This window comes from Vombatus ursinus, unplaced genomic scaffold, assembly GCF_900497805.2.
Source record: "Vombatus ursinus unplaced genomic scaffold, bare-nosed wombat genome assembly UNPS02014809.1, whole genome shotgun sequence".
NCBI lineage: Eukaryota > Metazoa > Chordata > Mammalia > Diprotodontia > Vombatidae > Vombatus > Vombatus ursinus.
In genome coordinates, this window is record NW_020954587.1 from 8,815,614 (window position 1) to 8,887,702 (window position 72,089).

Here is a 72,089-nt window from a genome sequence, read left to right on the forward strand (position 1 = left end):
TTATTCTTTCCTGATTTTACCTGAATGAGTACTAGAGCCACCTGAATTTTAGCAGCTAGAGTTCATGACAGAATTTGGCCTTCATTGCAATAGCTAAGAATATTGATGAGGCAGTTCTGAGGCATAACCTACTTGACTCAGCTTAGCAGTGAATCAGTCTGATATCTAAGACATTTTGTCCTGCAAGTGACTCATTTTGAAGCTGTGCCACACTCAGAAATGAGCTGACTGGGGTTAAGGGAGAATGGAGAACTGCTTAGTAGCAACTACTTTGAGTTCTCTTCCCCCTCAGACTGAAGCATAGAGGAGAAAGAGGGTACTTCAGTGCATAGGGAACTTTCATACTTCAATTTTAGCTATTTTGTTGTTGTTATTCAGTTGTTTCAGTTGTGTCCAACTCTTCATAACCCCATTTAGGGTTTTCTTGGTAAAGATACTGGAGCAGTATACCATTTCCTTCTCCAGCTCATTTTTATAGATAAGGAAACATCGATAAGTGACTTGCCCAGGGCCACACAGCTAGTAAGTACCTGAGGCCAGATTTGAACTCAGGAAGATGAGTCTTCTTTAGTCCAGGCCCCAGACTCTATTCAGTATGCCACCTAGCTGCTCCCAGTTTTGATTATATCTTCTCAATAAATACCCCACCATAAAGCTAATTAATATTAATTGGTTAATTAATATTGACTGGTTATCAATGATAATGAAGAGTTTATTTGTCAAAAATTAGATGGAACTGTAATCCTTGATTAGATAATATAGAGAAGATACTTGGTGATTAATATTGGAAAGATTATACCAGTTGGGGAGCCAAAAGATATATTACTATAGAGAAACCCTTTAAACCCTCAAGGTTATCCCCAGAATTATGAGGGGAGCAATAGCTATACTCTGGAGACCTGACCTACCAATGCAAGTCCAGAATAAGTCCAGAGTTTATCTCTCTCTCTCTCTCTCACACACACACACAGTAATAGGTTGGCTCTATGTGCGTTCTACTAAAGGTTATTACACTGCATACTCAAAAATATTTTTTTAATACTTTCTTTCACATCTATCAATACTCACAAACCTAGTTTCCCCCAAAGCTGAAGTTCTTCCTTGTAAAAAGTATGCATTCAGGAATGATAGTGCCTTCAAAAAATTAAAGATGAAATATATCTCTTAATTCTTGGCAGAGAGATAACGGACTGAAAATGAATATCATAAAATACAACATTAGCATTTATAAATCACTTTACAAATATTATCTTATTTTCTCTTTACAACAACACTGGGAGGTAAATGCTACTATTATGCTAATTTTACAGATGATGAAACTGAGGCAAACTATCTAGCTGTAACATCAATAATAAAAACTTAGGGAAAATGTCCTTAAATGGTGTCATTCTAAATACACATCATCTCCAATCTTCATGGGACAAAAAGCTCTCGTAAGATATAGATCTCACTGAGATCTGTTGTTGTTTGTCCTTCATTTTGGAAAAGGAGCAATGACATTATGAATGAGGTCTTGACTTGCACATGAATTAGATTTAAGTGTGGCAAAGTTGCACAGTCGTCAGCCTTAGTCTCTCTTCCAGAGTCATAGAAGTCCAATGGCATGATAAAAGTGAAGACAACTGGCCCGCAATTCAGTGTATGACCTTGGCATCTTTGGTGTCTAAGGGCTCCCATAGTACCTACTTCAGCCACCTTCTTGGTCTATTGGAACAAATTGTTCTCATGTGCCCATTCTGCTAGAGGAAGTCTTCACATGCTTGAGGAAGACATCTATCTCCCTAACTCACCAAAGGATTTAAGGCTTGTCAGTTACTCTCAATCTGGTTTAGACTGTCTGCAAACTCTCAGCATGAGCAGCAGCCAAACCCCAGTAAAATAAAACAAAACAAAACAAAATAAAAATCCTTGTCTACATCCAGTCCTAAGGATGTTTTCAGTGAGTCTACAGAAGATAAGCTTCCATCTAAATACTTTTATTCAACAACAACCAACAAAAGTAACAATTTTAACCACCTATATAATGATTTATAGAACATAACATATAAAAGAATGATAGCATAATAGAGACTTGTCACGATTATTTCACTGTGAATTCCATCACAAAAGACAGTACGAAAAAATGAGAGTTCAATAAACAAAGTATAAAGTCACAACCTTAAATGCCAGCATAGGTATCATCTACTAATTTTTGACCATAAACCAGTTCATGACCAATAACCATTAAATGGTTCTTTATAAAATTTATTTCTTATTTGTCACATGACTGTGAGATATCATTATCATTATTATTCTTACCATGATTTCTGTCTTCTCTACACTCCCCCTTATCTTTTGGGAAATGCTGATTTGATATGAATGAGGGTGGTAGACATAATACCAACATTCTGAATCAATGGGACAAAGAATCAGAACACTTAGCACAGTAGTAAACATATATAATAGCTAGGTGAAGGAAATGCAAATACACATTATTGTTTTCAGGACATAGAGGTAGCAAGGAATATAGTAACTACATTATTACACTCATCTTCTAAATCCTTTTGGTGAGGAAAGGGTTGCTATGTCTTGATTTCAGATTCAGAAAATCAATTACTTTTCAGGTGATTTTAGAAGTATGGAGATAATGAATTATTTGGGACAATAAATATTTTTGATATAGTTTTGTTTTACAATAGCTGTGGTCATTTATGGATATTTCTACTGCTCCTAAGCTGACTAAGAGCTTGTGACCTTGACCAGATGAAACCTGATTGAATTGATTTCCTTACCTTTAATTAGTTCTCTGTCTGTTGATTGATCAATTTCATTATGTAAACACATTTCTTTGATCTTTTTGTTCTGTTTTTAAGCACCATTTTGAAAAATGGATTTAACTTCAAGGGAGTATGAAAAATTTGTAGCTCCTAAAGAGGACACCTTAGTGACTGTTACAGATATTGCAGCAGACATTGGTGTAGAACAGTTCAAGGATCATTCAAGGACACAAATACAAAAGGATCAGTTGCATTTATGCACAAAGATAAGTGCAGTTGAAAATGAAAACCAACTGCAATAACTGACAAACTTTTGCTGCAAAAGAGCCAAATTAACCCTCAGAAAATAAGCAAAGACCTTCAATGGAACCTGACCACTGGACTTGTTATTGTTTCATCTATAGCGCATTGTAGACTCCTTGAAGTTAGAAGAACAGTGAGGAACAGTTTTATTTAATTTTTTTTAAAGTCTGCAATCCATTCTTAAGAAGAAAAAAAACAGCTGTCACAGGCATAATCATACAAATACAAGACTATTAAAGATGGGGGAGGAATCATTTTGACTTATGAAGCTTATTTTTTTCATTTGAGGCTATTCTCGAGCCTTTGAATTCTGATAAATATATTGGTATACTCAGAAAGGAATTGTTCCAAAATTACAGAAATTCCCAAATGGAGACGGAATACTTCAGCATAATGTTGAACCAAGTCACATATCAGGAAAGTTTAAGAAATTGAGCCAAGAAGTGGAATCATGCTTCAGAGACTTTTCGAGAATTCACCTAATTTAAAAGCCAATGAAAACCTATGAGATATAATTAAGACTACTCCTAGAAAAATGTTATTATTCAGTCATTTTCAGTCATGTCCAACTCTTCATGACCACATTTATGGTTTTTTTGGCAGAAATACTGAAGTGGTTTGCCATTTCCTTCTCTGGCTCATTTTATAGATGAAGAAACAGACAAACAGGATAAAGTGACTTACCCAGGGTGACATAACTAGTAAGTATCTGAGGCCAGATTTGAGCCCAGGAAGATGAGGCTTCCTGACTTCAGGCCTGACACTCTACTTCATCTCCTTGCCTCCCTAGAAAAACTCACTATTTGCCAAAAGTACACTTAAAATCAAAGGGACAAATCTGTAGTTTCAAGATGAAGAATTAAAGAATATAAGTCAAAAATCTTTTGAATTCATGTCAAACAAGAGATTACAACAAAAGAGGGCATATTGCATAGTTTAAATATTTTTAAAAATAAAGATAGTTGTAAGGCTTATTGTATAAGACGAATTGATCTTTCCGAAACACAATTCTAATTATGTCATCATCATCCCTCTCTCTAAATTCAATAAACTACAATGGCTTCCTGTTATCTCCAGCATCAAATATAAAAATTTTTCATTTGGCATTGAATCCCTTCATAACTTGACTTCTTCTTAGCTTTCAAGTCTTCTTAAACATCACTCTCCTCTATATATTCTGTGATTGAGTGACATTAGTTTCCTAGTAGTTCCTCACACAACACACTCCATCTCCTGACTTTAGACATTTGCACTGGCTGTCACCTCTGCCTGGAATTCTCTCCCTCCACATTTCCCCTTCCTGGCTTCATTGGAATTCTTCTAGTCTTAGTGGAAGTCCCACCTCTGCAAGAAGCCTTTACTGTCCTCCTCAATTTTAGCACCTTTTCTCTGTTGATTATATCTAATTTACTCTGTCTATATCTTGTTTGTACATAGTTGTTTCCATGTTTTCTCACTTGTTAGACTGAGAACTTTGAGAGTAGGTACTGATTTTTTTTGTCTTTGTTTTTGCTTTTCTTTGTATCTCTAGCACTTAGCAAAATACCTAGCATATGCTAATTGATTAAATCAATAAATGTAATTATTTTACTTTGTCTCAGTTAATTTACACAACTCTTCAGAATGTCAGTGAGATTAAGCAAACAAAGGCTTATTTGCTGTAGTGGGACTTGGCTTTAAAGAGGTCCCTCTAGTTTAGTTCTTATTTTTATGTGTTTTTGTTAGATGGAAATAATTTTGTCTCATAAATCAGAATAGATATCTGGGAAACACACTCCCTAAAAACCTCAGTTTTCAACATGCTTTATGTAGAGTGAATCTTGTCAAATAGTATTATTTAGATTGATGTCATCAGGAGATAATAATATTTGTTGTTCAGTTGTGTCCAACTCTTCATGAGCCCGTTATGTGTGGTTTTCTTGGTTTTTTCTTGGTTTGCTATTTCCCTTCTCTAGCTCATTTTTACAGATGAGGAAACTAATCAAGGTTAAGTGATTGACCAGGGTCACACAGTTAGTGTCTGAGGCTGGATTTGAATTTAGGTCTTCCTAACTCCAGGCTGGGAGCTCTATTCGCTAGGCCATCTATCTGCCCAATAATGAAACAGAAACAAACAATGGCAAATAGTACTGTGAATTAGAAAAACACGTACTAGTCAGGAGTTGAAGAGACCTAACTAGCTTCTTCTGGTCCCAGGACTACTACTGACTTTGACTTTAGGCAAGTCATTTCAACTTGAGGTGGCCAGTTACCACAGTGGATAGAGAGCAGGACCTGGAATCAGAAACACATATATACATACATACACACACTTACATACATATATACATAAATACATATGTACATATATAGTGTGTATGCATACATACCGTAAGTCCCTGAACATAATGTGTATGTTTGCATGTGTGTATATATATATATATTTTCTACAAGTATATGTATACATATATAATATATACATATTATATAATTATGTGTGTAATTGTATTTATGTATCCAAGTATTTACACATGTGCATATATACATACATAAATATATATACATATCTACATCTATTTGCTCATATATATATCATATACATATTAACAAATACATTTACATCATTTTATAGATGAGGAACCTGGGGCTCCAAGAGGTTAAATGAGTTGTCCAACGTGACACACCCAGTAATGAGGGACCATTTGATGACTTCACATTCATTGCCCTATCCACTTCACCACTAGATGCCTCTATTTATAAAGTGCTTCCTTGACAGTGCAATTCTTATCTCCATTTTGCTGAAAAGAAAACTGAGGATCAGAGAAAGTAAGTTACTTGCCCAAGGTCACGTAACTAGTACGTGTTGGAGCTAGGATGGAGAAGGAATCAGGAAGAATTTTACTGAAGCGTGTTCCACTGCCACAACCCAGCACCATACAGAGATGCTCATATTAGCCAAAAACATTGTTAAAGAGAACTTACAGAAATATTTGACATTTCTCTATTGTCTTTGAATGGCCCCATTCTGAGTCATTATGAAATTCACAGGTAAGTTCTTTTAAAATGTCTATTACTTAATAACAGATCACTTCCATTCTTTCAGAACTATCACCTTCTATCACATTATAATCATCTTGCTAGCAGCTTATATTAAGGTCATGTGCAGCCCTTGAAGGATGAGTGACCTTTGCAATCTTCATCCTACCATTGAACAGTGCCACCCCCTTAGTGGGCAGTTTCATGAATTTCTTTTGCTCTAATTCACTACTTGCCCTACTGATGGGTGACTCTCCTCATGACACCATTGTTTTAGGGAGGCCTCCCAGACGTGCTACATTTCACTTAAACATGGTCTGTTCTTCAGATTTCTCTTTCTCTTTGCCTGCAGTCTTGCCACTGTTTTCAATAGTTATACTTTATTTATTTTAACATTTGTTTTTTTAAAAATTTAGTGCTCCCAATTTTCTTCCTCCCTCCAGCCCCTCCCCATTGAGAAAGCAAACAATATGATATCAATTATTCATGTGAAGTCATGCAAAACTCATTTCCATTTTTGCCATATTGCAAAAATAAAAAAGCAAGAAAACTAAAGTAAGAAAAAATATGCTTCCATACACACTCAGAATTCATCAGTTCTTTCTTTCGATATGGATAACATTTTTCTTTGTGAATCCTTTAGAATTGTCCTGGATCATTATATTGATTAAAGTAGCTAAGCCTTTCATAGTTGATCATCATTACAACATTACTGTTACTATGTGTACAGTGTTCTCCTGGTTCTGCCTACTTCACTTTGCATCCCAGGTTTTTCTGAAATCCTGCTCACCATTTCTTATAGCACAATAGTATTCTATCACAATCATATACCACAACTTGTTCAGTCATTCCCTAATTAATGAGCATCTCTTCATTGTCCAATTTTTTGACACCACAAAAAGATTTGGTTGAAATATTTTTGTACATGTAGGTTCCTTTCCCTTTTCTTTGATCTCTGTGGGATATAGACCTAGTAGTGGCATTGGTGAGTCAAGAAATATACATAGTTTTATAGCTCTTTAAGCATAGTTCCAAATTGTTCTCCAAAATGGTTGGACCAGTTCATAGCTCTACAATACTGTACTATTTTCTCACCTACCCTCCAGCTTTTGTAATTTTCTTTTTCTGTTATGTTAGCCAATCTGATAGGTATGAGGTGATACCTCAGAACTGTTTTAATTTGCATTTCTCTAATCAATAGTGATTTAGAACATTTTTTTTTCATTTAGCTATTGATGGCTTTGATTTCTTCTGAAAACTTCCTGTTCCTATGCTTTGACCGTTTATCGATTGGAGAATGGCTCTTATTTTTATAAGTTTGGCTCACATATTTGAATATATATATTGGGTTTCTAGTTTTCTCAGCAATTTTTGTCAAATACTGAATTCTTGCCCCCCAAAGCTTGGATCTTTGGGTTTATCAAACACTAGATTACTATGGTCCTTTAACAACTGTATATCATGTACCTAATCTATTCCACTGATCTAGCCAGTACCAGATTACTTTGATGATTACCGCTTAGTAATATTGTTTGAAATCTAATACTCTTAGGCTACTTTCCTTTGCTTTTTTCCCCCACATTGATCTGCATTGCCACTGTGAAGAAACTTCTGTGCCCTGAGACTCTGCTTTCCTGATTAGTAACTCCCTTCTATGACCACTGTTTCAGAAAGGGCTTTAGCCATTCTTTATTTCTTTCACACCTGGACTCACATCCTGGACTTTACCTCTTCCTCACTTGCTGCTTTGCCGTGTTGGAAAACTCTCTACCCTGAGTCTCTGCTGTCCTATTGGTTACTCCCTCCCTAGGATCATGACGCTAGGCAAGAGATAAGCCATGCTTCATTTTACCTACACCCGGGCTCATGCTCCAGATTTCTCTTTCTCCTTGCTTGCCACTTTTCACCCTTCCTTCCTGCTTCTTCCAGCTTGCCTATATTTGTTTTCTTCCCCTCTTAGAAAGTAAGTTTCTTGAAGGTGGAAACTGTCTGGTTTATTTGCATTTTCATTTTCAACACTTAACACAGCATCAGGTACATAGTAAGCACTTCAGGATACCATTTGTCTGCCTGCTTGCCTGTCTGTCTATCTATCTATGTATGTACGCATCTGGTAGCCAAACTTCTGACAATAAGCCTTTCTACATTTAACTAGGCTGGTCCTTGGAAACTAGACCCACAGTATGTCACTGAGTCTTATTCAAAGTCTTTACAGCTTGGTAGGACTTGTCATAGCATGTTATATACTGACTTTGCCTTTGAGAATTTTAGTTCAATTCAATATCCCAATGAGGCATTGAAATAGGACTTTAGTGGAGAGAATAGACATAGCTGTATTAGAAAATTATATGCAGAAATAAAAATACTGCCCAAAGGTTGATAATGAAAAGTCTTTCTCCACTGTGAATGTGCTAATAAAGGATGTTATTTTGTATTATATTTTATAAGATATCCCCAGAAAAAAGAATAGTTGTTTTGGGGGATTTCATCCTATACACTCGTTAGTGTAAATTTTGGAGAGATGGATGTTTGTGTGTTTGGTTCTGGCATCTTTTACATTCTCTCTCTCTCTTTCACACACACACACACACACACACACACACACACACACACACACACACTGTTAAGCCTGGTTTCTCAGAGGCAAGACCAGTGGATCAAAAGTTTCAGGTCATAACAAAACGGAAAGGCTTTGAGCAGAACCCTAAGATGACTATGTGTTCATCTGCCAAGCACCAACCTAGCTAAATGTGAAGAGGTTTGTTACCAAAGGTTGATGAATTTTAGCCACAGGGTCTAATAAAACCATTTATTAAGGCACAAAGTGAATTGTACTGGGTGTTGGCTGGGAGAGCTCCCACAGCAATGACATCACAAATCTTTCTTTCTAATCATAGACCTCATGCTGAAAAGCTTTGAAAAGAGAGAGATTATTAGGAGAGATTTAGGAGGGAGGCTTATTTCTCCTTCCTGTCCAGGGAATCTACATTCCTTAACACAAAGAGAAAAGGCAGCATTAACTCAGAGTCAGATGACCTGAATTCTCTCAGCCATTAACTAGGTGTGTGACCACAGAAAAATATCTCAACCTCTCTGGTCATATGGGTGAGTTGGACTGGATCTTCTTTAAGGTCTTATTCAACTCCCAAACTCTATGAAACCTTTGAGAAGTTCAATTTTATTAGATTCAACGAGCATTTATTAAGCATTTTCTATGTGCCAGGTACTGTGTTAAGTTCTTGGGATTCAAAGCCCCTGACATCTCCCCCCACCCAAAAAAAAATAACCCCTACCCTCATAGAATTTATATTCTATTTGGAGGAATAATATATGTACAGATAGGTAAATATGAAATAATCTCAGAAGGCAGCATTAGCAACAACTGGGAGAATCAGTAAATGCTTCTTCTAGGAAGAGATATGAGCTGAACCCTGAAGGTGTTTAGGGATTCCAGGAGGTAAATTATTCCAGGCATGAAGGACAGGTTACCCAAAGGTTGGAGATGAGATAATATACACAGGGAACACTGAGTAGCCTCTTTGAGAGTAATGATAGATCTAGAATGATAGATCACAACCAGATTTTAAAGAGCTGTAAGGTCATGCAGAAGAGTCTGCATTTTATCTTACAGGCAAAAAAAGAACAACTAAAGATGATTGAGCAGGGGAGCAACATGGTCAGAATTCTACTTTGAGAATGCCATTTTGGTAGCTCTCTGGCATATGGAAGCGGGGAAGACTTGAGGCAAGGAGATCAATTGGTGGCTATTATAGTAGTACTGGCAAGCAGTGGTGAGTGTTCCACAAAATAGACATATACTCAGCAAAAAAATACTGTATGGCTTTTCTTATATAACACTAAGATTTTGTAAAATAAGAGAAAATATGTATAAAAGCAGAGTAAAGGCAGACATTGATTATATTTTTATATATTTAAAACAATTCTATATGATTAAATTTTATTCTAGACATTTCATGACAGTATCAGAACTTACCAAATTCATGAAGTTTTAAGAGAGGATATAAAAGAAGCTTTTATAAACTTCTGCTAAATGAAGAATTTCAACCCAATGACCAACAGACTGGCAGAGAGAAGATGTAAAAAGCCTAGTTATAGAAAGGGAGGAGATGTAGCCATGGTAGCAGAATTGCTCAGACAAGTGGTTTGTTCATTTCTTTGTGCATGAAAAATTATTGCTTCTTTTCTATATGGAAGATCTAAATGGGCTAATACAGTGGGAGCCCCCAAACCACCCATCACAGGATTACCTCCTTTGAATAAGGTTTTATTTCCTGCTTTGACAGATGTCTCACAATTGGGCAGTTGGCACACAGATCCCTTTGTCCTAAGGGATGTTACTCAGTTAGGTGGCTGAGTGAATATGTTTCTTTAGCCATAGTATACAGCATTCAAAAATTCAACACAAATCTGGTTCACTTTTCTAAAAGAAGGGAGCCCTCATTTTTAAAAATGAAACCTACAGATGGTCCTTAAGGGCTGGGGGAGGAATATCATAAAAGAAGGGGTTTCTTTTGGTTATTTTTATGTTATTTTTCTATTTTGTCCAAAACTTATGTGGATCTTATAATGCTTTGGAAGAGCTCTCCAGCTGCTGAGGTCTTTTCAGAGAGAAGAGAGAGGCGTCCATTACTCCTTGGCAGTAGGGCCACTATGGCAGCAGCCAATGTCTACAATATCTGTAGGTATTTTTTATAAGACTATGAAGGATGAACTTTAAATGAATAAAGTGGGAGGTGTGTGTGTGTGTGTGTGTGTGTGTGTGTGTGTGCCCAATCACACTTTTATTGTGGGCTCTTATTCCAGGTGTAGGAAGAAATGAGCCCTTGGAGAGGAACTGGCCTTCCTCTGCCTAACCTTAATTCTATTTAATTATGTATATGCTTTTTAAAATGCTGTTAGAGAATACATTTGCCAGCTTTAATATTACTTCTCCTAAACACTTGTGGTTGACACTGTCCTTATGTTGCCTGAGGTCCCTTTATTTGTGGCATGAGGTCACCATGGGAGGCACCCAGGAAAGAGGGACACTTCTTAGTGTTCTATTTCCTGGGAACTCCACATCCAGAAAATTGCGCTCTCTAACTAAGGGTTAAAACAGCAGCCATTTTGTAATGAGATTGTGCAGTAGATGTGCCTGGAATCATCAGAAAGACCTGAATTCAAATCTAGCCTTAGACACTTACTAGCTGCATGACCCTGATCAAGTCACTTAACCTATTTAACATAGAGATAATAATCACACCTATTTCCCAAGGTTTTTATGAAGATAAAACAAGATAATATTTGTAAAGCACTTATCACAGTGTCTGATAATATAGTAGTCACTTAATAAATACATGTTCCCTATTCCTTTCTCCTGGCACATTTTTCAGTCACTTTTCATGACCCTCTTTGGGATTTTCTTGAAAAAGATACTAGGGTGATTTGCCATTTCCTTCTCCAGCTTATTTTATAGATGAGGAAACTGAGGCAAACAGGGTTAAGTGACTTGCCCAGGGACATATAGCAAGTAAGTGTCTGAGGCCAAATCTGAACTCACATAGATGAGTCTTCCTGACTACAGGTCCAGTACTCTATCCACTCTGTCACCTAGCTGCCCCTTGGCATTGGACCTTCCTAATCTGTAAAATGAAAGGCTGAAATGAAATCTGTTAAATGAAGGGACCTGAGATCTCATTCACTTCTAAATCTTAGGACCCTCCTTCAGAAACAAGCCACTTCAGAAATTTTCCCAAACTTGGCACTGCCTGCTCCTGTTTCCTATGCCATTTTGAAAAGAAATCATCTCCTTGCTGACTCTGTGACCAAATTCTTCTGGTAGATTCTCAGCTCATGTTGAAAAATCTTCCTCTTCTCACTCCTCCCGGCCAACAGATTCTCTCCACTCCATTTTATCCTAAATATTTCCTCCTGTATCATTTTCATCTCCCAGTTTTCTTCCTCTAAGAATATCTTCTGGAAAAGGGGAAAGTGAATCGGAGGTGAACCTGAAGGTTGAGTGGTGCCTCCTCTTGGGCTTGGTCATGACCCACCACTCATCATTCAGTGGGCCTGGAAAATGGCAGCTCCACAAAGTAGCTGACTCACTGTCTACAGAATGAGACAGTTGGCTCCTTTCCTTCATTCAATGAAGATCTCAGGGCTCAAAAGATAGTGATTGCACTGCACATAATAGGTGCTTTTGTTGAATGAAGGAGTGAACAAATGTATGAATTAATAAAGTCCTGGATTTTACCCTGGCTTTACAATTGAGGCATGTTCACTCCCCTCCCTCCATACTCTCATCATGTCTTCCAGATTCTACTTTCAGCTGAGGAAAAATCCTGTAGCAATTGTCCACCAGTGGCCTGCTCCTTATACTCCCCAGGGAGAAAAAGTACTGGCTCCTGCCTGCAGGGAAGTAGAGAATTCAAATCTACAAGCTTAGAAAAAAGCAAAAACAGAGAGGCGGAGCCAAGATGGCAGAGTGAAAGCAGAGATTCACCTGAGTTCTCCCCCAAATCTCTTCAAATACCTCTAAAAAGTGACTCTGAACAAACTCTAGAGTGGCAGAACCTACAAAGAGACAGAGTGAGGCAGATATCCAGCCCAAGACAACTTGAAAGGTCAACAGGAAAGGTCTGTTGGACCAACCTTGAGAGAGGTCCAGTGTGCAAGACTCAGTGTGGACCCAGCATGAACAAAGCCTGAGTAGACTTTGGAGGACTGAATCACAAGCAGCAGTGGCACATTCCAGTCTTCTCAGCCCACAGATACCAAAGACAATTTAGAAGGTACAGGATTTAGATATAAAGGCTGGTACTATAAGTAAACTGGGAGAGCAAGAAATAGTTTGCCTGTCAGATTTATGTCAGAACAGAAGAATTTATAACCAAACAAGAGTTAGAAAACATTATGAAATGCAAAATGGATAATTTTGACTGTACTAAATTGAAAAGTTTTTGCACAAACAAAGTCAATGCATCCAGGATTAGGAGGGAAGCAGAAAACTGGGAAAAAAATTTTATAACCAGTGTCTCTGATAAGGGCCTCATTTCTCAAATACATGGAGAGCTAAGTCAAATTTATAACAATATAAGTCTTTCCCCAATTGATAAATGGTCAAAGGATATGAACAGGCAGTTTTCAGATGAAGAAATTAAAACCATCTGTAGTCATATGAAAAAATACTGTACTTCACTATTGATTAGAGAAATGCAAATCAAAACAACTCTGAGGTACCACATCACCAATTATCAGATTGGCTAACATGACAAAACAGGAAAATGATAAATAATAAAGAAGATGTGGGAAAATTGGAACATTAATGCATTGTTGGTGGAGTTGTGAACTGATGCAACCATTTTGGAGAGCAATTTGGAACTATGCCCAAAGGGCTATAAAAATGTGCATACCCTTTGACCAAGCAATAGCACTTCTAGGGCTGTATCCCAAAGAGATCATACAAATGGGAAAAGGACTCACTGTATCAAAATATATATACAGCAGCTCTTTCTGTGGTAGCAAAGAATTGGAAATTGAGAAGATGCCCATCAATTGGTGAATGGCTGAGCAAGTTGTGGTATATGAATGTGATGGAATACTATTGTGCAACAAGAAATGATCAAGCAGACTTCAGAAAAACCTGTAAAGACTTGTATGGACTGATACCGAGTGAAGTGAGCAGAATCAAGAGAACATTGTACACAATAACAGCCACATAGTGTGATGACCAACTTTGATAGATTTAGCTCTTCTCAGCAATGCAAGGATCTAAGACGTCTCCAAAAGTCTCATGATGGAAAGTGATGTCCACATCCAGAGAAAGAACAATGGAGTTTGAATGCAGAGTTAAACATAGTATTTGTTCTTTTTTTCCTTCTGTTTTATTTTGTTTCTTCTTTCTTGTGATTCCTTCTATTAGTTCTAATTCTTCTTTATAACATGACTAATGTGAAAATATGTTTAATAGGAATGCATATGTACAGCCTATATCAGATTGAATGCCATCTTGCGGAGAGAGGTAGGGAGGACGGGGGGAGAAAATTTAAAACTCAAAAGCTTATGGAAGTGATTGTTGGAAACTAAACCTAAAAATAAATTAATTAAAATTTTAAAAATACTACTATTAAAATAAATACAAAATAAAAGAAAAAAAAGAAAAAAGAAAAAACAAAGCAAGTCCTCTCCTCCCCCCCTTCTCACCTGGTCAAATCAGGTCTCTCTTTCCCTTGTACAACACTGGCTCCATCTTCTTTGTTTTCAAAATGAGGATCCTGGTATACAGTAGTCCTAAGTGGGACAAAAAGTGAAACTGTTCTGAGCACAGAATCATTTTATCAGAAGCTTCCATACTGTGAAAGAAGGAAAATCAATAGCTTAAGGGTGAGAAAAATCCAGAACAAGGAAGAATTAGGGGGCGGAGATTCAATCATTCTGCTTTAACCCAAATGTGCTGAAGAGAAGGCAGAGTACAACTGGAACGTTTCTGTTGAGTGATGAAGGAAGATACGTACCATAGACACAGCCTCCTCTGATTGCTACAGCTTTTTCTAGGTCCTTTCTCTTGCTAGGCACTGAGCCAGCAGCTTTAAAGAAACTGGTCATGTCATCTGTTCTACTTTCAGAATCTCTATATACTAATGCATTAAAAGCATCCGTTACCATAACCTCCTGCCTGGAAGACAGATGAAAAATGTGACTCCCTCTGCCCTTGTGACTGGGGACCCATCCTGAATGCACAGATTTCCTAAAGCTAAGTCAACTCTTGGCTGCAGCCTCGGCAAGCCCATACCATGATAAAGAAGGTTAGTCCTCTTCCTCAGTGGCTGCCCCAGGAACCAGCGATTGCAGGTGACAGATAAAATATCTGCCTCAATACTGAGATTTGTTTGCAGAAAGGAGTCCATTAAGGAAGGGTATTTAAGTGAATGGGGAAAAAAATGCAGTGAAATACTGCCCTTTTTCTTAGTGAGAACTTCAGCACTGTTTCCTTCTGATTGTAGCTTAGCTGTTGCCCATGCTTCTGTGGCCAGGGCTACTGAGTTCATCCAGGGAGAGGGTCATACTACTGCTATCACTTCATAGACTGAAAGGTTTCTGAATCTAAGCCTTGGCTAGGAAATTAGTTTTTATTGTAAGAGAGAGGGGACAAACTGAAAGAGAAGTCATAGGATCACAGGATCATAGATTTAGAACCAGGAGAGACCTGAGTTCAAATCCAGCCTCAGATATTCACTAGTTGTGTGACTCTGGGCAAGTCACTTAACCTTATTTGCCTCAGTTTCCTTATCTATGAAATGAGTTGGAGAAAGAAATGGCAAACCACTATCTTTGTTAAGAAAACCCCAAATGGGGACATGAAGAATTGGGCAGGACTGAACCCTAGCACTTAGTATACACAAGGTTGGCATATAGCAAGTGCCCAATAAATGTATATTTATTTAATGTTTGGTTGACTGATTTACTTACCCCAATTGCCTAAAAAACAAAACAAAACAAAACAAAACAAAAATGATCCTCCTACCTCTACGCCTAAAGAGTAGCCAAGTGCAGTCATTCCCCCAGCTTCTGGTTCCTTCCCTGCTAAGTTTTCCTTGGAAAACTCTGTGTGAATCTTGAATATACCTATTTATGTATGTTTTCTTCTCCATTAGAATGCAAGCTTCTTCAGGGCAGGGTATCCTTTCATCTTTTCTTTGTATACCCACTTATCACAATGCCTTCTACCTAGTAAATGCTGGAGTCCTCCACTAGTTTTTGATAATTCACAGGAAAAATAATGGTTAGTGACATGATCTAGATGTTCATGTAGGTCTTAATTTATCTGGAATGTCTCATCACATTTGGAAAGACATTGGAGAAACATGAGAAAACGCTATTGAAGATAGTCCATATTGATGGAAGCAGCCAGTCTAAAGCTGTCAATCATCTTTGTCAGTTCTTCCAAGTCTCTATCAACTAGATGGGTTCCATAATATCTTGGTACAGACTAAATAATAGCTTTGAGAAGACAGAAACTTAGTCATTGGGCCACATTAGAACAACTATCAAGACCAAAAGATATTTAAAGGATTCAGTGGCTACCATAGAAAATTCTTTAAAAAAACAAAAACCAAAACAAAATACTATCACCAAGCTTCTCAACAATCTCACTCATGGGTTTATAAGCTGAGAAGACACAAAGGCAAAAGGGCAAGAAGAAGAACAAATGGCTAAAACCTCTGACAACATTTGGAGATTATTGTGACAAGAAATATGAGCAGACTTTTAAAGATTTAATTAGTGATCCCACACATATGTTATGTTGGCTTTTGCAACTCCAAGTGAGTCTTTTGTGGAAGCAGTTTATGTCTGGAGAGAAATGGTCATTAGAGACCCATTAAATTTCTCTATAGAAGGCTCCCTGACAGTGGTGCTCCATTAACCTATCCACAAATTGAATTCTTAGCATTGAACTGGATTGTTGCTGATAAAATCTGAGAATGTGTAAGGAGCTCAATTCCAAGTATGGATTGACAACATTCCACTGTCATTCTGACAAGTCCTATATTTGATGTCAAGAGGCAGAGATGGGTAACTACTGATCATTAATTCAGTGTTCATTCAGAGCCAAGGAACAATAATGCAGATATAGATGTTCTATCCTATAGACCTGTGAATCAATCAACCGAACATTAAATAAATATCTATTTATTGAGCACTTGCTATATGACAACCATATGTATACTAAGTGCTAGGGATAAAAAAAGAAGTGTAATGTAGTGTTCCTGTCCCTGTTGTAACAAGAGAGACAATATATGCATGCACAAGTTTATAAGGAATATATACAAAATGAATATGAAGGAATCTGAGGAGAGCAAGCACTAGCAGCTAGGGAGAGAAGGCATAGCTCCATGTGGAAGAAAGAGTTTGGGCCGAATCTTGAAGGAAACCAGTTCCCAAGAAGAAGAGGAAATGAATGTATTCTAGTCATGGGGGATAGCCAGTACAAAAGCACAGAAATGAGGGATGGAGCATTTATTTATTTATTTTAGGCAATTGGGGTTAAGTGACTTGCCCAGGGTCACACGGCTAGCAAGTATCAAGTATTTGGTCTGAGGCCAGATTTGAACTCAGGCCCTCCTGACTTCAGGGCAGGTGCTTTATCCACTGTGCCACCTAGCTGCCCCAAGAGGTGGAGCATTTATGAAATAGCAAGCAAGAAACCTTGGTAATCCTGACAAAGGGGGTGAGGGATATCTATGACATGTAGGAAACTGAACTGTTTTCACACAAAGAGTCTGAGGATATTTCCTGCAGCAAGTATGCCATTAGTCTTGTAGCACTGAGCTAGTCTTTACTCTCCTGCAGGCTACAGGAAGTGATATAGACCATGTTCTTCAGGAGGTCAAGCTTAGCTCTTCATAGGGTTCCCTGTGACCAAGAAAGTAGCACAAGTTGTGAGAGAAATGATTATTTCTCTCTCATATTAATAATCAATTATTGAATTAAAACCAGGATTTTTTCAGGTTGTTCAGTTGGTTGTTCAGTCTCCAAAGGGCATTGCTGATGGATGAGAATGCCCAAATCCCAGGAGTACATGCCTTTTGATAGTGGGGAGGAGACCATACCCAGCTAGAGAACCTTACAGAGAATTTACTCTAAGGTAAATTCTGGCCCATTGTGTTTCACTTAGCCAGGTCTGAGCAGAGATGGACCCCCATTTATCTAGATTACCTTAGGTGGGGTGATATGAGTATAGTTAAACTGAGTGATCCCAGACTCTCATTAGAATAAGCCCACCTCTCATTATAATATTCATTGTCTCATTACTTGTTAATCCATCAGAGTTGATTTCCAACCTCAAGAACACCCATTCCTCTAAGGGCATATGAGTGTTGAGTGGGTTCCATGAGGGATCTTTGGCATTCAAGAGTGTCACTGAACCTTTTTATTAATTATTGCTAGCATGATTAATAAAATGATTAATTACTAAGAAATTACTTCTCTCAAAGTTTTCACATATTGGAGATGGAATTACGCAATGGTGATCCAATCGTACATGTGGTACAAGAAAGCAGTTGTTATTACCACAGGTATGTATCTGTGTGAGTGGAGCTGAGGGGTATAGGGTTTGGTGAGTGGTTAAAAGCAAACATGCGTGTGTTGGAGGCAGCTTGAACCAGTTTATGAAAGCTTATTGTTAAGTTTTCAATGTGAAAAAAAGATTTCAATATGAATATTTACACTATAGAAATTGACCAATGCGGCAAAGCAGAGCTTGATTTATTGTTTTATTGTGATTACCTAGACTTAAGAAAGTTAAGGAGAATATAAATAGTAAAGATTAAACTTAAAGTGTGTTATGTGGTTTTTTTTCCCAAAGAGCTGGTTATTACATATTTACCAGGACAATCCTGGGAGCAAGACTGGTGATGAGGAAAGGCTTTGCTATTCTCAGGGTTTGGGGCTCAGTGTCCTCAGCTGAAAACTTGTAGATCTGAGGGAAGATGTGGTGGTAGTTTGACTTACCTGAGACAAAGACTGAGATCCTTACTATTATTACTTAGACTTTATTCTGATAATTGTATTTATTAACCTTTCTTGTGCTATGGTTTAGGGGTATTTGCATGTCAAATAATCTAACAACATTTCCTTTTGCTTTCAATACCTTAAATACCTTTGTTGTTGTTGTTGTTGTTGTTGTTGTTGTTGTTGTTGGCTGTACACTTTTTTCCATAAAATTGGAATTGGAGGGCAGAGCCAAGATGGCAGAGTAAAAGCAGTGACTTGCTTGAGCTCTCCCCCAAACCCCTCCAAATACCTATAAAAAATGGCTCTAAACAAATTCTAAAGCAGCAGAATCCACAAAAAGACAGAGGGAAATAATTTCCAACCCAAGACAACCTGGATGGTTGATTAGAAAGGTATATCGCACCAGACAGGGAGAGGAACGCAGTTCAGCAGGGGCACTCAGGCAAAACAGGCCTCAGGGAACCTGGAGCAGACCTCAGAGGACTGAATCACAGGCAGGTGTGGTGTTTTCCAGACTTCCCAATCCATAAATGCCAAAGACAACTTAGAAGGTCAGTAGGAAAAGTCAGTGATTGCTGTGAGAGAGAGGTATGGTCCCAGCTCAAGTCCTTGAGCTCAGCCCCAGGGCAGCAGCTGCTTCTGGAGCTGCTAGCCCATAGACTGAGGGGGAATTGAGTGGCTGATCAGAGGGGGATTACAGGGATCTCTTTGCTGGTGCAGGATTCTCTTGTTTTGCCTGTGGTTGGATCTGGGTCACAGTTCTGGGTGGCGGTCCTGCGGTGAGAAGCACTGGCATGGTGGAGTTTGTAGTGGTGGTGGAGAGGAAGTCCTCCTCACAGTTCCAAGACAGAAAAGAGTTCTTGTGGTCCCTCATAGACCAGAGTACAGGCCAGGAAAGGCCTTTGATCATATCACCTTGAAAGAAATGAAAATTTACAGGTCCTTAGAAGTATCTCTGAAAACAGCTACACAAGACACCTGAAGCTTGGGACAGTACATTCTTCACACTGGAAGCAGACCCCTACCTTAACAAAGAATTTGCAACTCGAGTAATTGGCTGGGATCATGAGCAAACAGCGCAAAAAGAGTCAGACCATAGAATCTTACTTTGGTGACAAAGAAGATCAAAACATACAAGCAGAAAAAGACAACAAAGTCAAAGCTCCTGCATCCAAAACCTCCAAGAAAAATATGAATTGGTCCCAGGCCATGGAAGAGCTCAAAAAGGAGTTTGAGAAGCAAGTAATAGAAGTAGAGAAAAAACTAAGAAGAGAAATCAGAGTGATGCAAGAAAATCATGAAAAATAAATCAAAAGCTTGCTAAAGGAGACCCCCAAAAATACTGAAGAAAATAACACCTTAAAAAATAGCCTAACCCAAATGGCAAAAGAGGTCCAAAAAGCCAATGAGGAGAAGAATGTCTTAAAAAGCAAAATTGGCCAAATGGAAAAGGAAGTCCAAAAGTTTACTGAAGAAAATACTTCCTTAAAAATTAGAATGGAGCAATTGGAAGCTAGTGACTTTATGAGAAATCAAGACACTGTAAAACAAATCCAAAAGAATAAAAAAATAGAAAACAATGTGAAATATCTCATTGGAAAAACAACTGACCTGGAAAATAGATCCAGGAGAGAGAATTTAAAAATTATTGGACTAGTTGAAAGCCATGTTCAAAAAAAGAGCCTAGACATCATCTTTCAAGAAATTATGAAGGAAAACTGTCCTGATATTTTAGAACCAGAGGGTAAAATAGAAATTGAAAGAATCCACCAATCACCTCCTGAAAGAGATACACAAAGGAAAACTCCTAGAAATATTGTAGCCAAATTCCAGAGTTCCCAGGTCAAGGAGGAAATATTGCAAGCAGCCAGAAAGAAACAATTCAAGTATTGTGGAAACACAATCAGGATAACGCAAGATTTAGCAGCTTCTATATTAAGGGACCAGAGGGCCTGGAATATAATATTCTGGAGGGCAAAGGAGAGAGGATTACACCCAAGAACCACCTACCCAGCAAAACTGAATATAATTCTTCAGGGGTAAAAAATGGACATTCAGTGAAATAGAGGACTTTCAAGCATTCTTGATGAAAAGACCAGAACTGAATAGAAATTTTGACTTTCAGGTACAAGACTCAAGTGAAACATGAAGAGGTAAACAGGAAAGAGAAATCATAAGAGACTTATTAAGGTTGGACTGTTTACATTCCTGCATGGAAAGATGATATTTGTAACTCATGAGTCCTTTGTCAGTATTAGAGTAGTTGGAGGGGAAAAATTCATATGTATGTGTATAGACAGATAGATAGATAGATAGATAAATAGATAGATAGATAGAGGTCATAGGGTGAGTTGAAGATGAAGGAGTGATATCTGGAGAATAAAATTAACGGGTGAGAAAGGATTTTATGGGGAAAAGGAGAAAGGGAGAGGTAGAATGGGGTAAGTTATCTCACATAAAACAGAAAAGAAAAAGCTTTTACAGTGGAGGGGAAATGGGGGAAGGTGAGAGGGAATGAGTGAATCTTATTCTCATCAGATTTGGCTTAAAGAGGAAATAACATACACACTCAATTGAGTATGGAAATCTATAGCAAATAGCAAAATGGGGGGGAAGGGGACAAGAGAGCAAGGGGATGATAGAGGGGAGGGCAGATTGGGGAAGGAGGTAATATGAAGCAAGCACCTCTAAGGAGGGACAGGGTCAAAAGAAAGAATAGAATAAATGGAGGGTGGGATAGAATAAAGGAAAATATACTTAGTTTTTCACAACATGACTACTATGAAAATGTTTTGCAGGCCTACACATGTATAATCTCTATCCAGTTGCTTGTCTTTTCAATGAGGGTGGGTGGGGAGGGAGAAAGGGAGAAAATTTGGAACCCAAAGTTTTAAAAACAAATGTTTAAAAAAAATTGTTTTCACATGCAATTGGGAAATAAGGTATACAGGCAATGGAGTATAGAAATATATCCTGCACTACAGGAAAATTGAGGGGGAAGGAGATAAGGAAAGAATGGGCAGAGATAGAAGGGAGGGCAGATTGGGGAAGGTGTATTCAGAATGCATGCCATTTTAGGCTGGGGGAGGGATGAGATGGAGAGAAAATTTGAAACTCAAAATCTTGAAGAAGTGAACATTGTAAACTAAAAATAAATAAATAAATTTTGAAAAATAATAATAACAATAATTGGAATCAGTTTTGTAGGATGGTTCTTTTTGGTTTGCATGTTGAATTCCATCATTTTATGTAATATATGTTCCATTCCCTTATAGAATTCTTATAACAGAAGAATAAAACTACATCATGTAATTTCCTTTCCTTCATACTTGAAGATCTTTCTATTGGCTACTTACAAAATTTTGATCATAAACATTGTTAAATTTAACCACTACATGTTTTGAAATTTGAAATGCATGTTTTTGGTGTTTTTGTTGTTGTTTTTCTGGTTCTGCTCTGTAGATTTTCTTAATGTTTTTTCCTTCTTTATTCAGAACTTCTCAGCATTTTTGTTGTAATAGTTCCTGTAACCCAAAGGCAGGATGAAAGTGATATGGTTTGGGATTGCAGGGACCCCAAATACTGAGGTTCAGGGTGGAGTTGTCTGGAAAGAATTCGCTGACTCAAGCAGTCTTCCAGTTAAGTGGCAAGAAGTTTATTGTACAACTAATATGGAGGGTGGAGCTCTTTACAGAACTCACAACTTTACAGGAGTGATGCTAAAGCTTATATACAAAAAGGTCAGTGAATAGTGGGCCAACTATGCTAACCGGTTGTGAACATACAGTTTCTGTACCTAGGGCACAGGTGTCATTCACTACTAGCAACCCTAGGGCTTCTAAGGGATTTGTTTTTGGTCTGTTATGTCTGTAACAAGATAGCCTTGAGAGTTGATGTCTATAGCTTGACTTCTGTATTGTACACAGTAACTATGGGAATCAGATGGTCCCGCTGGTTCAAGACAGTCCTGTTTATGCAAGGGAAATTCTACAGAGGTCAACTTGTTCTTGTAACAGAGAAAGATAGTTTGCCTCACTTGTGTCCACCGTGAGTTATTGCTAGAGATACGGTCTTTGAGCTGGGGAGAAATATGGTCCTAGGGCTGGGGTCCAAGCACAAGCAACCCATCAGATGGAGTAGCACTGTTCCATGTGCCATAGCTTTTGCCTCTGTAACCATTTATGCCACCACCTGCTACTGCTTTTCTCTCCATGGTATGCCATGTGCTCTAGCACAGAGAAATTATAAATAAATGTGAAAAGTTGAAATATCTAATATAACTTTTACAAACCACAATGCAATAAACTACTAATTAAAATACAAGCAATGATACAGAACTAAACAGAGACAATAATGACATCTTGACTAATGAATAAGCCAAAGAACAGATCAGAAAAATAATTAATAACCGCAAAAAAAGAATGATAATGATTGGACTACATAACAAATTTCTGAGATCTAGATAACATAGTCTTCAATAGAAGGGGAGAAAAAGTATGCCTCTAAAAAAAAATTAACAAAATGAGGGAAAGGAGATGATTAATAAACTGCACATGAAATTTAAAAAATTAGAAAATCATCAAATAAACAAATTTATTGAACTCAAAAGAAGGAAATTTGAAATTAGAAGAGAATAAAGATAGATTGGAAATCAAAGAGTTTAGCCTTGATCAACAAATCCAAAAGCTGGTTCTTTGAAAGGAGTAACAAAACCAACAAACCCTCAGACAATCTGATGGAAAATAAGTGAGAGGAATGTCAAATTGTCAAAATAAAAACAAAATTATAACAGGGAAGAAATAAAAGAATTATTAGAACCTCCCATTAAGAGCCAGGCAAGCAGTGCACATGTGTCATCCATGCTACTTAGCAGAGAATGAGTGAAGATGGTGATCAGTCAAGTTTGAAAGTTCTGAGGGGCAGCCAACTAAAGCCAAACCCATGACTGGTGACCACACTTAATTCTACCATCAAAGCTTTGGTGATGATCAGCAGTGGATGAAGCCAGTGAATGGCTGCTGAACCAACAAGAAAAGGAGATCCAATTTAAAAAGCAAACAAAATTATGTGAGCAAAATTGGCAAGCAAAAAGAAATGGAGGAATACCTTTAAACATAAAATATTAAAATTAACTGATAATGAAATAGAGATTTCAAACAATACAGTTTCAGAAAAAGAAACTGAACTAGTAAAACAACAATCAGAGGATGAGGTGGGAGAAAGAGGACCATGATACAGATGGATTTATAGATAAATTCTATCAAACTTTAAAAGAACAGTTAATTCCTATATTATACAAATTATAAAAGATTGGGGAAGAAAACACTGCAAAAATCATTTTGTGAGACAAATATAGTCTTAACAAAAATAATCTAAAGGAGTGGTGGATAAAGCAAAGTAAGTGAACTATAAACTGAAAGCAATTAATATTGATTCAAAACTTTTAAATAAAATTCAGGCAAAAACAAAAAGACTACAGCAATTTATTCCAATGAATATTCACTATCATCAAGGAGTATTCATGCCAAGGATAAAGAATAGTTCATTATTGGAAAAAAATTAACCATATTTTTAAAAAGCACTTAAAACCACATAATTATATTAAAAGATCCAGAAAAAGCATTCAACATAGTATAATGCTCATGTACATAAAAAACTGTAAGCATAAGTAAAGAAGAGCTCTTAATCTAATAAAATAAAATAAATAAAAATAACTAAATTCAGAGTTTGGCATTATTTGAAATGTGAAAATGCTAGGAGATTTGCCAATAAAGATAAGAGTAAAGCAAAGTTTTCCCTTTCCCTGCTGTTTTTGACATAATCCTTCGTTGCTAACATTAGCAATAAGACAAGAGAAATGAATCTAATATTTAAACATAGGCAAAGTTGTGATATAATATCATTTGTTGATATCAAGATGATTTGCATAAAAACACCACAAAGAATCATTAAAAAAAACTAGAGATAATAAGTAGCTTCAGTAAAGTATTTCTATATAGCAATAACAAAATTCAGGAGAAAATAACAGAAAGGGTAATCCCATTTAAAATAACTACAAAATTCATTTAAAAAAAAACAAAAACAAAAACAAAACCTGGGAATCAATCTACTGAAGTACACTCAAGACCTGTATGGATATGACTATAAATCTCTTAAAAGAAGTAACAAACAACTTAATTAACTAAAGGAACATTTAATGCTTATGGCTAGGATAATTCAATATAATAAATGTGATGATATTACCTATGTTAATTTATAAATTTAGTGCTGTATCAATCAAAGACCAAAGGGATGCTTCATAGAGATATACAAAATAATTATAAAACTGATTTGGAGGAAACAAAAATCTAAAACCTCTAGGGGAATAAAAAAGCAAACAACCCTTTGAAAGGATTATAGCACTTCCATATTTCAATTCATATCATAATTGGCAAGCATCAAAATTATCTGATGCTGGTTAAAAAGCAGAAAACAGTAGAGGAACAGATTAGATAAATAAGGATTAGAAACAATTTAACTAAATAATCCAGGATTACCTAATAAATTAGTAAATCTAAGAATATAAAGGCTTTTTGGTAGCTAGGTAGCACAGGGCCTGGAATCAGGAAGACCTGAGTTCAAATCTAACCTTAGATCCATACTAGCTGTGTGACCCTAAGCAAGTCACTCAACTCTGTTTGCCTCAGTTCCTCATCTATAAAATGATCTAGAAAAGGAAATGGCAAACCACTCCAGTATCTTTACAAAGAAAATCCCAAATGGGGTCATGAAGAGTTGTACATGACCGAAAACTGACAGAACAATGACAAAAAATAAAGAACTTAGAGGAAGAATTCTCCAATTGACAAAATGTCTTAGGGAAATTGAGAAGAGGTTTTAGAGAAATTGGACTTAAATGTTAACAGTTATTCTACAAAAGATTAGAAGAGAACCAGATAAGATACATTAAAAAAAAAAAACAAATCTGGGGGTGAGATGAGAGGGATATATACTTAAACAAATAAGGTGATCACAAGACTCAAAATGAATAATTTTTGTAAAATTTTTTTGCACTAACAAAATCAACATAACTAGGATAAGAAGAAAAAGAAGTTGATTGGGAAAAATATTTGCATCGTTATGACTGACAAGGATCTGATATCCAAAGATATATGGGAACATAATATACAAATATATAAGATCAAAAGTCATTTCCTTATGATGCAGTTTGGGCTTGCTGTAAACCTAGAAATATCAGGATACAGGGTGGTATCTGCCTGGAATGAATTTATACACTCAAACCATCTTTAGTTTAGTGGCAAAGTTTATTGTAACACCAATAGGAGGGGCAGGGCTCCTAGTGAGCCTGCAACTTAATGAAGGGTGAGGTTTATATACAAAAGGGCAGTGAAAGGATCTGGCTGAGATTAAGGAATGGTAAATAGACTAGGGTGGGTCAGGTGCAAGTAATGAAAAGACTACCAAGTAGGCTAATTAGGTGATCTAGATGGGATTAAGGAGTGACGGTATATGCTAATAGCCTGGGATGGGCCAAGAGTGACAGTGAAAGGAATGTCAGGTAAACTAATTAGGTGATCTAAGTGGGCTGGGGTGGGCCAGTTGCCTTGGGGGGGAGGCACCAGTGATCTGGGCTGCTGAAATGTTTGGGAAAATTCAAGGACTGGGTTGCTTTCAAAGACTGGTCTTTTCTTTTTAGGGGTTCCAGTCCCATCACCCCATCACTTATAATGATGACAAACACAATTGACTAGGAAACTGACTGAAATTGACCTGGTCTTTGTCCCCAGGCCAATGAATTGTCTGGGGCTGACCAGATATTGTCACTTCTAGCCACTAATTATTTTGTAAATCTCCCAAACTCTCCCCTCTAGAGATACCCTAGCTTTCTTTATGGACTTTTGCTTGTTATGCAAAATAACATAACTTGTGGAGCTAAGAGATGACTAGCCCCTCCCACCTGCAGCCTACTCATTCTCTCTGGCTTAGGACCCTATATAAATCCTATTACCAGCCCCCTCCTTGGGTACCCCAGAACGTGCTGTGTGGCATCCTGAACTGCTACTCACTTTCCCTGAAAATCATGCCCATTTTGTTGTATTGACTGTTTTCACTTAATCTTAAATTGATAGTGGTCAAAGTTTATGAACAAAAACTTTCAAAAGAATTGCAAACTATTAAAAGTTATATGAGATTGCTCTAAGTTAATAATTATAAGAGAAAAATAAGTAAAAACAAGTGGGATTTTATCTCACACCTAGCAGATCGGAAAAAATTACAAAAGATGTAGTCAATGTTAGAAAACTTGTGGAGAAATAGACAACATAAGAATGATGACGTCTAGAGGTTTAAGGGTGCTGGAATCCCAAAACCATGACACATGGGTCTTACCCAAATGAATTTGACCCAAGCCTTCTTTCAGCCAGAGACAAAGTTTATTAAAGTTCCACCGTATTTACCAGACTCTTAAGGAATCTTAACGTTTGTGAGCTATTGGCTAGGTTCTTAAGGAATTTGAGCTTTTGGCTAGAGTCTTAAGAATCTGAGCACCTTAATGGAAGCCTTATATACAGAAAGACTGTGGGAGAGATCTAGGGATCCAAGGGAAAATGAAGTCTACATAGGATTAAGGGTGGGAAGTGGCCTGGGTCATAAAAAGGTAACACAATCGAGGGCTAGGCTAGGTTAAGGGTAACAGAGAATTGGGAGATTGGGCCTAGGGGAGAAGGAAAGGCCAGTTGATGGGATTATAACCTCAGGTGAATACAGAGATCTGGCCTTGTGGCAAAGTCCAGGGTTTTTCCTTTCTGGGTTCTAGATCTCAACCCCATCAATACCTTATTGGTGGAGTTGTGAATTGGTCCAACCATTCTGGAAAGCAAGTTCAAATTATACTAAGAAAATGGATAAAAGGTATCTTTTTGACCAGAGATATTAGATATATAACCCAAGTACATTAAAGATAGGAAGAAAGATAAAAGGTACACTAAGACATTGATAGTGTGAACCCCAATTTATTAGAATCTGCTCTAAGAAAGAGAAAAATTAAATTAGGGGGCATATGTCTGTGGTTTAATCTCTCTCAGGCTTGCTTGACACACATTGAATGGCAGCTCAGTCCAAACTGGGCCCCAGGGGGCCAGTTCAAGACTGACTTGAATGGGATTTGGGGGGTACAATGTTATGTACCCTTCAAAGAGTAGGTGTTCCCAATGGGGTATCAATCAACCATGACTGATCCACATACTAGGAGATGGTTTATATTAAAATAGATCACTTTGTCCATAGGGTCTGATATCCACCCACTATCAAAGGAAACGCCACTCCCAGTCTTGGGAGTCTGTCTCCGCTGGAACCTGAGTAGGATAAAATCAATTCAGGCCTGGGTTTAAAGTTTGACCAGCATAAGATTCAATGCAATCTCATTATCAGAAATGTCCTTCTGAAGAACTTTGTACAGAAGGCTGGCTTGGGTGGAGCTCTGAGTCTCCAAGATACAGATTACCGAGAGAAATCATTTTTCACATTAGTGACATAAAATTGTTAATATAATGATAGAAATTGTTAATACCAAATGTAATATGGACTACCACTCCCTTTAAATGATCCTGGTAACATCAGAATTTCAGTAATGTCCTTACATTGCTACTCTTAAGATACTTACTCTTGATTAGTTTGAGTTAAACCACACCCTGGGTCCCCCAACTCAGGTGTTTTGCCTTGTGGGGAGCCTAGCTCAAGCTGGATATCAGCTTCTAGTGTCCTTGCCCCCTTCCATTGGGAGTCATGGCATGAAGGGCAAAACAGCCAGAATGAAGTGGCTTTCCTTACGCAGACTGTCAAGGGCCACTGTGGTCTCATGACCAGGCCTTGTTACCTCATACTGCCTTCTCCCCCTTTCCTCCTAAAGGTATAAGAAGCTTTTGCATGAATCTTGGAGTGGGGAAATCTACTGGATGTCCCAGAGTGGCAGGTTTGCTACCCTGTTATATTTCTCAAGTCATAGTTTTGATTTATTTCAAGACTTGACAATGGTAGCCCTTTCTTTAGTAGTAAAGAACTGGAATCAAAGCGGATGACCACTGATTGAGTAATGACTAAATTGTGATACATGATGGCAATGGAATAATACTGTGCCTTGAGAAATGATGAACATGAAGACTATAGGGATATGTTGGAGATGCAAAGTGAAGTATATAGAATTAAGGAGCACAGTATGCACAATGACTACAACAGTGTAAACTGAAAGAACAATAATAACAGCATCAACAATAACAAAAATCAATACTGAACAATGTAAGTATAACAAACTAGCTGGTACTGAGAAAGATTTTAGAATCATCTTCCTTTCTTGGAAAAGGTGAGGGAGTATTGAGGTGTAACACAGCATACATTATCAGACTTGATTGGTGTGGATTAGTTTTGCTGAACCGCTTCCCTCCCCTTTCCTTTTAAAAAATGTTGTTATTAAGTGAGAGTTTTTTGGGTAAGGGGAAAATATATTGAGAAGTGAAGGTGATACAAGAACAAAAGATATCTATAATTTAAAAATACAACTAGAAAGCCAGCAAATTAATAATTTCAAAACAAATACAAAAGAAAAACATTGAAAATCAAAGGAGAAAAGAAAGAACTGATGGAGTCTGAATGCAGACCAAAGCATATTATTTTTGTGTTTTTGTGTTTTTTTTCCTTTTCTGTTTCTTCTTTCACAACATAACTAATGTGGAAATGTTTAACATGATTGCACAGGTATAACCTATATAAGATTGCTTGCCATCTTGGGGAGGGGGAAGAGGAGAGAGGGTGGGAGAAAAAATTGGAACTCAAAATCTTATAAAAATAAATGTTGAAAACTATCTCTACATGTAATTGGGAAAAATACTATTTACATAAAAAATCAAGGGAGAAAAAAATTGATAGCATATTACTTTTACACTGACAAACTAACCAATATATCCTTCTTAAACTAGAAAAATTGCTTGGAATGACAGTGTCTAATTTTACTTAAAAGGGAACAAAATCAAATTATCAAAATAAAAATGAGGAGGAATTAATGACAGATGGAGAGGAAATAAATGAAATTATGAAACTATTATACTTATTTATTTGCCAACAGAATGAAAAATTGGAAAAAATATACCCATATAAACAATTCCAAAAGTCTAAATTACTCAAAATAGCAAAAGACCAAACCTACACATCTCGGTTTTCAGAAAGAGAAATAAGTCATAAATGAAAGGGGAGAGGGAATTCCTGAATCAGATAGATCTACAAATAATTCCATCAAATATTTAAAGAGCAATTACTCCTAAGTTTTGTAAACTGTTGCCAAAAATTGAGAATAAGATACTCCCCAAAACTGCTTTTATGAGATAAACGTGATCAAGAAGAGATAAATCAAAAAGAGATAAAGAAAGAAAAGAGAACCATAGATAACTCTCACTAATGAATATTGACATAAAATATGAAATTACTCAGAATAACCAAGTTAGATTTATACTAAGAATGAAAATATGGTTCAGCATTATGAAAATAATTTAAATAATTCATAGTGTTAATTACAAAAACAAAACTCTAAAGGATTGCATTAATAGGTGTGTGGGGGAAAGCCTTTGCCATGGATCACTCATTTGTGGTTTTTTAAAAATACTAATACATATTAGAAATGGAAAGATATTTACTGAATATTATTCTTTAAATTATCTAAAATCAAGAACTAACATTATTTATAAATGAAATATACTTTTCCCTTCAAAAATAACAAGGGTGAAGCCTAATATTGACTTAATGCTAGAAATGTTAGCTGTAGCAATAACATAAGAAAAAGAAATTAAGGGAATAAGCACAGTCAAGTGGGAGGCAAATTATCTCTACTTGCAGATGTTATTATGCTTTATTTTTAAAATTGAGAATCAAATAGATTTTTTTACTTCAGTAAAGAGGCATGATTTAAAATAAATCCTTAAAATAATTAACATTTCCATATATTGTTATTATTAAAATCAGGAGGAAAAAATAGAAATTCTATTTAAAAGAATTTAAAATTACATTACATATTTAGGAGTTAACTTACTAAGACACATATGACATATAATCTGTTACAAAATAATTTCCATAGAAAGAAAAGCACTCTCTATATAGTTGGAAAGAAATTCAAAATAAATGACTGGGCCATGTTAATAAATTATAAAATCATGATACTCTCTAATTACAGATTTTGTGCTATTAAATCAAATTTTCAAATGTATGCTTTGTAATGATAAAATTTTATCTAGAGAAACAAAAGGTCAATAATATCAAAGAAAAAAATGAAGTTAAAAAAAGAATAAAGGGCATGTTGAGAGAGAAAGAGATTTCAATTATTTTACAAAGCAGTTATTATCAAAACTATCTGTTATACAAGTCCCAAAGCTCATTGGTATGGGACTGTCTCCTTACTGGTGGAGATGAAAGCCCTACCCTGAGTGAGGCATGAAGTGGAGATGGTGAGAGGAAAGAGAGCTGCAGCCTTCACCAGTCCCCTTCAGTCCCTCTCAGGACTCTTTAGGGTTAGTCCATTTTGTGATTCATCAAACTCCAATTTAGTCTCTTCTGGTACTTCTGGCTTCCACCTTTGAGAGAGAAGATAGAAGAGGCCAATCCCACTTCAGGCTGCTGAGAAAAAGAGTGAAAACAAGCCAATATGAGAAGAGTTGGCATTCTCCATCATGTCCCTATTCACAGCTTGCTGCAGGGAAGTTTTCCCTTGGGGGAAATCTAGGACTCTAATCTATCTCTTGGAGGAGCTGAGTTAATTTGCTCCCTATGAAAGAATTCCTTCAATCTGTATTGTTTGGTATATATTCTTCTATGCATACTTTTTCTGATTTCTGGTTTACTGTGACTTGGATAAATGGGTCTCTTCACTAATTGCTGTTTGTTCATTGTGGAACTAGTACTTGGTGGGAAAGGTTGTTCTTTTGTCCTTTGTTTTTGAAGAGGACCAATGACATCATGGATGATGTCTTGACTTACAAGTAAATTAGATTTAAGTGAGGCAGACCTGTAAAAAGTCTTCAACCTCACTTTCTCTTCCTGAGTTATCAAAGTCCAGTGGCAGAGCAAAAGTTGAGATGACTGGTGATGGCCTAGGATGTAATGGATGACCTTGGCATCTTCAATGCCTAATTAAGCTCTACATGCTCTACTGCACCTGCTTCAGTCACCTTTATGGGCACTGGAACAAATTGTTTTCATCCACCCATCCCCCTGGGGAGAAAGCCTTCACATGCTTTGGGTAGACTTCCCTCAACTCCTGGGCCTGTTGGTTACCTTCAACTTTGGTAGGCAGTCAACCAAGGTGGTTTGCTAGGGTGTGGCCACATGCTACAGCCTCTTGGAGCCACAGGTGAAGGTGGACACTAAAGGTGGATGAGTAGCCCTCACAACAGAGGTGCTAGTTCTCCTTGGAACCCCATAAGACCTTGGTGGGAAAGGAGTGAAGCTTTAGATATAGAGTTTGAGGTCTTGCTTCCTCATTAAAAAAAAACAGGTATCAGAAGTTATATTGAACCTGAATACCACATGTCCTGGATGAGATGTTCCTGAAATTATTTAGCCTACTGCCCCTTTTTCAAAAAAAAAAGTTACTCAGCACCCCCTGGAAATCTGCTTTCTTTAACCCTTTAATCTTTTTTTTTAAAATTTGCATCATTTCAAAAAATCTATATTTTTTTAAAAAATGATGCATCTTAAATTTAATAATTATTGTAAATTTGTGGGTTTTTTCCTCCATTGAAATTTTGATGATGCAATATTGCATCATGTAAATGTATAGTATTATATTGTAAACAAGATATTACACCCACAGATTCCTGCCCATGCATGATGGACTTCCCGACAGTGCTTGACACATTTGCCTACCAACACTTGCTTGTTAAGACCTTTTGGTAGACTTGACCACTAATTGGTTATAACTTTCATTTTTTGTGTTTATTTAGAAAATAACGTAATCACAATGACTTCAACTCTGTTACACTACAGATGAAACAGGCACAAGTGTGTTTTTTTTCAAAATTTTCCTATTTTCTCTTCTTTCCTTATGTTTCCACTGCCCCTTTACTTTTATTCAATACCTCCCCCCTCCCCCCATTGTACTGGAGGCTACTACCTGGATCATTCCAGTGCCCCACAGTGAGTGGTATTGCCCACTTTCAGAACCTATGTACCTAGACTAATAATATTTAAGAAAGCATATAGATTGTTGAATGCAGCTGCCCACCATGCCTTATCCCAGAGCAACAAATTTCATTAGGGCAATCAAAACCAGTTAAAAGAGGAACATGGAAGCCAGTTAAAAAAAAAAAGTTGAATGCAGACCTCAGAAGGGGCTACCTGACTTTGATTCCAACTGACCCCACAATTGGAGCAGATCCAAACCAGTTTCCCAGTTGCTGCTCCTGGATTCCAAGCCTGCCATTCTGAACTGATGTCATTCCTCCCTCTGTCCCCAACCTCCTCCAGGCTTCTCTAAGGACTTTTGGTTGTGATGCAAAACAACTGACATAACAGCTTCTCAAGGCTATGCCTCCCATGAGGCTCCCTCCCTAATGAAAGGTATTTAACCTTGCCCTGTCTCCTCTTCCCCTCCTGGGCACTCCAGCATTTTGGTGCTATGTGGTGGCTCCATATTGCAATTGTCTTTCCTCAATTCAAATACCCTCATTTTTGCTGTTTTTGGCAGTCTTCTTTATTTCAGGTTGACAAGATATACTTTAAGCCCACTATTCCCTTCATCTGAGGAGAGCAGAGTGGTCTCTCTCCCTCATGCCTGCTGACTGGAATAAAAGTCTCCCTTAAGAAAGGGTGGGGGGAGAAGAGGCTATAGAGGTCTCTTCTGCCTACCTTCTAGTCATACACAGACCTCAATATAGGTGGGCCTCTTTACACTCATGGGGTGCACTCTCACTACATATGGGGCCCTCTCTTTTCTTACATGTGCGAACTTACCATAAGACTATAATTTCTGGTCACTTATTTTTGCAAGATATTATGGATTTGGGGCTAATAGTTTAGGTTGTTTGTTTTCTAATAGCTGAGATAATCTTTCTGTCTTCGGTTTATCTAAAGTATTTTATTTTCTCAAGACCAGCTCACTGTGTTTTAAATGTACTATTTGACTACACCTTTAAACTCAAATCACCTCAGGCTTTTATTGATGACCAATTAAGGCACCTAAACCTAGCCATTTTGTTTAGATTTTGATGGCTAGAAATGAGTTTAAATAGCAATTATTTTTTACAAATAGCCTGTTTTACATTTTCGATTTGTAAGCTTACAAATTTTCCTGAGAAACTTGGAGAATCTTTCCCTCCCAGAAAGATGTTTTATGGTAATGGTTCTTTTGTCTCAGTTCTTACCTAGCCCTTAAGGAATGAATGGGCATTGCCCCAGTCTAAGTCACCTATGCCTGAGAAACAATCTTGATTTAGAAAGTTTTGGGCATTTTCCTGTGGCCAATTTAGTTTTGAAAGCAGGATTTTGACTTCCCATTCTGGAAAACATTTTTCTTATGAAAATACAAAAGGAGATCAGTAGAACAGATTAGATGAATAGTTCCTAGAAGCAGTAATGAGAATTGTTTCCAGTCCCTCTTGTGATTCTCTGCTGATCTATCTCAAGAATTGTAAATGTCCCAATATTAGAAACCACTGTTCCATCTCTAAACTAGTTGTGTGCATATTATACTCTGTGGGTTTTAGGTTTATAAAATCTAGAAGAAAGAGTTAAGGCTTGAGAAGTGTACATATTCATTCTCACAATACTAGGTTCATAAGTGCTTTAGGATGATAAAATCTTTTTTTTTTCTCTTAACTTCTCATGTTTATTTTTGTGTGTCAGTTTCCTGGATCCACATCTAGTGGATCTGGTGTTCTTATCTGGTCCCAAAACAATTCCTTCTTTTATATTCCTGTGAGCTGGTGCAAAATTGGTTTGATTGGTATAACCTCAGTCCTCTGGAGATATATATATATATATATATATATATATATATATATATATATATACATACATACACATATACATGTATATGTATATGTATATGTATATGTATACATACACTAAGGATAAATTGAACTGGAAACCAAGCACTGCCTCCTCCCCAGCCCCAGTGGCATAGTTGGAATTAAGTTTCCTACATCTCTGCCCCTTCATTCATCTTTCTTACTAGTCTACTCAGTAAATACCCTGCCTTTAGTGGTCCAGACTACCCTACTGCTTTCTCCCATAGATGATGAGGAGGTGTCTGTTAGTGCTTATATGGTTTAGGGTTATTGGGAGCCCTGAAATGTCAGGGTACAGGGTGACCTCCACCTGGAGAGAATTCACACACTTAAACCTTCTTGCAGTCAAAGTGACAAGGTTTATTATAACACCAATAGAAGCAAGCTGAATTCCTAGTGAATCTGCAAGTTAATGGGGGTGAGACTGATGCTTATATCTGAAAAGGACAGTGAAAGGATCTGGATGGAATTTAAGCAATAGTAAGTAGCCTGACGTGGGCCAGGTACAATAGTGAAAAGAATATTAAGTAGTCTGGAGTGTGTCAAGAGCCACTGTGAAAGGACTGTCAAGTATCTAGGTGGTCTGGGGTGGGCCAGATGCCTTGGGTGAGATGCCAATGATCTGGGCTACTGAAAAGTATGGGAAAATTCAGGGACTGGATTGCTTTCAAAGACATGGTCTTTTCCTTTTAGGGATCCAGGTCCCTTCACCCTATCAGTGCCATAACAGTTTTTTCTCTAATACCATATATCTTAACCTTGAGTGACTAAGGGCCTTGAAATAGAATATGCAACTTGTTGCATGAATAAGCCACTAGCCTCCCTGTTGAATTGGGGAGAGTGGGAATAGTGGGTAGGGTACCACCATGTTGTTCCTCATTAGTAAGTTTCCCTCCCATCAATACAATGGTACACAAAGAATACCATTCCCACTCCTTTTGATCAGTAAATTCCCAAACTGGCCACACCTAGATGTTCATTTTGCTGATATATTGTTGACCAGAACATAGAATAGTGATCCTAAAAGTAAAATTGAATAATTTGAGAATTCTCTATAACTAACTTTCCTAAGGAAGAGATTTTTCCAAGCAGTCAGTCACAGTATATAAAAGGTAAAGCCATTTCAGTTTACCATCATCTTTTTTCTTAAGAGGAGCAGTGAAAATTATGTGTTATGGTTGACATTTTGTTTTCTTCAACTCTCAGAACTATCAAAACACTTGGGTAATAGAGCAGATATCTTCAATCTTGACGTTTCACATATTAAACTCTCAGCTAAGACAATCATTTGAAGGAAAACTACTCAGAAGTAAAAGCCTCAATTTTCACATAGGTAAGGCATTGCTACTGTTGAACACAGTTGATTATAAGCTGACTGCTCCTGACCTTACTTACTACAGACTAAAGTTGACCTTGTCCCATTCCTAGACCCTTGAACTGCCTGAAGGTGACCAGGTGTTACCACTACCCCCTAGCCTCTAGGTATTTTGTAAATACTCAACTCTACTCTCACAAGATTCCCAAGCTTCCTCTATGGACTTTTGGCTGTTATGCAAAATATCTTACCTTATAAAACCTGAAATGTCCCAACCCTCAAACTGTTCACCTTAGAGAAGCCTCTAATCTGTTTACATTAAATTTTCTGGTATTCATCTTGACTTGGGACTCCCATCTTTGTTGAATGCAAATGTTTAGCTTAGAGAGGATAAGTCTATGATCTGTCTAGCACTCTGAGTCACACATTGCCTTCATTGTTCTCACATCCTGTCTCTCTCTTCTCCTTATAGGACATAGTCTATTAAATGTCAATGTTTGCTGTGAGAGTGAATCCATGGAGTTATATTGCATTTAAGTAAAAGGAATGGTGATGAGAAGGTCATGAGATGCACATCTTCAGTAGTAAGTGACTATTGCTGTTGCTGTTTCCAACTCCATTTCTGCCAAGGACTCCCTGCCATGTCTGGCAGTCTGAGCCTACTCTAACATTAAAGTCACCCAGAATTACAAGCTTGTCCTTTTTCAGCACATTGATGATGAGGATCTTCAGATCTTCAAAACTTTCTGTTTAACCTCATCAGGGTTAATTGTGGTGGTGTTGAGGTTCAGGGGTGCTGGGACCCCAAAATATCAAGAGCAAGAGACATGGGTCCTGCCCAAATGAATTTAGCCTAAGCCTTCTTTCAGCCAAAGACAAGGTTTATTAAAGATCCACCACACTGGTCAGACACTTAAGGAATCTGAGCATTTGTATTGCTAATGTAAGGGAGCCAGATTTTAAAGAATCTGAGCACCAGCTAGATTTTAAGAATCTCAGCATCTTAATGGAGACATGATGGACCTTATATACAGAAAGACTGTGGGAGGGATCTAGGAGTGGCCAAGTAGTTTGGGGTGACTGGAGGAGGGGTCTGGGAGAAGGGGTATCTTGATGGAAGTGGCCAGTAAGCTGGAGTGACTGGAGAAGGGGTCTAGGGAGGATCTTGATGGGAGTTACTGGGAGGTCAAGAATGGGGTCTAGATAGGATCAAGGGTGGAAGTAGCTGGAGGCCATCTCGAGATAACAGACAATGGAAGGTTGACCTAGGCTAAGGGTAACAGAATTGGAAGATTGGGTGCAAGCATCAGGAAAGGCCAGTTAATAGGATTATAGTCTCAAGGGATCCACTAGAGACTTCCTTGACCAAGTGGGAGAGTTCAAGGAGAATCTGTAGACAAATGAGACCCAAATTCTTTTTGGGATTGGGGCAAAGGTCTTAGATTGGGCCCATATTCCATCAGTGGGAGTACTGAAGATGGTGGTATGGCACTTTTCTGCAAATGGCATTCAAATTGTCATGAGCCCATCATTCATTCCTTTTGGGAGGCATACAAGCTTGTTGTCTAGATTAGTTTTGATTGAGAAGCCTACACCAGCTTCATGGCATTCCTCATCATTGTAGCCATTCCAGAAAACTGTGAATCCAACTCTGACTAAAGTAAGCTGGCCTTCATTTGCCAGCCTTGTTGCACTCAGGGCTGCTATTTGAATGAGATACCTACTGAATTCTCTCACAAGAGCTGTTCATCTTTCAGGTCTACTGGATTTTTAGTGTCCATAAGTGTGTGCACATTCCATGTGCCAATGATGAGTACAATCATCTTCACAGAAGATTTGCATATTGGTGTGTGTGTGTGTGTGTGTGTGTGTGTGTGTGTGTGTGTTTCAGTCACAGAGTAGGATTTCCCATGCTGGTATATGGCTGGGATCCCAGAGTTGGGTCATTGATCAAGCCTGAATGGAGGTCTGGATGTGGATCTTCATACTATGGCAAGAAGTACAGAAAATGAGTGAACCTACAGCTCTGTCCATTTGACTCAAAGAGTAGGATCATAGATTCAGGGTACAGAACCATCTTGAAACTACAAATGAGTAACTGCAGCAGGAATCACAGAACAAACATGTGCCAACATTTCTGTCACTGAACCTGCGGAGTCTTCCAGGTAGCTGATAGAAGAAGCTTTCTTCGTGTGAGACAAGGGTGGAGGTGGAGATGGTGGCTGAAAGCATCTGAGTGACACAAGATGAGAAATGGGAGAGATGGGAGCTTTCTACAAATGACCTTAATTATTTCTTTTTAATTTAACTTTATCTTTAAAACTGTCATTTACAACATTAAATAATTTTTTTTGAGTTCCAAATTTTCTTCCTTCCTTCAGTCCCTTCCCCAGCCGTTGAGAAAGCAAGCAACAGAATATCAAAATAGATGTGAAGTTACGTGAAACATTTCCATATTAGCCATATTGCAAAAAAACAAGAAAAATAAAGAAAGTGAAAAAATATTCTCAATTTGCACTGAGTTCATCAGTTCTCACTCTGGAGGTGGATAATGACCTTAATTTTTTCAATGAAACTTGAGGCGAGCTTATTAACTGAGAGAACTGAGGGAAGGCAAGCTGTGGGATGTCTGAAGAAGCATGAAAAGATTTGAAAAAGCTGTTGTGATGAAATGTAATAAATAAAATGGGAAGATATATATTTATCAAGTAGAGTAGATATAGATATTGTTGTTACATTTTCAGTTTCGTCCTACTCTTCGTTACTCCATTTGGAGTTTTCTTAGCAAAGATACTAGAGTGGTTTGCCATTTCCTTCCCCAGCTCATTTTGTAGATGAGGAAACTGAGGCAAACAGGGTTAAGTGACTTTCCCAGGGTCACATAGCTAGTAAGTGTCTGAGGTCAAATTTGAACTCAGATCTTCCTGAGTCCAGGCCTGCCACTTCTATCCACTGTGCCAACTAGAGATACATATAGATATAGATTGATAGAGATAGAGACAGATCTATAGATTGTATAGATAGATAAATGTAAGAAAATTTTAAACCCAATCAATCAACAAGCATTTATTAAATGCCTACATGTGCCAGGTTGAGGCTGGGAATACTAAAACAAAAAATAAAACAACCTCTGTTCTCAAGAAGCTTACATTCTAAGGACAAGGTAAAGAATATGAGTACATGTATGCCTGACCTTGCATGAACATTCCCATAGATATGAGAGACACTTCCATAAAATCCATCAATGAATTGTGGAACTGGCATCTGAGGATGTTTTGATGATATTTATCCAATAAAGAAAGAAAAAGGTGACAAGCTGAGTTAAGAGAATGCAGTTTGAGAATTTATCCTCTACCTTGAAACTATGTGGTCTCTTACTTCCAAATCCAAACATTCTTTCTCCTCAGTTTCTCTATCTGGAGAGAGCCTTAGTTGAGAGGATACCATGCTAATGAGATAATACCAGTACCTTCCTAAGAGACTGTTCAATTTTCACTTGACTCGACTAATTATACCTTTCTGGAGCTTTATTTCAACTCTTCACCATGAGAGGAAAGAGTTTAACATAGCTTCTGACTAGTTGCAGATAGAAGTGCTCCGAACTGTCTGCAGGTATTCCCAGACTGTCCCTCCTCCTCTTTGTAGTCTATTATTTTCATCTCTGCACCTTATCCCTCTGCTATAGAAACAGAATAACATCAGCGAATCCTTACTGCATATTTAATGTTCATCATACTGCTGGAGATTTGGGATAATGGGCAGTTAGGGAAAAGCTAAAGCTATATCCAACCTCAGCATATCATGCTGAGACAGTAGTTACCACAGAATCACAAACAGCTTAGTGTCACTATTTTTTAGTATTCTTTAACTAGCTCAAAGTTGATTTATAGATGAGAGTGTAAACAAAGAGAGAGAGACAGATTCAAAACCTAAAGTGAATCAAGGCCCTAGACATGATAGAAGACACTATGAGTCAACCAGGACCTGGGACAGTGGGTATGTGTATAACTGATAGATTCCCTACTAGTGTACACATTGTTTCTCCTATATATGTAGATTCCCTTTACAATTTACATTTGAGTATATGTGGGAAAGGATTTAAAAAATGAAGGACTGCCCTTAACCCACATCTATTACACATATTACATGTGAGGACCTCTTCTCTCTCTCTGTATCTCTGTCTCTGTCTATCTCTGTCTGTCTCTGTCTGTCTTTGTCTCTGTCTCTCTGTCTCTCTCTGTCTCTCTCTCTCTTTCTCTCTTCCTCTCTGTCTTGTCTCCATCTCCATGTCTGTCTCTCTGTCACTATCTATAAATGCAGATAAATATGTACAAAAGTATGTACAGAAGAAATATAAAGAGAATAAATGTAAATAATTACAAGGTATTTAGGGAGGTATTGGGGGGGGGGAATCACCTACTCTATTGCCAAAATAATCTTCCTAAAATGAAGGTTTGGCCATATCAGACCCCCCTTATACACACACACACAAACACACACACATGCACACACACATACATACAGATACACACATATTCAACAAATTTTATTGTCTCCCTATTACTTCCAGAATGAAATATGAAGTCTTCTATTGAGCTTTTAAAACCTTTCACAACCTGGCCCCTTCCTACCTTTCTATATTTATTCTCTTCCACTTGCTTTACAATCCAGCAACATTGTCCTTCTTGCTATTCCTGACGAAAGACACTTGCTGTTTCTCCTGACACAAAATGATTCTCTTTAAACTCTGCCTTTTCAGTGTCCATCCCTGTGACTGCAATACTCTCCCTCTTCACTTCTAACACTTCCTAGCTCATTTCCCACCTTCTACAAGAGACCATCCTCTGCAAGGTATATTTTTATCAAGTATTCACTGGAGCCAAATTTGGTTATTTTAACAACAGTGTTAAGTTACTTTTCTTTTTAGTCTTTTCAATCACATTGTTGTACTTATTGTGTGTGTTGTTTTCTTGGTTCTGCTTACTTCACTCTACATCAGTTGAAATATTTTTTAAAAACTAGATCTCTGATTTCAATGGTGTAGGGAACTGCCAATGAGAAAACTCCCTTCACTGAGGCAGATTGGCATCTTTCCTCCATCTTGTAGTAGCAGAGATTTGCTTTAGGGGTTGAGAGGTTAAGTGACTTGCCCAGGGTCACAAGTATGTGTAAAAGACAAAACTTCTACCTAGGTCTTCTTGACCTAGACCTTTATTCACTCTGCATGGCTCTCATGCCTTCCATGATCATTGGAATTCTTCATATTTGTCATTTCTTATGGCATGGTAAAATACCATTGCCATTCCACAAGATGGACATCTACTTTGTATCTAGTACTTTCTTTCAACAAAAAGAGCTGCTATGAATATTTTGTTTATGTGGCTCCTTTCTTTGTCTTTGAATTCCTTGTGGGTATGTGCTGAGCAGTGATCTTTGAGTCAAATGATATGAAAAATTTTAGTCACGATTTAAATCATAATTCTCATTTCATCCTTCAAAAACCCTTCATGTGGTTCTTCATTTCTAACTATAATCTTATACCTCTCCTGTCTTTTGTGGCTAAATTCCTTGAAAAAGCCATTTACAATAGGTGCCTTCACTTCTCTCAATCTCTTCTTAACCTCTTACCATTTGACTTCCAATCTCTTAATTCCACTGATACTACTCTATCCAAAGTTACCAATGATCTCATTGCCAAATCCAATGGTCTTTTCTCAGTCCTCATTCTCGTCCCCTTAGCAAGACACTGTTAATCGCTTTCTTCTTGACAGGTCCTTCTCTAGGTTTTCAGGACACCACTCCATCCTGGTTCTCTTCCTATCATATCACTCCTCAGAATCCTTTCCTGGATCCTCATCTAGATGATACCCTCTAATTATAGGTATTTCACAGAGTTCTATCTTGGATCCTTTATTTTTCCCCCTCTATACCACTTTACTTGGCAATCAATCAGTTCCCATGAATTTAATTATTTCCTCTATGCTGATCATTCTCAAATGTCTTTGGTCTTTAGTCTTAGGAGACTAAACCATTCTTAACTTCTCTGACCCCCACTCTGGATATCCAATGGATATCTTAAACTCAACATGTCCAAAACTGAACTCATTATCTTGTCCCCCTAAACCTTCCCGCCATCTAAACATTTTTTATTACTGCCAAGGGAACCACCATCATGCCAGTCCTTCAAGTTCATATCTCACCTTCCTTATCCAATCTGTTTCCAAGGCTTGTCAATTTTACCTTCGTAACATCTCTTGAATATGTTCCCTTCTCTTCTCTGATACTGCCAAAACCCTGGTGTGGGTACCCATCACCTCATGCTTAGGCTATTGCAATAATCTGTTGATGGGTCTGCCTGCCTCATCTCTCCCAACTCCAATCCATCCTCCATTCAGCCACCAAAGTGCTTTTTCTAAATCGCAAGTCTGACCATGTCACTTCCCTACTCACTGCCTCCCTTTTACCTCCAGGATCAAATACAAAATCCTGTTTGAGCTCTGGGCATTTTCTCTGACTGTCCCTCCCTTGCTTAGAATATTCTCCTTCATTTCTACCTCCTGCTATTGCTGGCTTCCTTCAAGTCTCAGCTAAAATCCCATCTCCTACAGGAAACCTTTTCCAACTCCACTTAATTCTAGTGCCTTCGTTCTCCAGATTCTTTTCTATTTTGTAAATGGCTTAATTTGTTTGTATTTTGTCTTCTCCATTTGATTGTGAGGTCCTTGAGGACAAGAACTGGTTTTGGCCTTCCTTCATATTTTCAGTACTTAACATTCTACCAGGCACAGACTAGGTTCCAAATAAATGTTAATTGACTGACTAAATTTTTAAAGCATAATTCCATATTGCTTTCTAATTTGGGCCGAATCTCCCAAGAATTTACTAGTGTGTTTTTCTTCTAACACTCTTTCCACCATATTTTATCATCTTTTCCAATTTGCTGAGTGTCAAATAAAAACTCGTTGTTTTTGATTTCCATTTCTCTTTTTTTGTGATTTGGAATAAATTTGTTAATAGTTTACTGTCCTTTTTGATGATTTTTGTTCTTACATTTTGACCACTTATCTATTTGGAAACAGTTCTTAATCTCATGTCTGTTAATTCCATAATTATCTTGGGTATCAAACCTTTATTGGAGATATTTGATGGAAAGATTTTTTTTTCCCCAGTTAATGGTTTCCCTCCTTATCTTCATTTCACTGATTTTGTTAATGCAAGAGTTTTTTCCTTGGACCTCACATATAGCACTTCTTGTCTACCTCTCTATTACAGATATCATCTATTTTGCATTGTTATATTATAATACCTTTCTATGTAGATTATCTCTCTACTGTTAGCTTTATGAGACAAATGATTGTGTCTTTAAAAATTTTATCTCCTTCAGAGCCCATATCAGTGTTCTGCCCACATTAGGCTTTCCTGTATGCTTGTTGAAAAAGAGGGATGGAAGTAACATACCACAGAGATAAATTGGAGAATGAATCTAAGACACAAGCTATAGAAATAAGTATTCTGGAAAGGCAAAACAAAGTGGAAGCAAACCTAAGACAGAGCTAAAGAACAGGTAAGGATTCATGTCTGAGCTGTCTATGAGTAGCTGTACAAGAAGAGAAAATAGTATTTCATACCGCTGTGGTTTTGTGGCAATAAGTGCCTTTTGACAAGATATTGTGGCACTGTCACCACCCACCTTAGACTTTTAGAAGCTTTATGCTCTATAAATCCCAATGACCTAAACACCAAATTAACTTCTGAATTGTACTTCATAGACTAAGGCAGTGGCTTCCAAATTTTTATAAGAACGCATCCTCTGTTGTATAGAAAAATGTATTTTCATCCATTAACTTTTCATTAAACAATCTATGAAAATAATTTATTGTTGTAGAGATCATGAAAATGTAAGACAATGAAATTTAATTTCCAATCATTTCAAATGATGATCAATAATTGTTCTCAAGTAGGTTTAACTTTTGCGGGAAACAGTTTATTATATTGTACTTGACAAAATGAATTACACTGAGAAATATAACATACTATAGCACCATTAACTTCCACACCAAGGTTGTATAAGTTTAGATACTTTACCTTCAAATGTGTTAGTCCTGCTTTTTTAAAACTTTGATTTGAAATTCATTTTAATTGAGAAAAGGACTGTATTTGCATGAGAGTTGTACTCAAAAATTTCCAAGAATATTTACCATTCCTTCATGAATCTCTATTACTCTCCTGGGTTGTGGATGGCAGTTACCTCCCACTTTGGAAAATTCTGAATTAAGGGAAACAGACACCAGAATATTCTGATTTGTGCCTAATTCTCTTATTTTAGGTTCATTGGGAATAATTTTATGTACAATGCTTCAAAAGAGAATCAATCTCCTTAGTTAATCACTTGTCACTGGCGTCAATAGCCAACCAAACATTTTCCTATCTTTGTTTTAAAGTTCTGTGCTCATCAGAGAATGAACATAAACATGGGAAAGCCAAAAAGCAAACAAAGTCAAAGAATCATAATAAATTAGGAGTCTTGGAATATGAAAGGCAACTTTTATAGGATAGTCCCAATAGCAGCTGCCTTTAGAGACACTTTACTTTTGTGTTATTTCCTCTGGAACAGGTACATCCAATTATGAACTATATTGTTCTGAAGGCTGAGCCCAGAGCATAATAACTCTTTGGAAAAGTTTTCAGGACTTCATTTCCCATGAGACTGTATACCTGCAGCAGAGGATGTTTGTGTCATGAGGAGATGGCTGGAAGGTGAAGAGAATTAGTGGCTGCTTCTTGTGTTTGTGACCGCAAGGAAAGAAATATGAACCCAGGGTGATGTAGAGATGAATATACCTACTACATCCCAGTATTGCTGGGGCCCAGTCAAATTTATAACTACATGAAGTATATGAGAAGAAGGTGTCATATAATTATGGAACAAATGTTTAGGCAGTGGCCCTAAGATTTCTATATTAAAGATTTGTATTCTGCAGCTGTGAGTATTGTGGGGACCAAAGTCTTCTAAAGTACCTACTATACACAAGGCACTGTGCTAAGCTCTACGGATACAAAGAAAGAAATTCTAGGAGGAAAGAACATCAGGGAGTTAAATGTAACTTCCTTAGTTACTTTTTTATCTATTTGTTTCAGTCCTGATAAAAATGTTTTCCTGATTCAGAGCTTCTTGTTAGTAGAGTGACTTTACAAGTCCTCAGTTTCTAACTCAGAAAGCAAAACAAGCCAGATGAAGTAAAATGCTTTGAAAATATGCCTGTCTTGATCTTAACCTTCACTAACTTGCTTGAATCCAGTGATGAATGGAACATGGACTATACCTTTTCCTTCCTTTTATTACTTTTATATTTTTATTCTTTCTTGTGTCTTGGTTGCTTGATATACTGAGCTAAGATATTTTCTATCGAAGCTAAAATAAGGATTTGCATCAATTGCATCAATGCAACATTTCTAAGTCCTGGGGGAAAATACCCAAACTTTTACAAAATGTAATTTCTTGCTGTTTTAATTGAATTTGTGGTTGCCACAGTTCTCTTGGGATGAAAAAAGTCATAGGGGCAAAGAGATTACTGGGGGTCTCACTTGATAAATCCTCTTAACTGTATAATAAACGTGATTTGTGCTTGCCACTGGATATACATATCACATTTCACCCCTAGAAGTCAGGGAAGCACAATCATCTTGTTTTAAAAGATGTGGGACCTGAGGCACTGAAGTTTCTTGCTCAATCTTAAGGAATGAGAAAGTTGAAGAACAACGGTGGAAACTTCTAGGGCTCACTTTGTTCCATGTGCTCTCTACTTCCTCCCTGCTTAGTGATGGATGTGTTGCTGAGGAAGCCTTATATATATCCCTTGGCTCCTTCTAATTAACAGGAAATCTTAAACCCCAGCCCCCCCAATGCAAAGGGCAAGACTACAAATGCATCACATCTAAATGTGCTATTTGTATAGCATATAGCTACAGACTCAATGCCCACTTATGTCTTCCACAGAAAATAATAATGAACAAATGTATGTGTTCTTGGTCATGGTCAATGTGTGAATTTGGTTTACTTGCTTACTCTCATTTATTATAAGGGGGGAATTTTTAAATGGAAGGGGTGAGATTTAAGAGAGAAATTAGAATATGTGTGCTAAAAAGAAAGAAAAGCGAAAAAGAAAAGGGTGATTGTAGCGTTTTTTTAAACGTGCATTAAAAGAACAGAAGACAACACAGAAGACACAGATGACAACAGCTTTGAATCTTTAATATGCTGAGTTTATTATATACAGTCCTTTTTAAAATGTGAGTTGAATATAAGAAAGATTTTTGGTTTTATGTACAATCCTTTTTTTCTGTTATTCTGTGTATATGTAAATGTTCATATTTGATGATGCTCACTAAGTTCAGAACAACAAAAAAATCTACCCCACTTCCCCCCCAAAAAAGGTTAAAAATGTAACAGTATGAATCTAGGGTCCTTTGTAAACTTTGGTTGTCAAGGTTAAGCAACTTATAATCTTCAAGTTTGGATTATAAAGATCAAGATAGAAAATATTGACTAATCTTTTATTTTGCCTAGGCTGGTCCCCTTATCATATCTGTGTCTCTACTTGTGTTGCTCTCTCTTACTGCAATGTCCTACTTCTGCTACATTTCCAAATCATACACATATTTTGAGATCCAACTTAAATTCTACCTTCTCCATGAAGCCTTCCAAGTCACAGTATTTCACAACTGGAAAGGATCATCTGGTGTGATGCCATTTTACAGGTGAAGAAACTGAGACCAAAAGAGGTAAAACGCTTGCCAAAAAACAGACAGTGAATGATAAAACCAGGATAAAAATTCAATCCCATTGTCTCCCAGTCTAATGTTCACTATTTATTATATACTTCAAACAAGTTTAGCCTTAGAGCAGACCAAAGATTAAAGAAATTAACCTAACCCACTTATTTTGTAAATTTGGAAAATGACTTTTTTTTAACTCCAAAAGCACTTCTAGGAGACATTTATATATAACTTTAATGTCTGCAAAGTGTATTATGTAGGTCAATTGAGCCTTACAAAGACCCTGTAAGGTTAAGTACCATTCTCCCTCTTTCACAGAAGATGAAACTGAAGTTTGCAACTATTAAGAGCTTTGTCTAAAGCCACAGCAAATAAATGACAGGCAGAATTTGAACCCAGATCTTCTTTGGAATCTCAACCAGTGCTCTCTCCATTACTCTAATATATATCACATCATCTAGTACTGAATTCTCAACAAAGACACCCCACATTTTAATCACTGACGACTCCTTTGCTACTACCTAATTAATACCAATGCCTCAATGCTCTTTACCTTTATCGAGTCATTAGAGAGTTTCTGCTACTGTCTGAGGCATTCCCTTTGCAGGATGTCTTGATACCATCTGTGCCTATTTTTAGCACATCTGTGAGGGATATTTGAAAATTCCTTTTGAAAAAATCTATGTCGATAACTTGGTAATTATTTTTATGTTTGCCTTCAAAAGTGTGAGGTCTTCTGACAGCTGTTGATAAATAAATCACTTTGTTGTAGCAATGAAAATAGAAAAAGGGTAATTTTCAGGGACTTGATGTTCATTGTTACCTTGCTTTGGTCTGATGTAGAAGCAGCTACACCTAAAGCTTTGACTTAGTTGAGGAGGTGGAAAAGTGTGAAGGGAAGAAATGAAAGAGAAGTTTTTATTTAATCTTGTGGGGGAGGGGGAAACCATCACTGTTATTAACAACAGCAAACATCTGTTAAATCTCTTATGCTGAACAATGTGCTAAGATCCACAGAATGATTTTGATTGCTTCTGTTTCCTATGGGAAATCTATCTAAAGAAAACACGACATCAGTTTGTACTGCTTTAGTCAGATTTTTGAGAAAGCCATCCAAACCAAATACTCTTCTAAATTCCTAGATGACAAGTAAAAGTATTGTTTAATAATGAGTTGATTTTATTATAATGAGCATATTACCTTTAGGTCAAATTTATAATACAAACATGGTGGATTTTTATAATTTATAATGACAAACATGGTGGATTTTTAGAGCCAGAAAGGACCATGGAGATCATCTACTCCATGGATACCCAAACTGGGACATGTGTTCCTTCAGGGTATATGAGGAACCTGAAAAGGGAGTACTGAGAATATTTGGCAAATGTTATCTTAATGAAGTAATGTGCAATGTAAGTGCAAAAATAATTGTGGGTTGAAGAGAGAATGATTTAGGGGTAAGAGTGGCTGGGAAAAGGGAGGAGTAAGGGTACATCCAAAAATGCACTTGAGGTTACTGAAGGAGAAATTCCGCCTAACTAAAACCAAGTGAGGTTAGAATAGAAATACTTTTTTTCTGAGCTAGGAAAAATAATTAACAGCAACACAATGAAAGACAAGTTAATAGATCTCTGCAAAAACCACAGGCTCCCAAGTGATTTCCAATCAACAACGAACTTAGAACAATTTTTGTGTGCCCTTGGTGAAACATATCCCATTTCTGTTTATCATGCTCACAATGATTTAATTTCATTTATAACAACTTATCTCTGAATCAGGATTCTCAGTCCTGTTCTCAATTAAATCTGAAGCAAGAAACAAATAGTAGGCTGAACTTGAAATTGGTAATCTCCTTCAAAAACTATACTGAGAATAAAATTGTTGGTTGACAAAAAATAGAATGATGAAAGGTCTCACTAATTTATTTATGTTCAGATAAACATTTAACAACTTTATGATCCCAAAAATGTCATGTATCAAAGTTTTATGAAAAAATAAAATATTTTGTTTCTCATATGCATATGCATGGTAAGGTCTAGAATTTATCTCCTTTCATATTGAATAGGGAATACAGAAAGATTTACTGAAAGCCAAAGTATATAGGGATCAGAAAAGATTAGGAATACCTGATCTAGGTAAAGTCCCAAATTTTACATATGAGGAAACTGAGGCCTAGAGAGTTACATTATTCACATTCACATAGTTAATAAGTACCAGAAGAAAGACTCATATCCTGGTCTTCTGACTCCAAATCCCACCCACTTTCTGCAACACATCACTGTATAGATATTTTTGTATATGTATATGTATATCTATCTTTTCGCTCAAAGCTGGAAGTCAAAAATGACTGCAGATCCAGAAGAAGCTTGAAGAAAAACTGAGAAGTGCTTTCCTTCATTGTCACCATCTCCAATCTTCTGTGTGGATCACCACCAGTTAGAAGAAAGTCTCATACCAATGGGCTTGGGGTTACAGATAGACATATATGCTGCATATACTGTAACTTCTTTTTAGACTCTTATATTATCAATTCATAGATACATTTAAGGTCATTTCATACAACAATATTATTTTAATAATTTAAATTGTATTAAATTAAATAAATATAAATTTATTAATTTGTATAAACACATTTGTTTTATGGGCCATGCCAAAATGTTTCATCAACCATGTCACCAGCCTTACGGCTCTCCATCCTTAATTAGGAATTCAATCTCAAGTGTTACTATATTCCTCCTATGTGCAAGTATTGTTTACGTTACAATAATGCATTTAATGACATAGTTATGGGAACATATTGCAGAAAGGTGCACAGCCATATTTTTTTTGCTTGCTACCTTACTTGTATTCAGTTCCCTGAAGGTAGGGACCAACATTTGTAATCTCCCATTTTCACTCAGCACCTAACAGAGTTACAGTTACAAAATAGGCACTTCACAAATACTTATTCCTTTTTTTTAATGCAAGTTGTGGGGAAAAAAAATACATCAAAAAGATAGTCAATTGCTGTTTTGGACTAATGACTCTAATGCTGATGTGGCATTTGATTTGGAGTGAACACGTATTTAGCCTTTGAATTATTAGCATAGACAGACCCTTGTTACTGTAATGAATATTTTCACTATTCTTCACAGTGCACATAAGCCTAAGCTGCTGCTTAATTTTCAATTCAATAAAAAATTATCAAACCCACTTCAATAAAAATTTTACTTATGTATAAATAATTGTGCTAGATAGCACTAGATATACATACCTAAATGAAAAATGATTCTTGATCTCAAGGAGCTTACAGCACAGTGTGTGTACACACATACACATACATATATGTATGTATATGTATGCATGTATGCATTTGCATTATTACATAATACTTTCAGATAATTATAAAATATATATATATATGTATGTATGTATATATATGGATATTGAGTGGACCCACAATTTCATCAATATAAGGAGTTTCTGGGGAAGGAAATTGCATTCACCAACACAGGTCAACACTTGCTCTATAACACCTCTGCCCAGAGCAGTCTTATTAGACTCAAACTCTCCAGTGCAGCCAGGATGAGATTACAATGTAATTGGGGAATGTTTGACAAAACAAATAAAAATGCAATACAACATAGATAATGTTAATTTGTGGTTGTTATTTTTTTTTAATCAATATATAGTCTGCAGGGATCTGTTTCCATTTGAGTTTGAACATTACTGGCTAGAATGCCAAGAAACTGAGAGGTTTGTCCAAGGTCACACAGCCAGTATGTGTTAGAAGTGAGACTTAAACTAACCTACCTTAAATCAGAGGACCTTCAGCATCACATACATGCACTGGTCCAGTGAGGTGGCTGCTCTGAGCTATAGGGAGAGTCATGTGGAAATCTCTCTGGAGAAGATCCAAGCAGATCTGCAAATCTTATGCCAAAGGGTAAAAAACAAACAAACAAACATTTAGGAGCTTCTTGAGAGAGACAGACAGACAGAGAGGAAGAGAGGGAGAGGGAGACAGAGATAGAGAGAGAGAGAGAGTAGGGAGGGGGAGGGAAGGAGAGAGAGAAACAGAGACAGAGATACACATGCATATATGCACACACATACCCATACAGAAACCAACCTCTTGCATGGGCTGTGATATGATCAGCCCATAAAGAAAATCCAGAAAAATAATTGAGGGGGGAAAATCAGGAAATGTGGGAATCCCTTAAGAGGAAAGGGAAGAAAATTAAAAAACATGAAGAGGAAAAACTCATTCCAGTGGAAATGAATAAGAAAACAAATCAGATTTCTCAAAAGCTGAAGGAGATGGAGGCCAGATAAGAACATGAGATAATGGAGCAAAAGGAGATGGAGGCCATGAGGTCTACACAGAACAGATGTCTAATGGGAATGATCACGGAATTAGAGGAAAAGAATCAGAAACCAGATGTGGAACTGTTACAGGACTTGACAGGCAATTTGGAAAAGCTATGTACAGCCAAGTCCAAGTCTGGAACATTTCATTCCTAGTGTGAGTAGTTTTTAAGCACATTGGAGCAACCATATTTTTAAAAGTCTTTCCTGGATCTGGACTATTGCAGAGCTATGATTCCTATAGATCATCTGAAGACAAGAAGAAGACTATTACATGTGTACCTGACTCCAGTGGTGAGATATTTATACTATGGGGACCTGATACCTTCAGAAGAGGAACATTCCTAATGAGGAGCTGGTCCCAGGAGAGAATTCTTGAAGAGGATTGATATCAAAGAATAACCATCTATTTCTGGAGTGCCATTTTAGGGGACAATCTTTTTACTCTGGGATTTCATTCTTTCTCCTGGAACCATCCTTACCCTGGAAGATCAGTTCATCTCTGTGGCCCCTGTTTCTGATTCATCAGCTTCTCTTAGAACATCCATTATAAAGTGCCCAGATTAGTCATGTTCACTCCTTCATTACTCTCCAGAATCCATTCCTGACTCTGTGGACTTCTTTCTCTACCATGCCATAGTGAACTTTATGCCTTGCAATTTCACTCCCCACACACACACTAATTTTTCAATTTCTTTTTGTTTTGTCTTCCTGCATTAGAATATAAGCTTCTTGAGGGTAGGAACTATCTTTTTTTTTTTTTATTGTATTTGTGTTCCCAGAGTTTAGCAAGGTACAGTGATGTAGTAAGCACTTAATAAATTCTTGTTCATTAAATGATCCCTAGGTACCTTTAATGTCAGTTTTTGATCCATTATAATATAGTACACAAGTATAATAAAGTATAATAAAAGTAGAATGTAAAAATGCATGAGAATTTCAAAGCACTACTGGAATTCACAGACAGAAAGGGACACTTTCGACTGATTCAATCAAACAAAACTATGTGGAGGGTGGCAGTCCTTACTAAGCCTTGAAGGATGGGTTTAATTGCAATTTCTGGAAATCAAGAGGTAATGGATTCCAGTAAGGACCTACTCTAAAGGACCAGTAAACAAAGGCACAGAGTTAGGAAAACTTGGGAGGAAAGGGATAAGTAGAATATTTTAACTGAAGCATGAAATTCCTACTCCAATACCTCATTGCAGAATGGAGATGAACTTGGGTTTTCAAAGGCTAATTTAGTAGAGTATAATGGTAGGTGTCACTATGGAGCATGGAAGTGCAACTTGGTGGTACAGTGGATAGAGTGCCAGGCTTGGAATCAGAAAGATTCCTCTTCATGAGTTCAAATCCAGCTTCAGACACTTACCAGGTGAGTGACCTTGAACAAGTCACTTAAGCCTATTTGCCTCCATTTCCTCATCTGTAAAATGAGTTGGAGAAGAAAATGGCAAACCCCTCCAGTATCTTTGCCAAGAATACCCCAAATGGGGTCATGAAGGTTTGGACACAACTGAAATGACTGAACAACGTGCAGAATAATAGGCTGTATTCACTTGATTTTTTTGCCTTTCTTTGGGTGACAGAGATAGATTTTAGCCTGTAAGACCTGGGCTCTTGCACTCAGTGATAACATACTCCAATGACTCATTCTTCTAGCAGAAATCTAATTAAACCCTTACTTCAAGTTTTAAGGTTCTTAGGAGAATTATAAGATCAATCATAAAATGAAACTGTAACTTGACAACCCCAAGGGATGTCTTTTAACCTTCCATACTAGAATTGCAGAGTCCTCACATAGTTTTGTGAAATACAAAACTTCTCAGGGCTAACATTTCATGATCACTCTGAACTCAAATAACAACATACCCACAGAAAATGAAGGAGAGAATAATTTATAAAAAGAGACTCATTCTTACAAAATAGCAGTGGTAGACATCAAAATAGGACATAAGGTTTTTATTTTGGGGCTTGTATTCCTTCCTCTGGGGCAGCTAGGTAGCACAATGGATAGAGTGCCAGGCCTAGAGTCAGGGAGACTCATCTTCCTGAGTTCAAATCCTTCCTCAGACACTTATTAGCTCTGTGACCCTGGGCAAGTCACTTAACCCTGTTTGCCTCAGTTTCCTCATCTGTAAAATGAGCTGGAGAAGGAAATGACAAACCACTGCAGTATCTTTGCCAAGAAAACTCCAAATGGAGTCATGAAAAGACAGACACAACTGAAATGACTAAACAACAGAATTTCTCCTCCTCTCTTCTACCCTCCACCTCTGCTTAACCGATTGATAGAAAAAATGTTAATATAATGATACAAATTGTTAATGCCAAATGTAATATTACATGTCAAGTTCTTTAAAGGATCCTAGCAATGTCAGAATTCCAATAATGTCCTTACATTCCTATCCTTAAAATCTTGTCCTACCCTGTATACGACGTCAGTTCAAGCTAGACCACTTTCAGAAGTGGTTCCTTGAGTCCTTTCCCCCTTTCCCTTGGGATTCATGGCATCAAGGGCAAAACAGCTGGAATGAAGAGGTTTTCCTCTACCAGATTGCTAAGCATGCCTGGGATCTCATATAACCAGGTCTTGGTACCTAATGTGACCCTCCCTTCCCCTCTTCTCCTAAAAATATAAGAACCTTTCCCTATGAGTTGGCTGTGGGACATCCCCCAGGGTGATAGGTTTACTATCCTGTTCATCTCAATTTAAAGGCATTTTATTCCTCAACTCATACTTTGATTTATTTCAGGACTTGACAAGATAGAGAAAGAGGAGAAAGGAGGAAAGAAGACACTGTTTAGCTATTGAGCTTCACAGCCCAGGAGGGGTAGAATCCAATACCAATCAATATCTTGGGCTACTTACTATGAATCTATGTGCCTGCTGTGGGTAATAATGCTGGTCCCTCCCAAGGAGAACTCTGTTCTGTCTACTCCACTAAGAGCCTGTACCCAGCTTCCTTGTCTCCACGGCTATGGCTGGTGTGCCTCCCTGCCCTGTTCCTTCTCTACTCTTCTCACATCCCAAACTTTTCCAAGTATCACAAGGTTCATAAACTCCCAACCCTTCCTCCACACCCAACAGCCATTATAGACAGCCTCCTTTCCCACAGCACTATCTCATAGGTTAGTGGAAACTTATCAGAACACCAATTCTGCCAGTATCCACCAAGTGGAAAAAGTTTTCAGTATGTGTCTGATAATAGTCTATTAGCCGAAGACTAGCCAAGATGACTTTAAAGAAACCTCTCCAGAGACTTGGCCATCAAATGATAACTATTTTTGGCCAAAGGAACTCATAAACATACATTGAATATGAACTGGAGAAGTCACAATTTAAATCAGTGGAGGGAATGCTTTTGAAGTTTGGACCATCTAGACTGGAACAGTGTGTTGATATGAGATTGTGGAGGGACCTGAATGCTAAACTAATGAGTTTGGACTTTATTTGTCAGGAAGCATAGGAAATTGTGATATACAGTGAACAGAACAATAAACCTGGACTCCAGTATCTAGGTTTGAATTTCACATCTGTCACTCAGAGCCTCAGTTTCTTTTCTGTAAAATGGGGATATAAATTGAACTAGCAATCTCATGACATTGTGAAGGAAATTGTTTTGAAAAACTAAAGGTACTCTATTAAAATGGGAGCTGTTATTCTTTTTAAGTAGTTCAGTGATGTCATGATATCAATATTAATTTGGCAGCAATACGCAGGAGGGAAGGAAATGGCAAACCACTCCAATATCTTTGCCAAGAAAACCCCAAATGGGATCACAAAGAGTCAGATAGGCTGAAAAACAACTGAACTGAAAGCAATATGCAAGATAGAACACAGAGGATAGAGAATGAAGATGTTAAATCTGTTTAGGAAGCAACTCAAATAGTCCGAGTGAGACCTAACAAGGTCTTGGACTAAAGTGAATGTCATAGAATTCAAAGTGAGGGAACCACCAGAGGAGAAGCGGTGTAAGTAGAATTGACAGGCATGGTGAGAGGCTTGGGGTAGGGAGCTGATGAGGGAGGGCCACAGTTGACGCCATTCATTTTCTTGAGCAAGCTAACTTGTTCTTGTACTTAGACTTTCTATATTGTGACTAGAAGTACAACTTGAGTGGAGCAACTAGAACTTTTCCCCAGGGTGACAAATTTTAAGAAGGTGCTAATTTAGAAGGTTCTGTTGGCCCCTTGCAGTTCTTCAGTAACATATCATTTAGCACTTACAAACAATAATTAGTTAAAATTTTAAAAATACAAAGTAGACATAAATATAGCATTATTACCATCTTGTTAAATTTAGCATGCACTTTTTAAAAAGCATGCTATGTTACAGATTTTTATGGTTCCTGAATGAGATATAACCTCTGTGAAGACTTCTCAGGGTGGTGATGAAAAGGCTGTCTCAAAACTAGAGATAGGCTCTGAGAGAATGAACAAGCCATAAGTTTAATTCGGCCCTAAACCCTCTCCTGATTGCCACTGCCACGTCAGCATTAGGTATACTAAATAACGACATGTATGTTTGGATTGGCTATACCCTGTTTCTTTGTTCTTGGTGAACGGGAAAGATTTTCGCACCTAGAATGTAAGCCCGCCTCTTCAGCGAATAGGAATGGGAAAGATTTTTGTGCCTAGAATGTAAGCCCGCCTCCCAGCCAATGGGAGTAAGGGATAGTGGCAGAGTGGGAGGTTCTTGTTTGCATTAAGATATATAAGCTTGCTTTGTCCTTTGTGCCTCGCCTCTCTCCTGCTGGTAGTGTACTGGAGGAGTAGACACCCCTTCTCGCGAGATTGTAATAAAGAGTAATTTTTGCTTCCTTGAGAAGTCTCTGAGTTTAATTGTGTTAGAGTCTCTGTACCACACAGTTCCCCATACAATTCTTTTCTTCATTCAGCATCATATATATATATATATATATATTATAATTATGCTCATATTACAAAAGAAAAATTTTAAAATAGTTAATTAAATAGTCATCTTAATAGACAACAGCCTGGGGTGTGTTCTTTCCTGTCATGCCCTACTCCTTCCCACCCTGCCAACTCTCAACTCAAGGTACAATTTGTAGTTCATTCTCCTTGCCTTAGGCACAAACATTTTTAATTTGTACAATTGCCTATGTCCCTACAAATAAATTCAAAACCAAGAAACAAGACAAAACTCCAAATTCCCAACCATTTTATGCAGCTGCCAATATTTTCACTTTTTCATACTTACTTAGGGCCTTAAAGATGGTTTACATATAATCAGCCTGACGTTGCACAGGTTAAGTCCTGAGGGGTCATAGGTTTCATTTTTCAAGACATTCCTGGCTTTATTGAAGCACTGGTCTGATGGAATCAGGGAGCCCTGGACCTGTGCTCATTAATATCATTGCTGCATAATTTTAAAAGCCTTTTTTTCAAACCCCCACAACATTGTTTTTGCTTCTTCCTGTTTACTGAACACATCTTACAGTCAGGCACTGTATAGTACCCTCATACCTCCTTGAACTGAAAGATCCAGAAATGGATTAGAAAAACAGTACCAATACAGAGCCCTTTCCTAATGTGTTATGCCATGGATTTATAATCTTCCCTAAGGAAACTAAATTAATTTTCAGGCTTTTTTTTATTCCTAGTGAGAGGTGAATATAATAAATAATCCTTTCCACTACCTTTGGAGATAATTGGCTGGAAAACTATTAGATAATAATTGTTAAGCAACTTGAGGTCACCTCCCTGGCACATTAGCACCATTGAGGCATGCTTCTGAGTAACAGGAACATGCCCTTCAGCCAAGGATTAATTAAATGCAGAAGTTAAAAGAGAGAAACAGATGAATACTCAGCATGGCTTACAGAATGGTAGAAGTGTAGTCCATACTAATGCCTCAGCTCATTTTCAAAGCTAGCTTTCCGAACTGCTCTGATTATGCTTCTGGTTTAAAAGGTTCAAATCCTGATTAATAGATTTTAATATGAAAAGGAGTTTATTCTAATGGGCTAGTCTCTCATCCCACTTAGGAAGTATACTTTCACAATGAAAGAATTCATTCCTGGCTCCTACTTCAAGTTCAAGGCCAAGGATAAACCAATCTTTGCATCCTGGCATCTCTGTGCACTTCCACAAATGATCCCCTATCTAGAATGCACTTCCTCACTTCCACTTAGCAAATATCCTTTCTTTTTTTTATAACCTTTTTTTAATTACATGTAAAGACATTTTTAACATTCATTTTTCAAAAATTTTAAATTCCAAATTATCTCTTTCCCTCCCTCATTCACCTCCTACCTAAAAGTTAGCAATTTAATATAGGTTGCATATGTGTGATCATGTAAAACATATTTCCATATTAGTCATGTTGTGAAAGAAGAAACAGACCCAAAGAAAAAAAAACCATGAAAAAGTAAAGAAAGTGAAAATAATATGCTTCCATCTGTATTCAGACTCCATCAGTTCTTTCTCTGGAAGTGGATGGCATTTTTCATCATGAGTCCTTTGGGACGTCTTGGATCATTGTGTTGCTGAGAAGAGCTAAGTCGTTCATAGTTGATCATGACACAATGTTACTGTTACTATGCACAATGTTTTCCTGAAACCCTAACTTTCTTCAAAGCATAGCTGATGTGCCATCTACTAAGTAAGGTTTTTCTTGATCCTCAAGTTAGGGGTAAAGGTTTCCTCTTAGAAATTACCTCGTGTTTATAGATACTTTGCATTTATTTATATGTGCACCTGATATAGCTTCCCAATAAAATGCAAGCTTCTTGAGGGCAGGAACTGTTCATTTTTGCCTTTGCATCCTCAGAGACCAGCATAGTACTTGTCACAGGTTGTTGTTCAGTTGTGTCCAACTTTTTGTGACCCCATTTTGGGATTTTCTTGGCAGAAATACTGGAGTGGTTTGCTATTTCCTTCTCAAGCTCATTTTATACATAAGGAAACTGAGGCAGATGATATGCCCAAGGTCACACAACTAGTAAGTGACTGAAGCTAGATTTGAACTCAGATCTCTCTAACTCCAGGCTTAGTGCTTTATCCACTGCACCACTGAGCTGCCGTACTTGTCACATTATAGGTGCTTAATGTTTGTTGAATTGAAATTAATAGTTTTAATAGCAGCCAGTGTGATATTATAGTTCTAATCCAGTCACTCACTCAGAATGCTCTTTCTTGAATGGTATAAATTATATGTGCCATAAAGTATATACTTACTATAGTTCTCCTTCGTTTGAACTTAAGCCAACTAGGCTGATTTAATACATGTCTTATGGAAGGGAGATGACCTGCCTGCTGGTTTTGCTCCTTGAAAGTCAGACCAGTTTGTTCTGATTTGAGTAGAAGCTTTAAAATTCTATGCCTATGATTCTAAGTCTTTCAGAAGAAATCCTTCACTTATGGTCAATGATTCAGTGTTAGGAAGCTAAGATTTAAAGGACAACGCTAACCTGTCTTCCTGAACATGGTACAATTCAGAGTTGGTATCTACCTGAAACCTTATCTAGACATATCCATGCTTTTCCCTTCAGATCTTTGGCATGCTTAGGCAATAAGTAAGAAACATGCTGGTTCTTCCCATTCAGCATTTACGCCTTCTGATGCAGCTAGGTGGAACAGTCGATAGAGCACTGGACCTGGGGTCAGGAAGACGTGAGCTGAAATCTAGCCTCATACTTTTTAGTTATGTGTCACTAGCTAAGTCATTTAACCTCTGCCTCAGTTTGCTTATTTGTAAATGGAATAATAGTAGCACCTATCTCTCAGGGTTGTTGATGATGGAATGAGATACTACTTGTAAAGCGTTTCACAAACTTTAAAGGGCTATACAGTTGCTAGCAATGATGATGATGATGATGATGATGATGATGATGTCATTCAACAGGTAGGTTTCATTCTCATTCATTATTTAGTGCAAGAAGAGGCCTTAACAACTCTTTCATTTTGCAGATGATTTAACTAAGCCACAGAGACTCTAGTGTTCTACCTAAAGTCGCACTGAAATTAAGAGGCATAACCCATACTCTTTCCACTACATCTCAAATAATTTGTTAAAATATAATCTAAGTTACTAGGGATAAATTAATCATTTACTAACTCTTAAGTATATGACATTATAATTATTTATATAGGTTATTTATATAAGTTAAGGAAAGAGAGGGGTCCAATCTCCAATGCAAATCTTCTCTATCCTACTACTCTGGGTTCTAATCTGACCACTGAGCACTACCAGTAGTAACAGGACAAGCTTGGACTAGTCCTCCCTACTTTATGAAAAGGTAGAATAGCAGGATCTCTACTATACTCAGAATGAAAAATTAGTGTCCTTTTCTTTGGACTGTTGTCTGGAATACTGAAGTGGAAGTAGACACACAAATTCATACCGATGAACACTTCAAGGGTGAAGGCTTCCTGGAGGTTCCAAGCTTTATAAAGGTCCTTCAAAATATAAAATTAATTGTGTCCACAGAATTCTCATTTTACAATGCCTTCTGGCATGCTAGGGAGGTACCAGTTATATCATTACCATAAAATCCTCCTCAGTCATTGGTTGATGTGAAACAATTTGTATCTGAGTGTTATTGTTTAGTTGTTTTCAGTTGTGTCTGACTTTTTGTGACCCCCTTTGGAGTTTTCTGGGCAAAGACACTGGAATGGTTTTCCATTTCCTTCTCTAGCTCATTTTTACAGATGAGGAAATTGAGGCAAACTCAAGTGACTCGCCCAGGGTCACACAATTAGTAAATGTCTGAAGCTGGATTTGAATTTACAGAGTTGAGTCTTTCTGACTCCAGGTCCAACACTCCATTTAACTGTACCACCTAGATGCAACACCATATCTGAGTAGGGACTGAGATTAAAAGAAGGACCTATCCAGGTGCATTAATTCTTTTTTTTAAATTAATTTAATTTCAGTTTTCAACATTCACTTCCACAAGATTTTGAGTTCCAGATTTTCTCCCCATCTCTCCTCTCCCCTCACTGCAAGACAGCATGCATTCTGAATACCCCTTCCCCCAGTCTGTCCTCTCTTCTATCACCCCCTCCCCTTCTCTTATCCTCTTCCTCTTCTATTTTCCTGTAGGGCAGGATAGAATTCTATACCCCATTGCCTGTATATCTTATTTCCCAGTTGCACGTAAAAATAATTTTTAACATTTGTTTTTAAAACTTTCGGTTACAAGTTCTCTCCCTTCTTCCCTCCCCACCTGTCCTCATTGAAAAACCAAGCAATTTGACATAGATTGTACATGTATAGTCATGCAAAACGCTTCCATAATAGTCACATTGTGAAAAACTAACTATATTTCCCTCCATCCTATCCTGCTCTCTCATTTATTCTATTCTCTCCTTTGACCATGTCCCTCCTCAAAAGCGTTTGCTTCCGATCACCCCCTCCCTCAATCTGCCCTCCCCTCTATCAATCCCTCACTCTCTTATCCCCTTTCCCCTATTTTCCTGTAGGGTGAGATAGATTTCCCTACTCAAGTTGAGTTTGAATGTTATTCCTCCTTTAAGTCAAATCCTATGAGAGTAAGATTCATTCATTCCCTCTCTCCTCCCTCCTCTTGTCCTCCACTGTAAAAACTTTTTCTTGTCTGTTTTATGTGGGATAATTTACCACATTCTACCTCTCCCTTTCTTCTTCTCCCAGTACAACTCTCTCTCATGACTTAATTTTATTTTTTACATAGCCTCTCTTCATATTCAACTCACCCTGTGCCCTCTGTCTATATATATATATATATATATATATATATATATGTATGTATGTATATTCTCTCCAACTACCCTAGTACTGAGAAAGGTCTCATGAATTACAAATATCATCCTTCCAAGTATTAATATAAACAGTTCAACTTTAATAAGTCCCTTATGATTTCTCTTTCCTGTTTACCTTTTTATGCTTCTCTTGAGTCCTGTATTTGAAAGTCAAATTTTCTATTCAGCTCTGGTCTTTTCATCAAGAATGTGTGAAAGTCTTTTATTTCATTGAATACCAATTTTTTCCCCTTAAAGATTATACTCAGTTTTGCTGAGTAGGTGATTATTGGTTTTGATCCTAGCTTCTTTGACCTCCAGAATATCATCTTCCAAGCCCTCTGATCCCTTAATGTAAAAGCTGCTATATATTGTGTTATCCTGATTGTGTTTCCAAAATACTTGAATTGTTTCTTTCTGGCTGCTTGCAATATTTTCTCCTTGACCTGGGAACTCTGGAGTCTGGCTATAATGTTCCTAGGAGTTTTCCTTTGGGGATCTCTTTCAGGAGGTGATTGGTGCATTCTTTTCAATTTCTATTTTACCCTCTGGTTTTAGAATATCAGGGCAGTTTTCCTTGATAATTTCTTGAAAGATGATGTCTAGGCTCTTTTTTTGATCATGGCTTTCAGGTAGTCTAGTAATTTTTAAATTATCTCTCCTGGATCTATTTTCCAGGTCAGTTGTTTTTCAAATGAGATATTTCACATTGCCTTTTATTTTTTCATTCTTTTGGTTTCATTTTATAATGTCTTAATTTCTTATAAAGTTATTAGCTTCCTTTTGCTCCATTCTAATTTTTAAGGACTTATTTTCTTCAGTGAACTTTTGGACTTCTTTTTCCATATGGTCAATTCTGCTTTTGAAGGCATTCTTCTCCACATTGTCTTTTTGGACCTCTTTTGCCATTTGGGTTAGTCTGTTTTTAAGGTGTTATTTTCTTCAGTATCTTTTGAGACCCCTTTAGCAAGCTGTTGACTTGTTTTTCATGATTTTTTTTTTGTATTACTCTAATTTCTCTTCCCAGTTTTTCCTCTACTTCCCTTACTAGTTTATCAAAAGTCTTTTTGAGCTCTTCCATAGCCTGAGACCAATTCATATTTTTTTTGGAGGCTTTGGATGTGGGAATTTTGACTTTGTTGCCTTCTTCTGGTTGTATATTTTGATCTTTTTTGTCACCAAAGTAAGATTCTATAGGCTGAGGATTTTTTATGCTGTTTGCTCATGTTCCCACCCATTACTTGACTTTTAAACTCTTTGTTAAGATAGGGGTCTGCTTCCAGTGTGGAGAATGTACTGTTCCAAGCTTCAGGGATTTTGTGCAGCCATTTTCAGAGATATTTCTAGGGATTTGTAAATTTTCAGTTCTTCCAAGGTGGTATGATCAAAGGCGAGGTGTTTACTCCTTTTCTGACCTGTGCTCTGGTCTATGAGTAACCATAAGCTCTCTTTTCTGCATTGGAACTGTGAGGATTCCCTCTCCACTGCTGCCATGAGCTCCACCATGCCAATGTACCTCCTCAACCCAGGATGACCACCCAGGACTCCAACCCAGATCCAAGCACAGGCAAAACAAGAGAATTCTACCTCACCAGTAGCAAAGGGATCCCTACAATCTCCCTCTGATCAGCTGCTTGATGCCCTCACCATCTGTGGGCCAAGAGCTCCAGAAGTAGCCCAGTCACCACTGCCCCAGGGCTGAGCCAAGGCTGGGACAGACTGACTTCCTTTCTTACCCAGGTCCAACAGACCTTTCCCACTGATCTTCTAAGTTATCTTTAGAGTTTGTGGGTTGAGAAGTCTAGAAACCACCACAGTTACCTGTGATTCAGTCCCCTGAGGCATACTCTGTGTTTGTTGGGGCCTGATCTTTGCCAGCCAGACCCATGCTGAACTGCATTCCTCCCCCACCCTGGTGCAGCAGACCTTTCCTATCGACCTTTCAGGTTGTCTTGGGCTGGAAATTTGTTTTGCTATGTCTTTCTGTGGTTTCTGCTGCTCTAGAATTTGTTTGCATTCATTTTTATAGGTATTTGGAGGGGTTTGGGGGAGAGCTCAAGGAAGTCACTGCATTTTATTCTGCCATATTGGCTCTGTCCCCACATGCATTAATTCTAAGACTGCTTCCAGTCTGCTATATTCCCATGTTCTTATTCTTAGAGGTTATTCAAACTTTGATGACCCAAGATAATGGTGGCTACTAATTAGTGAATGTCTCCAGCCATGTTCTTTCTTTTTCATTTATTTTGAGAGGCAATTGGGGTTAGGTGACTTGCCCAGGGTCACACAGCTAGTAAGCGTCAAGTGTCTGAGACCAGATTTGAACTCAGGTCCCCCTGACTCCAGTGTCTGTGCTCTATCCACTATGACACCCAACTTCCCCCACCCCCTTTTTTAAACTTAGGCTGGGAATCTTTATTCAGATCAGCCAACTCACATTCCTTAGGCCCTTGACTTGGATGGACCTTTTGAGGAAGAGGGAGTAGAGAAGAGAAGGTAGGCCCAACACACCTCCCTGGACGTCCCCTCCACATCCCAAACCTGTTTCAGGCTACTGGGTAAAGAGGGGAATAAGTGGAAGGGAATTCCAAAAAGAGAGGGACCAAGGGGAAAAGAAGCCCCTGCTAAACAAAGGCCTACCCAGATATGTGGCTTTCAAAGTCTAGCTGTGACAGGGAGAACAGCCACCACAGGTCTCTCCCTACCAATTAAGTCCCCATGGTAGCAAGGCTGGAGGTCCGGGGAGCAGGGAAAAAACCATGTAGAAGAGAAATTGGTTCCATGTTCAGCTCCTTTCATGGCAGTGCCCTGAACCCTGGCCTAAAGAATGGCTATGAGGGTTCAAATTCCCAAGTGAGAAGACAAGCCTGGGTAGAAGAAGGAATAGGAATGGAGAAAGGGAGCACAGGACTATTGTTCCAGTTTTGCTGGTTAGGGGAAGAGGGAGTGTATTATAGCAAGTTCAAGGTAAAAAGGCTCTGACTAGCACCTTAGGCACAATGGGAGAAGCAGTGCCACCAATGAGTAGGGAGTAAAGGAGAAGAGGAAGAGTTAGGAACTGAAGGGACCTGAGATGTCCACTGGCATCCTGGGAACTGAACTATTTGTTTCTTGTTTCTATTTTTTTTTTTTTAGACAATTGGGGTTAAGTAACTTGCCCAGGGTCACACAGCTAGTAAGTGTTAAATGTTTGGTCTGAGGCCAGATTTGAACTCAGGTCCTCCTAACTTCAGGGCCGGTGCACTATCCACTGCACCACCTAGCTGCCCCCTAACCTGAGCTATTTGTACACTTCCTTCCTGTGTTCCTAATTCCTGGGTCCTAGGATTATTATTTTTTGGAACTGATAGGGTAATGGGATTCATGATGAACTCCAAAAAGGAAAAGACCATGTCTTTGAATGCATCCCAGCCCTTGAACTTTCCCATACATTTCAGCAACCCAGATCCCTGGCATTTGCCTGAAGCATCAGGCCCAACCCAATCTACCTAAATACTCAATAATCCTTTTAACTGTCCTTTCACTATGGCCCTCTGACCCAGCCCAGACCACTTAATTCCTTTCATTGTCTTGCACCTGGCCCACCTCAGACCATTTACCACTACTTAATACCACCCAGATCTTCTCTCTCTCTTTTCTTGTGTATGTGTACCAATCTTATCCCCATTAAATTGCTCAGATTCATAGAATCTTACCCTCTTCTATTAGCTATACAATATGGCAGATTTAATAGGAATCTTGCCTGCCTAATAGGTGTTATAATAAAACCTTGCTATTCTGACTGAAAGAAGACATGAGTGGTGAAATTCTTTAGAGACAGACCCCCTGTGCCTTGTATTTTGGGGTCCTGAACACCCCAAACTGCAACAGAACTGCTCTTGTTACCTACACAAGGAATTAATGTGTTATTTGCAATGGACCATCAATTGAGTATTCCTGTTAAGTCTCTCTGTTTCTTCTTCCTTCAATTCTATCACCATTCAATCACTCAACAAACATTTATTAAGTGCTTACTATGTGCCAGGCATTGTTCACTTGAGGGATACAAAGAATGGCAAAAATAGTCCTTGCCTTCAATCAATCAATAAACATCTATTCATTATCTCTTATGAGCCAGGCATTGTACCTCTCATCTAATGGGGGAGAAAATATGTAAATTACTAGTTACATACAAGATACATGCAGAGTAGATGGTAGGTAATGCTAGAGGAAAAAACCCTAGCAGCTGCTGGGACTGGGGACCTCCTGCAGAAGGTGGGTTTTTTATGAAGACCTGGAGGAAGCCAGAAAAGGAGGAGGTAAGAATGAGGAGGCAGAGCTTTCCAGACTTGGGATGTGAAGAGTCTTATGTGAGAACCAGTAATTAGGCCAGTGTAGCTATATTATACAGACTTCCCATTATGAAAATTTGACTTTACCTAAAAAATTTTGAAAGAAATCTGCATTCCAAAAAAACCACCTATGTTAACTTTACTTTATAGTACTGTGCTCTCTCTTTCCCTCTGCTCTTGCCCCTCAGGCGGGGTGCTCCATTGTCTCTCTCCTCCACCTCAAAAAAATAATTTTAAAAAACCTTGAAAGGAGAAGAACAAAAGCCCAGCTTAAGACTTTAATCATTGAGAGAGGAGACTTTTGCCCTGCTCCAACTGCCCATCTTGCACGTCTGCCCCACCCTCACTCCTTGTCTGTCTTCTCTCCATCCTTGTTCTGGTTCTGTGTCTATCTCAGAGCACCCAAGAGTCTCTCATCCACTCCTGTCAGTGTCTTCCCCAAAGCCCCAGCACCGACATGTTTCTCTTCTCCTCTCTGTCCCTGTTTCTCTGTTCCTGGCCCCTCAGGTGTCACCTGGCCTCTTTCCTCCCTATTCCATTCCGGGGCAACTTTGCATTAAGTAAAAATCACTTTACTTAGAGGTCAGTGGAACATCCACCTATTTAAAGCAAGACCTGACTGTGTAGTATATAGGAGGGAGTAAAATGGAAGAAGACTTGGGAAGGTAGGAAAGGGTCAAGCTATGAAGAATTCTAGCGAGTACAGTTCATATCTGATCATGGAGTTAATAGGAAGTCTCTGGAGCTCATTGATGTGACCTGGTCATTCCTGCTCTTCAGAAAAATCAGCTTTGCAGCTGAGATTAGAGTGGGGAAAGGCTCTGGTGGGAGAATAAATCAAAGACTATTCTAATAGTCCAAGGAAGAGGAGATTTGTGTGTAGACTAGGTGTTGCCTCCATGACTAGAAAGAGGATGGCTTATGAGAGAGAGCTTAAAAAGATTAAAATCAACAAGATCTAGCAAGAAATGAGATGTGTGAAGTGAATCTGACTGAGGAGTAGAGAATGGCACAGACCATGGGCTCCTCTTTGGAACTCCCAAGCCCATTAAATTTAATGTCATTTGCTAAACTATATTGAAGATTTAGGAGAGCAGAATGGGTTTTTTGATGATAAGGAGCAAGATATTTATTTAGCAAGGCGTAGGGGAAAAGGGATATGTTCATTGCAGTAATATATAATTATAACCCCATAACTTTCCATAATAACAATTAACCATTTAACAAAAGTGAACAGCAAGAAAATCCAAGTAAGGGAATAAAATGTGTAGGAAAATGAAGGAAAAATAATAAGAGATAAAGAAAACTAAGTTAATGTGAAATCAAATGTAAAATGAGAGTGTAATCAATGAGATTCTATAATTTGTTCATAAGTGATCTGCCCAAATTGAGATGAACAACTTCCTAAAAGTCAATATTGACATAATTGATGAAGAAAGGATTAAATCTGCTTGCCTCCTGAGTCTAATGCAAGACTTTATTATAATTATACAAGGCAAAAAGATATTACTTCTTAGTTCTTGTTTTTAAAAAATTAGAATGGTAGTGTATAAATGCCAATAAATTAGAAATAAATAACGGTAATATATAAATGCCAATAAATTCTAAAAAACATAAAATTCTAAAAAAATTCTAAAAAACATCACCCTTCATATTTCCCAGTAATAAAGTTTCTGAGACATTGACCCAGATGGAGACACATACTTTTACATAAATGGAAAAATAGGCCAGAACTCTGGAAGTGGTGGTAATTCAAGAATCCAACCCAATATACATTTATTAAGCATTTACAACTTTGAGAGATTAAGTCATTTTGACTATTACAAATACCCAAATAAACTACAAAAGACATATGAAGAAAGAAACTATCTGCATCTAGAGAAAGAATTGATAAGTAGAAATATGTATAGAATGATTGTGTGTGTATGTGTATGTGTGTGTGAGTGTGTGTGTGTGTGTGTGTAATGTTAGCTATCTCTTGGGTGGGGAGAGGAGAGGAAGAAAAAAGAAATTTACATAATAACTGTATTATGTATTCAAAAGGAATAGCAAGATGTACATAATAGATTTACAGTTTCACATATAATCATCTTTTTTAATTATGTTATAGAAATATTTGTTTTATTCTACAAATTAAAAATAAAATAAAAAAGAAAGGGATGGAGAAAATATTAATAATGCAGATTAAATTTAAAAGTGTACTGCATCCATTCTTTTGCTGGAGAACTAGTTGTTAAATTTACCAATATACCTCTAGATCTATCCTAGTGATTTTTTAGTAAGGATAGGAGATAAAAATAGTGATAAAAATCAGGGTGAATCCAGATCCACTAAAAACAAGACTGCATTCTTCTGTATCTTTGAAACCAGAGTTAGATCATATGATCTCTTAAAGTCTCTGCCAAACTCTAAATTCTGTGGTCCTGAGACACTATGGTTTTTCATTCTTAAAACCATCAGCCCTTTCTTGCCTCATTCCACTAAAACTTCAGAAGTCACAGGAAAATAGCATTAGCAAGTTTCTGAATATAAAATAGGAATTTCCTAACAGTTTTTCACTCTATTTGCAATTTCATTTTGTGTAAGCCTTTCAATATCTTTGTAAAAATAAATGAATTTGTTAACTATATCTGTGAGGATATCCTGCAGGCAAATGATGTTTTTAGTGAAGAGTAAAGTGCTAACTAATAAATATTGGCAGCACAGTCTGCTTTCCTTGGCTTCCTTCAAGTCTTAATTTCACTTTCCATGGGGAGCTTATCCCAATTCCTTTTAATTTCAGTGCCTTCCTTCTCTTAATTATTTCTTCCTTAAATATTTACCTTTACATAGCTTGTTTGTGTAGTTTGTTACATATTTGTTTGCTTGTTGTCTGTTCCATTAGATTGTAAGCTCCTTGAGGGTAGGGACTATCTTACCTCTTTCTGTATCTATAGAACTTAGCACAGTGATTGACACATAGTAGACACTTAATGAATCTTTACTGATTGATGACTGACAAGAAGGCATTTTTCATTTAGAATTCAGCAACAGGGTACTAAATTTTCATAGCAAGCATTTAGCTATGTGGAAAAGGTAGGACAGTCTCTGTTTTGTCACTTAAACAAGGCATCTAAAATTGGGCAATATCTTTCTTCTGTTTCCTCATCCATAAGATAAGTGTGCTGGACTATATGTAGAATAGCTCCCATACTGCAAATTATAACAATAATAATAATGATAGCCAGCATTTTTATAGCACTTTGAGGTGTTGTTCATGAAAACAGACCACAAAAGCTGGAATTAATGTTTGAAAAAGGAATTTATTTGGTCATTTGGCCAAGGAGAAGGAACCAGAAAGGGAGTGGCCCTCTCTCCCCTAGTTCTGGAAGATTTACATTGTAAAGGACTTTGACAAAATTATCCACACACCAATCACATGTACTTCAGTTAAGCAGTTTTGCTGAGAGGGAAACACAAGGGCCAAGTAACTTGAAATACCTGTAGGGCAGTTAGGCTGTGCCATGGATAAAGCATCCAGCCTGGAGTCAGGAAGATCTGAGTTCAAATCCAGCCTCAGACACTTACTAGCTGTGTGACCCTGGGCAAGTCACTTAGCCCTGTTTGTCTCAGTTTCTTCATCTGTAAAATGTGCTAGAGAAGGAAATGGCAAACCACTCCAGTGTCTTTGCCAAGAAAATCCCAAAAGGGTTCACAAAGAGTCAGACACAACTGAAAACAACTATATAACTATAACCCAGAACAGACACTTGGAATGGACCCCTCAGGAGGTCCTGGATATGGTAACCCAAAATAAGGAAGTTTTGTGTCGGTCTAGGCCCCGGGGGACTAGAAATACCTTGCAACCACATCTGGCATTCCTAGAAAGTTACTGGAATAAAGCTACATTCTGAGTGGGGACAATCTTTAATCACATAAGATTGAAAAGTCTAAACATCTTTTTCAAACAGTGTAATAAATTATTTTCCCCATAAAGGTTTGCAAAGCGCTTTGCAATATTATCTCACTTAGGTTAGCTAATAATCAATAAATTGATGATCTCTAAATAACCAAGGACAAAACCATGAAGAGGCTGAAAATCTTGATATGTTTTCAGAAAAGGAGGTGCTCCTGACAAGAAAAAAATCAACCCTGACCAGTGACATTTTAATGAGGAAGTGGGCTTAAGATCTTCAGTTCCTCCTGCTGAGAATGTGGTTTGATCATGAGAGAATCAGCCACATCCAGCAATCTAGACAGAGGAATCCATCTCCACTCAGACCACTCTGCTTGGTTTTCTCCTTAATGAGCTGGGTCACCCTAAACTCCAATGGAAGGGTGCAAGGACATGGGCTTATTTCCTAAGGGCGAGAATTCACCTAGATTAGATTCTGTTTTGTTGTTCTTCCTTTGTTCTGGAAAAGGACCAATGACACCAGGAGGGTGATGCCTTGACTTGCAAGTGAATTGGATTTAAATGAATCAGGTCTTGCAAAGTAATGAGCCTCACTGTCTCTTCCATAGTCTTCAGAATCCAGTGGCAAGACATAGGTTAAGAGGACTGGTGATGGTACTAGCCCTAGATACAGTGGGAGATTCTGTTTACACTCTAAACAGAAGCAAAATTTCTTAGTTGTGTGGAGTCCTAGGCAAAATCAAGGATCGTGTTCCCCTGACTGATTGACCTATGGGGCTGGTCCCTAAATGAGAAAATAAATAAAGAAAATAGCCTTAATCCTAATTTAATAATTTGTTGTTAATATAATAGTAAAATAATAATTTCTCTCACATTTTGCTAGTGCTCTCCCTCCCAAACTACCTTTTATTGAACTACTTTGCATAGACTTGTATTTATTAACTTCATACTTTTCCTACATATATTGTGTGAGTGTGTGTGTGTGTGTGTGTGTGTGTGTGTGTGTGTGTGTGTGTGTGTCTTCCATTAGAATGTAAGCATATTGAGGTTTGGGATTGTACTGTTAATAGCAGATGAGCTATAGATCTCTGCCAACATTGCTCATCCTTTATCTTTTTCCTTATATCTCCCTTCATTATCAATAACATCTCTCTGAAACTTTTAATATCTTTATCTCTTAGGTCATGGCATGCCTCTTTGATTAAGAGTCCGAATGGATGGCTCTGCTGCATTGCTACACATACATATTACTCATTTTGCTTAGCATATTTATGTAGCAAATCAATATATATATGTATATATATATACACATACACATATTTAAGCATTCAAACAACCCAACAGTTTTATTAAAATAGCTTGACTTGCAAGAGAAACACACTGAAAACTAAATATTCAATTTTAAAAATCAAAATTTCCTCTATTAGAGCCATATTAAACTAGGGCATCTGAAAAGAATGTTTAAATTAAAAATCTTGAATGGCTCTCTAACAAATACAATGGGCACCCAAAAAATTCCAGATGACCCTCCCACAAAAATGTAATGCATACTTGGTATGAGGCAACTGAAAATTTGATGTCATAATCTTTTTCATTTATCTCCCCTTCCCCATCCTTGCCCCCTTATTCTTTCTCTGTTGCTCAATTTCCATTGATGTGTTCTTATTGGTAAGTCTAGATTATCCCAGAAGGATAACAGCTGTTATACAACACTATTCTGAGATCCTATGAGTGTCCCTTGTAGGTAGCTATTGCTATGAACACTGTAGGTCATGAACCTCCACCAGAGTATTTCCTATTAACAAATCAATCACTAATACACAATAAAATTAAGCAAAATATTTGCTGAAAATGCATAGGAAGGAGATGCTTAAAATTTGCATAGCATTCTACCCATAAACTTGAATTACTACCACCAATATACACATATCATCCATGAGTAATGTGGGCTCACACTTAAAGTCCCAGAGCAATAAGGCACATATGCAGGGAATATATATAGCCAAGGCAGCTCGCAACTGTGAAGCTTTGATATTCTCTTTCTGTCTCAAGAACTGTTCATAAAATTTCCTTGATAAACAAAGCTTCTGAACTGATCAAATGCTTTTAATGCTAAACTGTGCCAATTGATCCATGCTATGCTATACTAACAACCCACAAAGCATTTGCTTTTCAGTTAACAGTCACTTCTAGCTTCAGTCTTATCCAATAACTTCAGGTGAAGTAGTGGTGCTTTTTTGTTTTAGTTGTTTGTTTGTTTGTTTTTAAAGCAGTGCAGCCAGGATAGGTGGTAATTCAAAGAAATATCTTCAGTCTTCTCTCTTCTGTTTCTCCTAACTCCCAAGTTGCAAGCCTGGGAGACTGAGAGTATAGTGCTGCCCTCTACAGTAACAGGGAAAGGAAAGGGAGCATTTAGGGTGAAAGGTAATGAGTTCTGTTTTGGACATAGTGAGTTTAAGATGTCTACTGGACATCCAGTTAGAGATGTCTGACAGGCAATTGGAGATGCAAGATAGAATGTCAGCAGAGAGATTGGGGAAGCAAAGGTAGATTTTAGAATCATCAGCATAAAGATAGTAATTAAATCTATGAAAGCTGATATCATCAAGTGAAATAGTATAGAGGGAAAAGAGAAGGTCCAGGATAGAACCCTGAGGGACACTTAAATGGATTCAGCAAAGGAGATATAGAAGGAGTGGTAACATAGGTCGAAGGAAAATCAAGAGAAAGTGGTATCCTTAAGACCTAGAAAGAAAAAAAGTATCAAAAAGGAGAGAGTGATCAACAGGGTCAATGGCTGCAGCGAGGTTGGGGAGAAAAGGCTATTGGATTTGGCAACTAAGAGATCATTAAAATCATTGGAGAGAGCAGTTTCAATGGAAAGATAAAATCAAAAGCCAGATAATAAGGGGTTAAGAAGAGAGTGAGAGGAGATCTATATTTGGCCTTTTCAAGTTTAGCTGCAAAGGACAGATGAGATATAGGAGGATAGTTAGCACGTATGGAATGGTCAAGTGAGGGTTTTGTTTTGTTTTTATTTTTTTT